A 72,089-nucleotide genomic window follows, 5' to 3' on the forward strand; every position below is an offset into this window, starting at 1 on the left:
AATACAAGAAAGGTATATGGAAAATCAAGATAATATTCCTGCTACAGTTTCAGTGTCTGTCATATTGTCGATCAAGGAAAGGAAAATGTAATACATTTTATTTGGCATGTGTGGGTTGCCCCCATAGACAATCTTTTATGAACTGGCAATGCTGCTAGGCGTTTATACAGCATTTTCTTTACTTGGTTTTACTCAATGTAAGTCAAGTGGAATAGTTCAGTGTAAAGAAAATATAGTACAACTGCCTGGGGCAAATTATGACAGAGACACTGACCGGAGTTGCTGATTTATTAAAACAACAAGGAGACATAACCACAGAATACCCTGTTTTATCCTACCTCTTATCTCTCCATATCTTCAAACTTCTGGTTAAACTCTCCATGTGGATTTGTAGCAATTCACACTAATTTGAACTATTTCTTTGTTTGTTCCTCAAGCTCCTTCAGGCTTTTGTCTAGTCAGGATCCACTTGTAAACTCTCTGTTCTCTGCTGCCTCCAATACTCACTTATCTCCCAGCCTCATAAAAGTTGGAGAGGGATTGTATTTCCTTGCCTGCCAACTGTCTGCAGCCATTATACACTTACATTTGGTATGGATTTGAGGGCTTAATTCATCACCCCTGCCACCTCTTAGTGGCTGGTATATATTAGGCCTACTATACTGTCATGTATTTGAAGGAGAATTGATCTATTTGATACACCTTACTGAGCACATTTAATCAAGATGTATCTATTGTCTTCCTCAAGTCTCTGGGCATGGAGTAGTAACAGTAGAGCTCCTAAATGGATGAGAGAGGGGAGAGCACTTTCAAAATCCCCCAAAATGCACCTCCCTGCTCCAGCCCTGCTTGGTTTAGCCCTGTGGATTTAAATGAGCAGAAGGAAGAAGAATGCTGAGCCACCGCTCAATACATAGTTTAAAAATGCATTGAGTGAGTCATCTAACCAACCAGCAAGGCAGCCCCAGTGCAGAGCTGCATTAGGAGGACTGAACATTGCTCCTTTGACTGGAAGGATATTTATGATGTTGCTGCTAATCTAGTGCCGTGAATAAGACACTCAGTATCAGGATCTCAGTATCTGGATGCAACAGAATGCTATATAGACTGCTTTTAGACAGGCAGCCTTTTTCTGATATTTTTTTCCACTAATTTGTCTTTTGACCAATCACATCAGATCTTTTCACATCAGATATTTTTCAGAGTTGGTCTGATTGGTCAAAAGACCAATTATTGAAAAAAACATCAGAATTGGGCTGCCTGTCTAAATTCAGCCATATTGTCCTAGCTGCGTTCCCATGGTTGCACACTGCACACTGCGATCAGCTATGTGGTTTGTTTAGCCTCACGCTGCTGATTTGCTGTAGTGTAATTTGTGATGCCGGGATGATAGTGCACCAGGTCCTATTCTTCAGATTTGCCTCAGTGAGTAAATCCAATTAGATTAAAATCATGAGCTTTATGTGGAGGTAGTAGGCCTACAGTATGGGATTCATTACAGTGGGGCATTTCCATGCATCATGCTGGCAACTATCCAACTTTGTAGAGGCATCTTTTCTTTTTACAGCAAGACTTCTCCACAAAACTTCTTTGTATTTCACTCAACCTTTTTACTGTATTTAATCACAAGGGATTTACAACTCTCCTTCATTCTACTAGTATAGTGATATTGTTATAATGACTTGGCAGCCTTTAAAGGTGATAAGGAGGGTAATTTTACTGTCTGCATCCCTGCATGTATTAATTGGTTGGGAGCTCATGTGAAAGAAGAGCTATGTAGGCCTGGCCTACTGTATTATGTAAGTGGACTAATGTCTTCAATTGCTGCACAGTGCAGATAGTACAGGGAAACTGATGATCACTGAGCCAAGTTATCTCATATGGCTCCTAAAAGCAGTTAAGTAATAGGCCAACTCAGAGATAGACAGAGAATAAACCACTGTACTGTAGTATTTTCTCTGTCTGGTGTTTTAATATGAAGCTTTTACTGTATACCTTAACCTATTTTATCTACTCAACTATTCTATCTACCCAATTATTCTACTTAACCTGCACACACAGCAGAGATTGACAAGTAAAATTGTCACATTCTTCCCTGCTCTTCCTTTCTTTTTTACTTCCGCTCAAATATTTCTTAAACAGTGTGTGTTGTGTATGGTGGCATTCCATCCATACAGAGGTTGTATCAAGGCAGACAAGTGACCTTGTTGCTGAAGAACAGTGGCAGAGTTGTTGAAGAGGATGCTTGGCAGCTGCATGTACTTCCACACTGGAGGGACAGAAAGTGGCTATAATGAGACAGGCTATTGAGGGGTCATTGTGTTGGTGGATTGTTCTCAGCGCGCAGTGGGGGTCTTGTCTATTGTGTTGGCCAGCTGCCCGGGCAGACTAACAGACATATCTTCATCTTTCACTTGGCCAGCATTGACTGAGTAGTGACTGAATAGAGACAATGTGTGTGTGTGTGTGTGTGTGTGTGTGTGTGTGTGTGTGTGTGTGTGTGTGTGTGTGTGTGTGTGTGTGTGTGTGTGTGTGTGTGTGTGTGTGTGTGTGTGTGTGTGTGTGTGTGTGTGTGAATGTGTGTGTGCACTAGTGGTTTGTTCAACCGCACCTGCCCGAAATACAGTGCCTTCAGAAAGTATTCAGACCCCTAGACTTTTTCAATAATTGATTAAAAAAATATATATATATCATCAATTAACCTGCACACACAGCAGAGATTGACAAGTAAAATTGCCCCACAATGACAAAGCAAAAACAGGTTTTTAGAAAATGTGAAATCTCACATTTACGTAGGTATTCAGACCCTTTTACTCAGTACTTTGTTGAAGCACCTTTTTGTAGCGATTACAGCCTCAAGTCTTCTTGGGTATGATGCTACAAGCTTGGCACACCTGTATTTGCGGAGTTTATCCCATTCTTCTCTGCAGATCCTCTGAAGCTCTGTTAGGTTGGATGGGGAGCTTTGCTGCACAGCTATTTTCAAGTCTCTCCAGAGATGTTCGATTGGGTTCAAGTCCGGGGCTCTGGCTAGGCCACTCAAGGACATTCAGAGACTTGTCCGGAAGACACTCCTGCGTTGTCTTGGCTGTGTGCTTAGGTTTGTTGTCCCCTTGGAAGGTGAACCGTCACCCCAGTTTGAGGTCCTGAGCGCTCTGGAGCAGGTTTTCATCAAGGATCTGTCTGTACTTTCCTCCGTTCATTTTTTCCTCAATCATGACTAGTCTCCCAGTCTGTGACACTAAAAAACATCCCCACAGCATGATGTTGCCACCACCATGCTTCACCGTAGGGATGGTGCCAGGTTTCTTCCAGACATGACGCTTGGCATTCAGGCCAAAGAGTTCAATCTTGGTTTCGTCAGACCAGAGTATATTTTTTTCTCATGGTCTGGTAGTCTTTAAGTGCCTTTTGGCAAACTCCAAGCATGCTGTCATGTGCCTTTTACTGAGGAGTGGCTTCCGTCTGGCCACTCTACCATAAAGCCCTGATTGGTGAAGTGCTGCAGAGATGGTTGTCCTTCTGGAAGGTTATCCCACCTCCACAGAGGAACTCTAGAGCTCTGTCAAAGTGACCATCGGGTTCTTCTCCCCCAATTGTTCAGCTCTAGGAAGTATTGGTGGTTCCATACTTCTTCCATTTCAGAATGATGGAGGTCACTGTGTTCTTGGGGACCTTCAATGCTGCAGAAATGCTTTGGTACCCTTCCCCAGGTCAGTGCCTCTACGGACAATTCCTTTGACCTCATAGCTTGGTTTTTGCTCTGACATGCACTGTGAACTGTAGGACCTTTATATAGACAGGTGTGTGCGTTTCCAAATCATGTCCATTCAATTGAATTTACCACAGGTGGACTCCAATCAAGTTGTAGAAACATCTCAAGGATGATCAATGGAAACAGGATGCACCGGAGCTCAATTTCGACTCTCATAGCAAAGGGTCTGTATACTTATGTAAATAAGGTATTTCTGTTTTTATTTTTAATATATTTCCAAAATTGTCTAAACCTGTTTTCGCTTTGTAATTAAGGCTGTAAGGTAACAAAATGTGGAAAAAGTTAAGGGGTCTGAATACTTTCCTGTATGTGATAAAGTGAAAATCTGAGGCCTGCACCCGACCCTAACGCGCTAATATAGAAAATGCGCCGTAGGCTACAGTCAGAGATGGCAGTCAACTTGTCTATAATTAGATACTGTATATGGAGCTTCTCTTCTGTCATTATATGTTGCCCTAGAACACTAAATAAACTCTTGCTCACCAGAATAATGTAATAAATTGATAGAATGAATGCTTCAATCTAGTTGACATTGGTAAAGTTTTCTTTGTCATCTCTGCTTCTTTCACATAGCAAAGACGTTTAGGAAACGGGGAGAAAATGCAAGGACAAAAATACTGGAGTTTTTCTGTGCAACATTTCCAAATGACATCAGTTTGACCATTTGTAAGAAATAGAAAGCTGTGAAAACAACCCAACATGTTTCTGATAATATTTCAGTTTGGCTTGAATGCATATTTGATGTGATTGAAATACTATCAGCTTTTATGATGCTGATAAAGATAACACCTCTACAGAACCTATCTAACTGTGCATTAGCATTCTCTCAAGATGCTGAAAGAAATCATATTTCGACACTCCTGATCCTGAGTCCAAATTTAGCCTACATCAAATAAAATTGTATTTGTCACACAAATACAACAGGTGTAGACTTTACTGTGAAATACTTACTTACGAGCCCTTTCCCAGCAATGCAGAATTAAAAAGTAAGAAAAGTTTTGCAAAAAAAAAAAAAAAGAACTAGTAACACAATAAAATAACAATAATGGCTTGTGTACATTAGTACTCGGTGCCGCTTGCCGCTCCGGCCGCCCAGAGTGGCTCACTTGTGGGTGTGCTGGCAGCATATAGCAGCACGTTCGACTGTGCGTCAAGAATTCAGCATAGCAAGTTTGTATGAAGGTCTGGTTAGTAAATAGTTTCATCCATTCTTTATTTCATGAATTTATTCACAGGTAAATAGTAATATGCTCTAAACCGCTCTGGTGACAAACAAACTTTGCTGCCCTGTTTCCAATCGTTCACATGGCTGGGGGAACCTATTCAAGTAAGTAAATACAGTAAAAAAAAAAATGTAAACAATGTATTATTAGCTAACTAGCTATAGTGCAAGCTAACTCAAATGAACTGCTAACATAGCAGTTAGCTATTAGCTATCTAGCCAACTTTACATACTGTGTAGCTAAGTTAATTAAATATCACCAGCTAACTAACTTAATTTAGCTAGGTGTCAAGATGTATTTATCATTGTAAAAACAAACTCCTAATGCATTTGTAGGTAGCTAGGTAACAGCCATTGAGAAGGGTGAAAGGGCCAACAGCAGCCCCAACTGTCAAACTGTCAAAGAGTAGGCTATTCTGGATAGGGCAGGTACTTTTGTGTAGTTACAGTCCCTAGAAGTGAGAACAGAGATATAGTAACATAATTTTCAGTGCTGTCTAATTTGAGTAAAATGAAGTCTGTTTATTGCAATGTTTTATGCCCTCAGATACAGAGAGCTTTGAAAGCTCTGTTTGCAGATGAAGAGGTCCCAATGAAGAGCAGTGGTTCTTAGTCCTGGTCCTGGGGACTCAAAGGGGTGCACATTTTTGTTTTTGCCTTAGCACTACACAGCTGATTCAAATGATCAACTCATCATCAAGCTTCAAGTGGTGTTTTTGTACAGTTGATGTCGGACGTTTGCATATACTTAGGTTGGAGTCATTAAAACTCGTTTTTCAACCACTCCACAAATTCCTTGGTAACAAACTATAGTTTTGGCAAGTCGGTTAGGACATCTACTTTGTGCATGACACAAGTCATTTTCCCAACAATTGTTTACAGACAGATAATTTCACTTATAATTTACTGTATCACAATTCCAGTGGTCAGAAGTTTACATACACAAAGTTGACTGTAACTTTAAACAGCTTGGAAAATTCCATAAAATTATGTCATGGCTTTAGAAGCTTCTGATAGGCTAATTGACATCATTTGAGTCAATTGGAGGTGCACCTGTGCATGTATTTCAAGGCCTACCTTCAAACTCAGTGCCTCTTTGCTTGACATCATGGAAAAATCAAAAGAAATCAGCCAAGACCTCAGGAAAAAAAATTGTAGACCTCCACAAGTCTGGTTCATCCTTGGGAGCAGTTTCCAAACACCTGAAGGTACCACATTCATCTGTACAAGCAATAGTACGCAAGTATCAACACCATGGGACCACGCAGCCGTCATACCACTCAGGAAGGAGACACGTTCTGTCTCCTAGAGATGAACGTACTTTGGTGCAAAAGTGCAAATCAATCCCAGAACAACAGCAAAGGACCTTGTGGAGATGCTGGAGGAAACGGGTAGAAAAGTATCTATATCCACAGTAAAACGAGTCCTATATCGACACAACCTGAAAGGCCGCTCAGCAAGGAAGAAGCCACTGCTCCAAAACCGCCATAAAAAAGCCAGACTACGGTTTGCAACTGCACATGCGGACAAAGATCGTACTTTTTGGAGAAATGTCCTCTGGTCTGATGAAACAAAAATAGAACTGTTTGTCCATAATGACCATTGTTATGTTTTCAGGAAAAAGGGGGACGCTTGCAACCCGGAGAACACCATCCCAACCGTGAAGCATGGGGGTGGCAGCATCATGTTGTGGGAGTACTTTGCTGCAGGAGGGACTGGTGCACTTCACAAAATAGATGGCATCATGAGGGAGGAAAAGTATGTGGATATATTGAAGCAACATCTCAAGACATCAGTCAAGAAGTTAAAGCTTGGTCGCAAATGGGTCTTCCAAATGGACAATGACGCCAAGCATACTTCCAAAGTTGTGGCAAAATGGCTTAAGGACAACAAAGTCAAGGTATTGGATTGGCCAACACAAAGCCCTGACCTCAATTCCATAGAAAATTTGTGGGCAGAACTGAAAAAGCGTGAACGAGGCCTACAAACCTGACTCCGTTACACCAGCTCTGTCAGGAGGAATGGGCCAAAATTCACCCAACTTATTGTGGGAAGCTTGTGGAGGCTACCCAAAATGTTTGACCCAAGTTAAACAATTTAAAAGCAATGCTACCAAATACTAATTGAGTGTATGTAAACTTCTGTCCCACTGGGAATGTGATGAAAGAAATAAAAGCTGAAATAAATCTTTCTCTCTACTTTTATTCTGACATTTCACAATCTTAAAATAAAGTGGTGATCCAAACTGACCTAAGACAGGGAATTTTTACTAGGATTAAATGTCAGGAATTGTGAAAAACGGAGTTTAAATGTATTTGGCTAAGGTGTATGTAAACTTCCGACTTCAACTGTATTATTATTATTTGTGATGCTATCTTTGATATGATCCTGCTATTGTCACGTGCTACACATGCCCACATGCATCTGTCCTTCCAATGTTATCATGATTTGTTATAAGAGATATTATTCTTTAGAAATCCACAATGACCTGGTGATGTAAAAGTCTAATAATGACTATCTTCCATATTCCTACAGATACCTTGCAACTGGAGATTCCTTCAAAACGATTGCCTACAGTTTCTGTGTAGGGCACTGCACGGTTGGGTGGCCAGGGCCATCTGGGACTGCCTACCTGTGTCCTGCATAACTTCATGAGGATGTACATGAGGACCAGGAGAGGATCTGCAGCTCGCTACCATGTGCCAGAGGAGAGGTCTGCTTCTCTGCAGGATTTTTCAAGGATGGGCGCTAACAACGCAGCACAGGAGGCAATCTGTGTGCGGGAGATCTTCACCTCCTACTTCTTCCAAGAGGGTGCTGTTCCCTGGCAACACCATAGACTAGACTATGCACAACCAAAGGCTCTTAAGAGCCATCCACATTGCAATAAGTGTATTCTTCCATTTACTTCGCTATGTCAACTGCATTTATTCAATTCACAGTTTAGGTAAGGGTAATGTCTGTACAAAAACAGAACAGGCTCCTTTAAGAGTCACCCATATTGAAAAATGAAGAACAATTAGACACCCTATAACCCACAGCTACACACTCGTGTATCAATCTGATTGATGGATTGTGTTGTGCAGTAAGCAGGCTCAGGTGTATAACTGTGGCTCCTTCCACCTTCAAAGAACAGGCAAGAGGGCCAACCATGGAGAATAGTACGACACGTTCATTATTTCTATTTATGTAGAAAATAATGTAGAAAACGCTATATTGTTTGTCATCGTGTGTCTGTATGTTTTTCAGTATAAAGTACTCTTCAGCCACTTAGTGTGGACAACGGGTGAGGCGACACACAGATTCCTGTTGAACACTGTCTCTTCAACTACCTTATTTTCTCAATAACAGTCTCTCTCCTTCACTTCCTCCCTCTTCCCCCCTTCTGCCTAAATCCTCTAGGTTATATCAGCTGTGTCGGTGAACCCCTCCCGCATCTGAAGTGGCTACATAGAGGGCACAGTATGATCAGAGGTGAGAGGTCACTTGGTCGGGTCAACAGGAAGTATTATTAAAAAGATGCTTTACATTGAAATACAGCTAGAGATGTAGTAGTCCCAGAGTTAATGATCCAAGGACAGTTTAGCATTTTACCACCTGATGATTATGATGACTGACAGTGTCAGCATGATTAAGCCTTGTGTTTTTTGTATTTTATCTCTCTCTCCATCTGTCTCTCGTCTGCAGGTATGTTTTGATGTGAGAGAGGATGTCAACCCCCAGTCCCGTCATTGCCACCTCACCCGCTCTTAAGATAACCTTCGGGCCAACTGGGGAGATACCACGAGAGACACTATTATGCAATTGTGATGAACTGAGAGAATATTACGTTTAGTCGCACTGTAATCCATGAATCATATGCGGTCATCCCTGCTCCTCTTTTCCTTTCTGTTTTTTACACTCTCTCACACCTCTCTCCTCACCTCCTCTTTATTCCTCTGTTTTTATCATGCACACCAGATGTGCATTGAACTACAGATTGACCTTCTATTTATAATATAAGATTACAATTAGAATGCATGTATTATGTATTTATAACACTTGGATAATGAACTTCTTTCAATAAAGCGTTTCACATTCTCTCCTAGTTGAAATGAAGTCTCTCATTTGATGAAATACTACACCTATCCTGTGTCCTCAGATCAGTGCAGATGAAGGAAAGTAAATATTGAGATGAACCGGTTTTAGAGTATTTACATAATGCATAGGAAGTGTAGTGTACTGTTTTTAAAATCTGTTTCTGTGTATCAGTTACAAATCAGCCTTTCACTAGTTAAATCATGTTTCTAGTCTATTCCGTAGTTATAATGTGTAAACATTGCTGTCCCATGGGCAGGATTGGTAAACACTGTTGAAGTGTATAATTTAGGGGTGCAACTTTCACTTTCTGAAATTGCATTTTTGTCCGCCCCCCTCCACAGTTTTATCATTGGAATATTATTAGAAAACGAGGCAACGGTGTGCTTTAGGACCATGCGGATGACATTCATACCTGAACCGCACCTTTATTTGCAAAGGTAGAGTACATGATCAGTGAATACATTCAATCTACAGGCTACAATGTGGGAATCTCATGCTTGGTAATAACTACATGTAACTACATGCATCCTTGGCGCAATAAAGTTATATTATATTCTACTCAATCCATAGGCTTCATTAAATCCATTCAGACTGTTTTGAACACTCTCCATTCCTTTGAAACTTTGTGAGTATAATGTTTACTGTTCATTATTTTATTGTTTATTTAACTTTTGTTTATTAGCTATTTCACTTGCTTTGGCAATGTAAACATATGAGAGAGAGAGGCAGCACACTCAGTCCCCTCTGAACAGTCTGTGCAGGACAGGGCCCTCGAGTGAACCGCACCTTTATTTGCACTCATCTCTCACTCATAGCACTGTGCTGCTCCCTCTTCATTAACTAGGCATTGTTGTCTCTCCTCCCACTCATAAGTTATTGCTACATAGTGGAGAAACTTCCAAAAGATTTTAGGATTATATTTCCTGCTGGTAATATTCCCACTGTAGCTCCACTTTCTCTGCAGGATGGTACAAATCACTACCTCTTAGTCTGCCAGAATAAACCAACAGAAAAACACACCTGCAATGTTCTTAAACATGGCGATGAAAGTTTTGATTGGACTTCATCTACAGTATGTATCTCAAAAACGCAGAAATAACAATGCTAACATTTGGCCTCCCTAAACTCTCTCCAGTACTAGCTCTCCATCCTCCACATTCACAGTTTCTCTCCTTCTTTCCTCTCCTCTTCTCCAGAACTTGTACCAGAACAGGTTTCTCGGACTCGGACTAGCAGCAATGGCATCCCCGTCACGTTCGTCCCAGAACCGCCGGCGCTGTAAGCACCCGATCCGCCACAGCTACAATCCCGAGCAGTTCCCTAACGTCAACTTCCAGAACGGCTTTCCCGAGGTCGTGGCGACTATGCACCGCTCGACCAGCGACACAGACCTGGTGACATCACACAGCCGTTCAACGCTCACCGTCAGCACCTCGCTCTATGCCATCGGTCAGACCCAGGACATCCTCATCTGCTGGAACATCAAGGAGGAGGTGGACGCTGGGGACTGGATCGGCATGTACCTCATCGGTGAGCACTGCCATAACAGTGATTTTCATAGAAGGGACCAAAGCAATACGTAATAGTAGATGATAGTGAGGCAGCTAGAGACAGTGAGATGAAGAGCAGCTTATTTCCAATCTTGTAAACTGTTACACATGCATGTGATCTTCTTTGAAGTTAGCTTTTGGGGAAGAGGGAGAGGTGTGTAGGACAAGAACTAGAATGTGTTCATTCAAGTCTACAGTATTTGAAAGGGACTGTATGTACACTACATAGAGAGCAATGTGATGACTCAGGTCATGTTAGGTCAGGTCATGTCCAGTCTGCCTTCCCTTTGAGGTAATCTAAAGGTCATTTGAGGTAATCTAAAGGTGGTGTTGTGGTGCTCAGGCACAGTTAATGTTACATATCCACAGGTAACTGACAATGCTTGGGTGATAATGTAATGGGACTTTGTATCTCACCTTACCTCCCTCTCTTTCGTCTCTCTCAGAAGAAGTTTCGTCTGAGAACTTTCTAGACTACAAGAGCCGCGGAGTGAATGGTTCGCATAAGGGCCAGATAGTGTGGAAAATTGAGGCCAACTCCTATTTTGTGGAGCGTAAGTGTATTTCTGGAAATACATCCAAAACCAGCTACATTACAGTACACTACATCCTCCACACACTGAGAGAGCTGTTTTATAACGGATGTAGCATCTAGCACTCAGAACAGGACACTGCTTCGTCAGTGCATATTGTAAATCTTTACATAACACTGAAACTATCTCATAACTATTTTGTTTCTCATTACCATTGTGACCATTTTGTATCTTCAGACTTCCATAAGTTTCAGGATTTCCCTTTAGAATCACAAATCCTTCTTACTCTGCACAGATTAAAGCAAGTCTATTTGGAAGAGATTCCCATAAATAAAATAATTGACATAATTTATACAGCCAAATGATCCCATTAGTTCCTCTAGACTAGAGAACCGACACTGACTGTACAGTACAGTAGGCCCCGGTGTGGACAGCTCTGCTTAGACACAAAGTGCAGCTTTGAGTAACTACCATAGTGCTATCCTCCTCTCATCTGGTTCTGCTAACGTAATACGTTGTCATCTGTGGGTGATTTTGTTATTTAGCTAACACTGCTTATTGTTTATTTACCTAAAGTAAGACTCATCCCTCAAAGAGCTCCTCCCACCTCATCAGTAGGGACAGCTCATTAGCAAGAATCAGATATCTATCAATCAATCAATCAATCAATCACATTTATTTATAAAGCCCTTTTAACATCAGCCGATATAAAAGAAACCCAGCCTAAAACCCTAAACAGCAAGCAATGCAGATGTAGAAGTACGGTGGCTAAGAAAAACTCCCTAGAAAGGCCAGAACCTAGGAAGAAACCTAGAGAGGAACCAGGCTCTGAGGGGTGGCCAGTCCTCTTCTGGCTGTGCTGGGTGTAGATTATAACAGAACATGGCCAAGATGTTAAAACGTTCATAGATGACCAGCAGGGTCAGATAATAATAATCACAGTGGTTGTAGAGGTTGCAACAGGTCAGCACCTCAGCAGTAAATGTCAGTTGGCTTTTCATAGCCGATCATTCAGAGTTAGAGACAGCAGGTGCAGTAGAGAGCGTCCAAAACAGCGGGTCCGGGACAAGGTAGCACGTCCAGTGAACAGGTCAGGGTTCCATAGCCGCAGGCAGAACAGTTGAAACTGGAGCAGCAGCATGACCAGGTGGACTGGGGACAGCAAGGAGTCATCAGGCCAGGTATTCCTGAGGCATGGTCCTAGGGCTCAGGTCCTCCGAGAGAAAGAGAAAGAGAGAGAGAGAGAGAGAGAGAGAGAGAGAGAGAGAGAGAGAGAGAGAATTAGAGAGAGCATACTTAAATTCACACAGGACACCGGATAAGACATGAAACATGCTCCAGATATAACAGACTCACCCTTGCCCCCGACACATAAACTACTGCAGCATAAATACCCGGACAGGGTCAAACAGACAGGATATAACATCACCCACTTTGCCAAGGCACAGCCCCCACACCACTAGAGGGATATCTTCAACCACCAACCTACTACCCGGAGACAAGGCCGAGTATAGCCCACAAAGACTTCCCCCACGACACGAACCTGAGGGGGTGTGCCAACCCGGACAGGAAGATCACGTCAGTGACTCAACCCACTCAAGTGACGCACCCCTCCTAGGGACGGCATGGAAGAGCACCAGTATGCCAGTGACTCAGCCCCCGTAATAGGGTTAGAGGCAGAGAATCCCAGTGGAGAGAAGGGAACCGGCCAGGCAGAGACAGCAATCAATCTTTTGGCCAATACCATTCGCTGATGCCTGTGTGCCACCCTGTAGGCTCAGTGGTGTTGATTCTCAAGCATCTCCATTTAGCTACCACAGTAGATTAGCAGCTTGGAAAGCAGCCACTGAGATTCTTATCTCTCGGTGTAATTAAAGGGATAGTATTATCTCTCTGTGTAATTAAAGAGATAGTATTATCTCTCGGTGTAATTACATGGATAGTATTATCTCTCTGTGTAATTAAAGGGATAGTATTATCTCTCTGTGTCAGACTCCGCTGCTAATAACCATGTAGCTGAGGACCGTCTGCTCTCTCTCCCCCAGTTTATTGGCATGCTGCTCACAACAGCTTCCTTAGGTCACGCTGGTGTGTCTCTGGCCTGTTTTTGAGAGCTTTCCAACTGTGAAACCTGATAAAGGTGCCAATAAACAGAGAAATAGTGTATAATGCAAACAGTAGGTAATTTTAAAAAGATAGAACAATCTCTCTCCTGTTCTTAAACTAACTTCTGTCCTCTCTTCTGTCATTTGTCTCTTTTTTCCTCAGTGGAGACCAAGATCTGTTTTAAATACTATCATGGTGTGAGCGGGGCACTGCGTGCCACCACCCCCAGTTTGACTGTGAAGAACCCCTCAGTTCCGGTGAGCGTGTAGGACTACTTAGTCCCAACCTGGTATTAGTGCTACTGTACATGGGCTCTATGTGTTCATATGGGCTTCTCAAGGGGCACTGAAGGGAAGAGGTGGTGATTTACAACGGATCTACTGTATGTCTTTCCATCTAAAGGATATATTTTTCCATTGTCTGGGTTGAAGCTTTTCTTACCACTTTAGAGCCTAGAGTGGTAAGAAAAGTAAGAAAAAAAATCCTGACTGTTCCAGAAAGGGGTTAGCATGTCATCTGTTGTCCAGTGTTACCTGGATTACTAGGGGTTATCAGACGTGATTTAAAGGGCAGATATAATGGGTTTAGCAATCCATTAGATTGGTTTACCCTTCTTTTCTCATTGACTGGAAAAGAAAATCCTGAAATTGAAAGTGGTGCTAAGTGTAAATTATTATATGCTTATTGGCTGGATGACATTGCCTGTCTTGAGAGAGATCACGCACAGACAGACAGCAGTCTGAGAGATAGACAGACAGATACGCCACAGCCAGAGGTGAACAGAGAGGGGAATCAGATAATGTCCTTGTGTTGTCCCTGTGGAGTATACTGTAGTAGAGGTCCCCTGTGGGCACTCCAGCTGTCTGCTGTAGGCCCACTGCAGCCAGGGAGTGAAATGCATTAGCCCAGGCCTATGCAGGCCCTGCCCCCACAGCCTACATACCCCCACACTGCTATAATGACTAGTCACTAGTCCTCCTAGAGATCACACCCAGAGGAACAATCTCAGAGAAACACATCAATGTCACAGCCTGTCAAAATGCCATTGTATTGTTACTGCTGTGATGGTGTGTGTGCGTGCGTTTGCATATGACCTTTATCCTCCACCCCCATCTCTCAGTGGCCCTCCATCTCTCAGTGGCCCTCCATCATCTCTCAGTGGCTATTTTCCACAAATCCAGCCTGCTATAAAGACCCTTAGGCAGGCTTACACCTGTGGAGGAGGAACAGGGAGGAGAGGTGCTTTAAAGGCGGGCGCTGATGTGACTCTTTCTTTCTTTCTTTCTTTCTCTCTCTCTCTCTCTCTCTCTTTCTTGTGCTCTCTCTCTCTCTCTCTAACCCTCTCTCGCTCTCTAACCCTCTCTTTCTTTCGCTCTCTCTTTCTCACCCTCTCTCTCTGTAGGTGTTTAAGCCCATCACCAATGAAGAAGTCCCCCAGAGCACAGGCAGCAGAAGACTCATTAGCTTCTCCCTCTCAGGTGAGCATGCCCCCCGCCCCTACCACCACGTTACCTTGGCAACGCGTCTCTACAGGGTTGGGCCAGCACACGTGCCAGCATCACTGTGGCAAAGGGCAACACACAGCTTGTGTCTCCATAGCAACTCATCCCAGGATTCAGATACAGTACTATCATCCATCTGGAGTACATCATGTGCATTACAGGAAGGAATGTTCTGTGCCAACTGGCATGATACAGAATGCTAGCAGTTAGAGAAATATTGACAAACCCACACTTACATGACGGTGATGAAAAGGATTCCTTTCTCCTAACACTTCCATACTTAAATGCGGCTGTTTCATTCCCAAACGCTGCATGAAGAAATACATCACATCTGTAGAAATGTCACAAAAACATCCTAACAAGTGAGGCTCTGACTCATCATAGGAAAAGCACAGTGAGTCTATTGTGCTAAGTGTTTCTGACAGTCCTGAGTTGAGTTGGATTCCCAACTGTGAGGGATGCAGCAGCAGCAGTAGAGGCGGTATGATCCAGTTCCACCTGATTCACAGTGAGGTAGTGCAGATGAAAGGTGGGTGTGACAGCTTGCTAAATCGTGTATCCAAACGATTCTCTCCACCCACGGCTGCATGGGAGATGTCAGGGGGAGGCAGATGGGATTTCAGACAGCAGCTCTTCCCCCTTCGTCTTCAGCTTTGATCAACACAGGCTTACAAATACTGAACAAACATACTGACTGTAGTAGTCCCTGTCTGGTCCCAGATCACTGGAAGGCTATGCTACTGTATGACATGGCTGTCACAAATATTACAGAGCAGAGTTGGAGAGAAGTTCAAGTTAAATGCAACGCTATGCAAAATAATAATTCTGTCTAGATGTATTTTTCAGGGTGAGTTATTCTGTCTCTGCTCTGCTATAGTAGAACATATTATTACTATTGTAGAAGTACAGCATACTGTGGCAACACAGGATATTCAACTGAATTGATTTGCAGAACTAAAAGGAACATTCTCTTTCTCAAGGACATTCCTGCTGCCTGCACTCTGCTCCTCTTTGTCAGGAGTTTGGGATTTTCTTAAGCCGTTAAAGGTGTAATTTTAAAGCCTTTTATCCTCATCGTCTCCTCCTCTATACTCTTATCGTCTCTGGTAGATTTCCACGCCACGGGGCTGAAGAAAGGGATGTTCTTCAACCCTGACCCCTACCTGAAGATCGCCATCCATCCCGGCAGGAACAGCATCTTTCCAGCGCTGCCACACCACGGCCAGGAGAAACGCTCAGGCATCGTCTGTAACACCATCAACCCCCGCTGGCAGAGAGAGGTGAGAGGAGGGCCCTGACAAGGCTTTATATTCTATGTGTTCCAGGACAATTGTTGCTATCTGGCTCGAAGGACTATGAAAAAGCGAGCAACCTTGAGTATGCTCTCTGTAACAGGGCAATAAAGTCAGGCAGAGTGACAGTCTTAGGGAGCTTTATACAATATGTTATACAGGTACTGTTGACCTGGAACCATATTGAAACACTAACTGGGATGTACAGAATTTACACGGTTGTAACCAAAGTTGGTTTTCTTGTTTTTGCTCAAGAGAACAAGTGCTGAAAATGGGTTACAACAGTTGTGGTTTGGATGTGATGAGTTGATAGCACTATCCCTGCAATATACAGTGCATTCAGGAAGTATTATATTAGATTTTTTCCCTCATCAATCTACACACAGTACCCCATAATGACAAAGCAAAAACAGGTTTTTAGACTTGTTTTTCTGTAAATATCACATTTACATAAGTATTCAGACCCTTTACTCAGTACTTTGTTGAAGCACCGTAGGCAGCGATTACAGCCTCCAGTCTTCTTGGGTATGACACTACAAGCTTGGCACATCTGTATTTGGGGAGTTTCTCCCATTCTTCTCTGCAGATCCTCTCAAACTCTGTCAGGTTGGATGTGGAGCGTTGCTGCACAGATATTTTCAGGTCTCTCCAGAGATGTTCAAGTCCGGGCTCTGGCTGGGCCACTCAAGGACATTCAGAGACATGTCCCGAGGCCACTCCTGCGTTGTCTTGGCTGTGTGTGCTTAGGGCCCCAGTCTGAGGTCCTGAGCACTCTGGAGCAGGTTTTCATCAAGGATCTCTCTGTACTTTGCTCCGTTCATCTTTGCTGACTAGACTCCCAGTCCCTGCCGCTGAAAAATGGTGGTGCCTGGTTTCCTCCAGACCTGACGCTTGGCATTCAGGCCAAAGAGTTCAATCTTGGTTTCATCAGACCAGAGAATCTTGTTTCTCATGGTCTGAGAGTATTTAGGTGCCTTTTGACAAACTTCAAGTGGGCTGTCATGTGCCTTTTACTGAGGAGTGGCTTCCATCTGGCCACTCTACCATAAAGGCCTGATTGGTGGAGTGCTGCAGAGATGGTTGTCATTCTGGAAGGTTCTCCCATCTCCACAGAGGAACTCTAGAGCTCTGTCAGAGTGACCATCGGGTTCTTGGTCACCTACCTGACCAAGGTCCTTTTCCCTTGATTGTTTGGCAGGGCGGCCAGCTCTAGGAAGAGTCTTGGTGGTTCCAAACTTCTTCCATTTAAGAATGATGGAGGCCACTGTGTTCTTGGGGACCTTCAATGCTGCAGACATTTTCTCGTACCCTTCCCAGATCAGTGCCTCGACACAATCCTTTCTCGGTGCTCTACGGACAATTCCTTCGACCTCATGGCTCTGTTTTTGCTCTGAAATTCACTGTCAAATGTGAGATCTTATATAGACATGTGTGTGCCTTTCCAAATGAATGTCCAATCAATTGAATTTACCACAGGTAGATCCCAATCAAGTTGTAGAAATATCTCAAAGATGATCAATGGAAACAGGATGTAAGTGAGCTCAATTTCGATTCTCATAGCAAAGGGTCTGAATACATTAGCAAAAATGTCTAAAAAGCTGTTTTCGCTTTGTCATTATGGGGTATTGTGTGTAGATTGCTGAGGAAATTTTTTACTCAATCCATTTTAGAAAATGTCAAGGGGTGTGAATACTTTCCGAAGGCACTGTATACTTTTTTAATATACACTGAGTGCACAAAACATTAGGAACACCCACTCTTTCCATGACGTAGACTGACCAGGTGAATCCAGGGCTGTATTCGAATACCCATACTGTATACTACATACTTAATGAGTATATACTACATACTATTAGTTCATTTTAGTATACTGTAAGCAAACTGTATTGTTTCAGTTGAGCGTACTAGAGCTTCGCCTGTCTACCGGAAGTTGATGCTGTTGCTATGCAACCTCTTGCTAGCTTGTTAGCATAACAAATGACTAGCTAAATATTTTATGATTTTCGGTGTGTTTGTAAATTCAATCTGGAGTGGCAGAGTGCACTCTGGGTGTTTGTAAATCCAGAGCATTGTCAGATTGTCTGTTCGTAAATGTAGAGCGTTTCGCTCTCGGACCGTTCAATTGCAGTCAAGCAGCCAAATTAACTGGCTAACGTTGACTATATACTTCCAGAAACAAATGAGAAAACACCTCACTCTAACCATTTTACCCGCCCTAGCAGAGCTGGTTAGGCTGTTTTCATGTTATCCATAGCGTTGGTGACTGTGCTGCTGGCAAAAATGTAATTGCTTTTTTTTTTGCCGAAGTTTACTGACCCCAGCCATATTCAACGGGTGTTAAGCATTTGTAAATGTATCAGTTATTCTGCGGGAGAGTCCTCTGAAATCTGAGTAGATAGCCAGAATTAACAATGTCCATTTAAACGCAAAATGACTATACCACTTAGCTAAGAATTGTGTGAATAATCAAGTCAATAAACGTTGGGTAGTTAGTTAAATAGCAGATTAGTTAATATCTGCCTGGCAAGTTCGATCTATTAGTAGCCAACTAACATTAGGTAACCAGCTAACATACCGGTAGATGCTGCTGTAATGCAATGGGGTTCATAAGGATAGCATAGCTAACAAATTGTCAACCAACATAGCATGCAATGTAACTTATTTGAAAGTCATTACTTTATTACATTGCTCAACATTTTCTTAACATTTGACATAATTAGTTAAAGCAATGAGTTTGTATCCGCTCTCGTTGGACTTTTTTGCTTCGGCTGCACATTTTCCGCCATTTTCTACAAATCTGAAAACGTTGTGAAGCCATGCTCATTTTCTGAAGAATTGCATTATTGTTCCTAAAAGCACTGAAATAGTGTCCATTGCTTGTATACTTCGTATTTTGGCAAATTTAGTAAGACATCTGGGAACTTTTGGCATACTAACTATATCCATGCTATGACCAATAACTATATACTCAATTCACGTCACAAATAGTACGGTTAGTGCGTTTAGTATGAGTATTCGAACACAGCTCAGGTGAAAGCTATTATCTCTTATTGACTTGTCTAGTTAAATAAAGGTTAAATATAATACATAAAAATGTAAATTAATGATGTCACCTGTTAAATACACTTCAAACAGTGTAGATGAAGGGGAGGAGACAGCTTAAAGAAGGATGTTTAAGCCTTGAGACAATTGAGACATGACTTGTGTATGATTGCCATTCAGAGGGTGAATGGGCAAGACAAAAGATTTAAGTGCTTTTGAACAGGGTATGGTAGTAGGTGCCAGGCGCACTGGTTTGAGTATGTCAAGAACTGCAATGCTGCTGGGTTTTTCACGCTCAGCAGTTTCCCGTGTGTATCAAGAATAGGCCACCACCCAAAGGACATCCAGCCAACTTGACACAACTGTGGAAGCATTGGAGTCAACATGTGCAGGAAGCGTTGGAGTCAACATGGGCGGGAATCGTTGGAGTTAACATGGGCCAGCATCCCTGTGGAACGCGTTCACACCTTGTAGAGTCCATGCCTGACGAATTGAGAATGTTCTGATGGCAAAAAAAGGAACCTAATATTAGGAAGGTGTTCCTAATATTTTGTACACTCAGTGAGTGTGTATGAATGTGACAGTGTTGTTTGGTGAGCGATATTAACTTGAGGAACAATGTGTATTGCACGGGATGCTGAGATCTCATTAAATCCATCCGCTGTGTTCCTCCTCATCATCATGGGGGGATTTGCATTTACACTGCTAATGAGGAGAGTGCTTTGGAGGACAGACAGTCGGAAAATGGGTCAAACAGGCAGGCATGCAGGCAGGCAGAGATAGACAGAGAGGGCGCGAGAGAGAGAGTAGAGGAAGGTAGAGGGGGTAGGAGGATTTTATTTTACATGTCTTTTGGAGAGAGGGAAGGGAAAAGACGTTTGAGGGACTGGCAGGCAGTAGGCTTATTAACATTTGACTTGTTTAGGGAGGGATATTCCCCTCTCTGGCTGTATCTCCTCCTCCTGAACACAGCAGTACTCCCTCCCTCCCTGGCTGTATCTCCTCCTCCTGAACACAGCAGTACTCCCTCCCTCCCTGGCTGTATCTCCTCCTCCTGAACACAGCAGTCTGGCTGTATCTCCTCCTCCTGAACACAGCAGTACACCCTCCCTCCTTCCCTGCCTCTTTATATTCTTCATCATTACCCTCCTTCCACTTCCTCTACTCAGCAGACAGTGTCTCCTTCTGATTCAGGGGCTTTGGTTTCGAAAGCTATTTCAAGGACAAGAACAGTCAAAATGCATTATAATTTATAATGTATGAATTATACATTTACACCATGACTCAGAGTTTCCTCATGTGATAATCCTCTTTTATTACCATGCTGGTAAAAATCCCCTTTCTCTCCCTATAATAGGCTATTACTGGGTTACCGGTACTCATTTAGCTAATGGTTCAATTATGTGGTGTCGCCCTGAAAGGGCAGGAAATGTGTCACAGACCCAGCTCTGCTTTGGTACAGTATCAACACCCCTTCAGTATATTGAGGGGAAGGATATAGCGGCGCCACTCTGTGTTCTTGGAAATTATCAGTATGGATAAGGGGAGGTATGACACCTGCGGTGATGGTTTCTGCAGGCTTCATGCTGGATCTGACTGTATAATGAAGAGTTTAGCTAATAGAGTAGGTTCCTCCCTCTTCGTGTCTCCCTCTTGTACCTTGAAATTATCCAGGGCTTCTGTGAGGAAGGCTGAAGGCAGCGGAAAAGTGCACCTCACCCTCCCCTGTTTGATATTCAGATCAGGCGCAGCCTTCCTTCGCTCCCTCAAGACTCCCTGACAGAGAGAGTCATGGGAGTACAGGTAAGGGCACACACCAGTACAGGCCAGGGTTATATATAAACCACAGCACCCCACCACCACCACCAGCTTTCTGCCTCTCAGACACTGTGCATCACAAATGGCACCTTATTCCCTAGTGCACTACTTTTGACCAGCGCCATTCTACTATATAAGGAATAGGGTGCCATTTGGGATGCAGACAGCCTCACACCATCGTCATGTTCTATTCTCAGCAGCTGAAACACTTTTCAATAATAGATCTCCCTCTTTGTCTCCCAAATAGCACCCTATTCCCTTTATAGTGCACTTATTTTTACCACGGCCCACTCTGGTCAAAAGTAGTGCACTATATAGGGACTAGGGTACTATTTTGGATGTAGACACTATCTTCCTATAGGGCTCCAGAATCACATCACATGACTCTATGCTGCAATCACAAATTCATATTTATTTCTCATACCATTCTTCGTTCTTGCATAAACATAATTCTGAAGCTGAGTTTTATTTCTGGGTGTTGTTCATGGGGCAGCAGCACGAGGCAACCTTTGTTTCCAAAGGTTAACGATGGGTACCGGCTGTGGCGCTTCGATTAATTGATCCATTATTAAGTATTTAAACGTCCGACTTCAATTGTACATACTGTAAATATTCCGACCCTTTGCTATGAGACTCGAAATTGACTCGAAATTCATCATCCTTGAGATGTTTCTACAACTTGATCCACCTGTGGGAAATTCAATTGATTGGACATGATTTGGAAAGGCACACACCTGTCTATATAAGGTCCCACAGTTGACAGTGCATGTCAGAGCAAAAACCAAGCCATGAAGTCGAAGAAATTGTCCGTAGAACTCAGAGACAGGATTGTGTCGAGGCACTGATTTGGGGAAGGGTAGAAAAAAATGTCAGCAGCATTGAAGGTCCTCAAGAACACAGTGGCCTCCATCATTCTTAAATGGAAGAAGTTGGGAACCACCAAGACTCTTCCTAGAGCTGGCCACCCAGCCAAACTGAGCAATCGGGGGAAAAGGACCTTGGTCAGGTAGGTGCCCAAGAACCCGATGGTCACTCTGACAGAGCTCTAGAGTTCCTCTGTGGAGATGGGAGAACCTTCCAGAATGACAACCATCTCTGCAGCACTCCATCAATCAGGGCTTTATGGTAGAGTGGCCAGACGGAAGCCACTCCTTAGTAAAAAGGCACATGACAGCCCACTTGGAGTTTGTCAAAAGGCACCTAAAGAACTCTCAGACCATGAGAAACAAGATTCTCTGGTCTGATGAAACCAAGATTGAACTCTTTGGCCTGAATGCCAAGCATCACGTTTGGAGGAATTCTGGCACCATCCCTATGGTGAAGCATGGTGGTGGCAACATCATGCTGTGGGGATGTTGTTCAGCAGCAGGGACTGCGAAACTAGTCAGGATCGAGGCAAAGATGAACGGAGAAAAGTACAGAGAGATCCTTGATAAAAACCTGCTCCAGAGCACTCAGGACCTCAGACTAGGGCAAAGGTTAACCTTCCAACAGGACAACGACCCTAAGCACACAGCCAAGACAACGCAGGAGTGGCTTCAGAAAATAAGTCTCTGAATGTCCTTATGTGGCCCAGCCAGAGCCCGAACTTGAACCTGATCGAACATCTCTGGAGAGACCTGAAAATAGCTGTGCAGCAATGCTCCCCATCCAACCTGACAGAGCTTGTGAGGATCTTTGGAGAAGAATGGGAGAAACTCCTCAAATACAGGTGTGCCAAGCGTGTAGCGTCATACCCAAGAAGACTCAAGGCTGTAATCGCTGCCAAAGGTGCTTCAATAAAGTACTGAGTAAAGGGTCGGAATACTTGTGAAAATACGTTTTTTATTTTTTATAAATCAGCAAAAAAAATGTGTGGGGTATTGTGTGTAGATTGATGAGGAAAAAAACAATTTCATACATTTTGGATTAAGGTTGTAACAAAATGTGGGAAAAGTCAAGGGGTCTAATACTTTCCGAAGGCACTGTATTATGCACGTACATACTATCTGCAGAACATGGACATCAATTTATGTTAGCTAGCACATAAAGTCACTGAGACAAACCTCTCTTGTCCCAATATGCCTTATGACTAAGATTTGCCTGATTGGTCTACTATCTGTTGACAGATCTGTTGATTTACTTTAACATTTTACTATTAGCCTTTCATGTTTTTGACACTTTGCCCAGGTTATTTGTGTGTTTATGAGAGCCAGATATCTCTAGTTTAAAACAGACGTTTATTGGGAGTTTTTTATTATGCTGATTTGATATCCGCGGGGGTGCGGACACCGACTCTAGGGGTTAAATTAAGGAATCTCTCTTCACTTGTGACTCATTGTTTGGGTTGAACAATTAGTCTAGACTCACCCAGCCATTACATTACAGCCTGTGGCCTACAGTAAAAGTGAAAGTTAATCATCCTGATAATAACTAACACAGGCCCATTCCCCTACAGTCATTGGCACATACAGCTAGGCCTCTCTGCTTGTGATGATGCTGCGAGCTGCAGGTTCAGAACACACTGACCTTGAATCATCACACTAACACACTAGTAACTAGGAGAGTGGTGGTATAATCCATGATTAGTATGACTATCGCCCAGTGGCGGTCGTGCCGTTTAAGATGAGGCGGATGATACATTTTTTATGAGCATGGTCTTATTTCTATTACAGCATATTGGATGACTCATTCATATTCCATTTACCCAGCTTAATGTAACATGGATAGGTTTAGGCTACTTACTACATGATACTTACATTTTCCCTATACCCATCATGAGGTTTCTACAACCTAGCCTATGAATCAAAGTTTACAATGTAGGTGCAGAGAAATTTGAGTAATCAAGGTGACAGACATGGACATATTCAATACCGCCTTGCACAATCTTGCCTGCATCTAGCTGATTTAGGGTGTAATCATTTGTCCAACAGTTGCAAACAAGTTTCTATTGGACAAATTCAGGAATGTTTACCTCCGTTTCTTTCCGTTTGCTTCCTTTTAAGAAACGTTTTTCAACAGAATCGGTGGAATGAATACACCCCTGATCACATGCAAACACAGTTCACTTTCATAGCAGCCAGATTGTTGTAAAATTACTTCTCGCATCTACGCTCTCTCCTCCTCTCACCTTTTCGCTTCGCTTGTGGACTTCAGTGCACAACACGTCAGTTGTTTGTGTCCAGGCATTAAAACCTTTCCAAGCCAAACCTTCATATCATAACCGCCACACACAGCCTACATCATTGTCACCATATTAGCTGGCATCAAGTCAACAACATAGCTACTAGAACTAATGCGTTAGTAAACCCGCTACAATCATGCAGTACAGTGTACAGTTTGCAAGCAGTTTAGCAGCTTTACCGGCGGGCCCTGGTGGCAATAAATTAATAAAACGTAAAGGTTACCTTGACTTGGAAGAGCTCCAGTGTTGTATAGCTAGGTAACATACTGTAGCATCCCTCTCTGTTTGAGTATGCTAAACTAGCTAGCTAGCTGCATTTGCTAGCTAGGTAAAAGTAAAAAAATCTCTCTTTCTCTTGCTTCTGCTTAATTTTTGAAGAATTGTATTTGTTAAAAATTGTTCCACTTTTGTCTTTCTCTCTCTCTGAGTCAACTACACATCACATTTTATGCCCTACAGTGCTACCTAGCTGTAGCTTATGCTTTCAGTACTAGATTCATTCTCTGATCCTTTGATTGGGTGGACAACATGTCAGTTCATGCTGCAATAGCTCTAATAGGTTGGAGGACGTCCTCCGGAAGTTGTAATAATTACATTGAAGTCTATGGAAGGAGGTGAGAACCACGAGCCTCCTAGGATTTGTATTGAAGTCAATGTACCCAGAGGAGGATGGGAACTAGTTGTCCTCCGGCTACACCATGGTGCTACCCTACAGAGTGCTTTTGAGGCTACTGTAGACCTTAATTCAAAACAGTGTGTTTTAATCAATTATTTGGTGACGTGAATATATTTAGTGTAGTTTTATCTAAAACTTTTTTAATGTTTCACTATTTTTATTTTTATGAAATTCACTGAGGATGGGCTTCCCTTTCCTCCTCTGAGGAGCCTCCACTGCTACTGCCTCTTCTACTATTGCTACTACCACTACCATAGATCCTATATCTATTGTATGTATACATTATGGATTACTTTTACATCCCTTTACTATATGACCTGCAATTTAGGACAATGATTAAAAAAAGTATGCAAACATGCTCGCTGTATGCTTTAGGCAGGCAGGGGGTTAACTGCATACATATATTGTATATACTGTAATACTGAGCTAGTGATATCTGATCCACTCATGTTCTGTTACAAGTACAGAACAGCACAGAACAGAACAGTGCAGAACAGAACAGTACACTACAGAACAGTACAGTAAGCTACAACCAGGTCAGTTCATGTAGAGATAGAGAGATACCTGGAGGGATGCCAGTTCATAGCTCATCTGTCATAGAGATCACAGGGTGAATAAAAAAAATGATTTCAATTAAAATGTCTAATTTACAGAGGTTTCATTTTTTCTTTACCTTTACATTTTGGCATCACTGTCATTTGAGGTTACACAGGGTTGGGTAATGCATTGTTTCATATGTATTATTCCCTCCATTCCAAAGTTATACTTAGTCTTACTTTGAGTTCAGCACCATGGATAGCTCCCTCTTTGTCTCCTGTAGCTGCAAGTGTTTTCAGTACTACTAACAACTACGCAAGCGTCTCACAGTGACACACATCTCTAACACTACACGCATACTTACACACAGCCCCTATACAGGCATTTAAAAAAGATTCTATGTCTTTCTCTCTCTCCTCAGCGCTTCAACTTTGTGTCTCTGCCCACGGACGTTCTGGAGATCGAGGTGAAAGATAAGTTTGCCAAGAGTCGTCCCATCATCAAACGTTTCCTGGGCAAGCTGTCCATGCCTGTGCAGCGGCTACTGGAGAAGCATGCTATTGGGTACGGCTCAGGAATAAACAGGACGCTCATAGGATTATCAGGATAATCAAATGCTTATGAATTGATATTTTGGAAACCCTTTACAAGAGCCCTCTAAAGCAGGGCAAACACCAAAACGTGGGGGGGGGGGGGTTGAATCATAAAGTAACATGTCTCTCTCTTGAATTCCCCCCCTTCTCCCTCATCGCTCACCCTCTGTTCAACTCCCTCGCTTTCTCTTCCTTTCTCCCTCTCTCACCCCACTTTTCTCACTCTCACCCCCCTCTCTATCTCTATCTCTCACCTCTCCTCTCTCCCTCCCCGTCCCTCCCCTCTTTCTTTCCTCCTCCATAGTGACCGTGTGATCAGCTACACACTAGGCCGAAGGCTGCCGACGGAACATGTCAGTGGACAGCTGCAGTTCAGATTTGAGATCACTTCCTCCATTCATCCAGGTTCCTCTTTCACACACATCATCTCACACACGTCCAGACCTGGGTTCATATAGTACTAGTTTTCCTTCAAACACTTTAGCTGCACTTGATCAAACTTGCCTGGCGTAATGGAGCTAAGGGAATAGTCCCACAAACCCCACCCATCTGGTTCTCTCAGCAGGCTCAATCAAACACTCAAAGTTTTTGAACAGAAACACATAGTATTTGAACCCAGGTTTGTTCACATCCTGTTTGTCTTCTTCCTCTCATTTAGGTTCAATTAGTCTGTTTCTTAATACAGAGGTAGGACAATTAGAATATATAATATCTACTGTATGTCTGTAAATATCAACTGTCATATCTAGGTTTGGACAGGCAGATATTAAGCATTGATTATTCTGGTATTGTCATGTGCCATATTGTCATGCTGCTTTGATTTATACAAGATTTTATATTTATTGACATACCATAGCAGAAACAGAATAGTCTATTAAGAGTTAAAAGAGTGTGAGTTAATGTGGATATGCCCCACTGTGTGGTAGCCAGGCCCCTGACTGTGAGGTAATGAGCTCTGTTCTCCCCCTGCAGATGATGAGGACATGTCTCTCAGCACGGAGCCTGAGTGTGCCGCTGTGCAGGAGAACCAAGGGGAAGGCCAGTCCTCCCAGGCCCAAGGCCAGGCAGAGGACACCATGAGCCTGGGTCCGGGGGCTCCTGAACTCCCCATGGATGAGGAGGAATATACTGGAGCTCCAGAACTCCCTATTGGAGGGGATACAGATACTGACACTCCCATGGAGGGGGATCCAGCAAGGCCTTCGAGTTCAAAGCAGCCCACAGATGGAGATGGAGACTCAGGGCCTGGCTGTTCCAGAGCTGAGGCCCAAAAAACAGAAGCAAGCAAACCAGAAGTCCATGGTGCTCACGGGGAGGCAGTTGTGGCTGTAGCTGTTTCTGCAGAGAAGCTACCCACAGTAGAGGAGAACAGTGAGGAAGGGGACCAGCAGACCCCCACTAGTCCTCAGGCTGCTGTCCCAGAGGAGCAGAGGGCTATTGGACAGGAGGCTGAGTGGGCAGAGGGGGTGGACAGTGCCCCAGTAGATGGTCAGTTCAGCTCTGCAGTACACTCTGCTGTAGTGCAGGACATGGAGAGTGCAGCGTTTGGAGTCTCTCGAGGGCCAGCAGAACAGCAGGCAGTGGGGCAGGAAGAGGGGGGCGAGGACTGCTGCTCCCTGCGCGTCAGGACCACCCCTAGGCGTAAGAACCGGCCCTGCTCCCTGCCTGTGTCCGAGCTGGAGACAGTCATCGCCTCGGCTTGCGGGGAGCCTGAAACCCCTCGCTCACACTACATCCGCATCCACCACCTCCTCCATAGCTTGCCCTCTGCCCAGCCAGAGACCCAGGAGGACGGGGAGGGAGAGCAGGCTGAGATGGAGCCCGACTCGGACCCAGATCCAGACCCAGACCCAGGCCCTGACCAGCTAAGCCCCAGGGACCAGGATGGCTCAGAAGAGGATGAGAAGGCCGAGCCCCTGACCCCTGGCCCAAGGAGGACCCTGCCCCGCAGCTTGTCCATCGAGCGTCTGTCCGACCTGGCCTTGCTGCTGGACAGCGAGGGCCGCCACCCCCAGGGCCAGGTCAGGGGTCACGAGAGAGTGTCCGACGAGGATGACATGGAGCCCTGCTGTAGTAACTCATGCTACGAGGGCCGAGTATGCCACACCCGGGCACCTCTACTGGCTGCAAGCAGGACATCTGAGGGGAGCAGTGCTTTCTCCTCCCAAGAGGATGAGGACATGGAGGTGAACGGAGCAGAGAGCAGGGAGCCAGGAGATGGGATGCCCCAATGGCAAGAGGCCCCATCCACGCAGGTCCAGAGCCCCCAGAGCTTCATGGGAAATGGAGAGTCACCCGTGGCTGGGCCCAGTGGGAGGATAGGACGTCAGTTGAGTTCCTCACTGAATACTAACTTGAGATATGGAGATGTAGTTTGGATAACTTAGGGTAGACTGACCTGTTTTTGTCGTCCCATAGGAGATTGTCCCTTACCTTCCAGTCATCCTCCAGTTAGCCAGCTTCCTGCTCTGCGTCCTGATTCCCATCACTACCCCACCATCGATGAACCACTGCCACCAAGTAAGCATTTGGTTTAAATGTTGTCTGAGTCAAATCATGCATATTCCTTGTTGATAAACAAGGAATATGCATGAGGAATGGGAGAAGGTCTCCAGAGATCTGAGATCCAGAGGTCTGGAGAAGGGAGGAAGGGATGGGGTCAAGCGGGCAGGTTTTCGGGCGGCCAGACCTCACTAGTTGCATGATGTCATCCGGAGAGAGAGGGGAGAAAGAGTTCAAGGCGTAGGGTTAGTTCTGTGTGACCAGTGGACTCAATAGGGTAGCAGATGTTGTCAATCTTTTTTCAAAGTGGTGACAAAGTCGTCCGCAGAGAGGGTGGAGGGGGAGGGATGGAGGATTAAGAAGGGAGGAGAAGGTGGAAAAGAGTTCCCTAGGGTTAGAGGTAGAAGCTTGACATTTTGAGTGGTAGAAAGTGGCTTTAGCAGCGGATACAGAGGAAGAGAAGGTAGAGAAGAGGGAGTGAAAGGATGATAGGTCCTCTGGCAGCCCTGTTCTATAAGCTCGCAATGAGTCACTCAGCCATGGAGCAGGAGGGGAGGCCCAGCCAAATGGGAGGAAAGGGAACAGTGCGTGTCATAGGATACGGAAACGGAGGAGAGTTGGGTTGAAGAGGCAGACTCAGGAGACAGGAGTGAGAAGGATTTTTTATCAGAAGGGAGAGATGGTAGAATAGAAGAGGAGAGAGTAGTGGGAAAGATAGAGCGAAGACTGCGACAGCGCATGATCATCTAGGTAGGGGCTTAGTGTTTAGGGTTGGAGGAAAGGGAGACAGAAAAGGAAACAAAGTAGTGATCAGAGAACGGGGGGGGGGGGGGGGGGGGGGGCGGTTGCGGTGAGATTAGTAGGCGAGCAGCCTCTAGTAAAGATGAGGTCAAGCGTATTGCCTGCCTTGTGAGTTGGAGAGGATTGGGAAAGGGTGAGGTCAAAAGAGGCAAGGGGGAAAGAGAGAGTTGGAAAGAAATTAATTGAAGGCAGACGCCATCGTCAGGAAATTAGCTTATCAAGGTGTCATGCTCATTGAGGAACTTTCCAACGGCACCTGTTGGGCAATAGATGACAATAATGTTAAGCTTGAGTGGACAAGTGACAGTGACAGCATGGGATTCAAATGAGGAGATGGACAGGTGAGAAAGGGAGAAAAAAGAAAATCCCCACTTAGGAGAAATGGGAAAACCTGTGCCACCACCACGGCGACCAGATGCTCTCGGACTATGAGAGAAAACATAGTCAGATGAAGAAAGAGCATCTGTTGTGTTCTCTGGGGTGATCCATGTCTCCGTCAGGGCCAAAACGTCAAGGGACTGAATGGCAGCGTAGGCTGAGATGAACTTGTCATTCTTGACCACAGATCGGCAGTTTCAAATGCTGCCAGGGACCCGGAATTCCACATGGGTTGTGCGTGCAGGGTACACTAAATTAGAAGGGTTGCAGCCAAGGTGTGGAGAACATCTGTAAAGCCTACAGGGAGAGGTGTGAACAGGTATAGAAAACACACACATAGTTGACAAAGATACAAAAGAGAAATGGGATAATCTGTAAATAACTGGGTAAGATACTCAAGTGAGAGAGTGGTGTGGAGCCTTCCTTGAATAACTCTGCAGAACAGTCTTTGTTTTGGCGACGGTCTTAGTTTCACGACAAAACTGCCACTGACATGACCGTCGCTTACAGTTGCCACTGAGAAATCAGGGGAAACTGAAGAACTAACACTAATTGTTAATTGCCTAGCAGAGGTGGAGAGCACACATCCCTGTAGTAATTGCTGATTGCCTAGAAGAGGTGAAACAACTCCCCGTCCAATACAGCCACTGATTACCAAAACAAGTCACGAATTGCCTTGCCCTTTGATCCTGGTTGATGTGTCATAACTATCTGTAAATTATGAGCAGTCAGCAGTTCACACACCAAGTATGCCACTGGGAAGACAGGCAGCACTTAAAGTAGATGGCCCTAGCTAGCAAAAAGACAGTACTGGACCACAACAGATAAAGACAAAATACATTATACTTACCACTCCTAGAGATATCAGGAGTCCTCTAGCTACAGAATGAAGCACTCGGAGATGGAGCCTGAGAAGCTGGTGAAATACACTCAGAAAATAAATGAAACCACTCCTCCTCCGATACAGCCACTGATTACCAAAACAAGTCACAAATTGCCCTGCTACGGAGAGCAAGAGAACACAGTCATCCAGAACAGCTGGTGCTCTCATGCATGGTTCAGTGTCGCTTGCCTCGATGCAAGCATATCAATCAAATGTATTTATGAAGCCATTTTTACATCATCAGATGTCACAAAGTGCTTATACAGAAACCCAGCCTAAAACCCCCAAAAGCAAGCAATGCAGATGTAGAAGGAACCTAGGAAGACACCTAGAGAGGAACCAGGCTCTGAGGATTGTCCAGTCCTCTTCTGGCTGTCCCGATGGAGATTATAAGAGTACACGGCTAGATTGTTTTTCAAGATGTTCAAACATTCATAAATGACCAGCAGGGTCAAATAATAACCATAGTGGTTATAGAAGGGATTTAGCTCATCTGATAGGCTTGTGTTACCGGGCAGCTCGTGGCAGGGTTTCCCTTTGTAATCAGTGATATTTGCAAGCCTTGACACATCTAACAAGCATCAGAGCCATTGTAGTAGGATTCGATCTTAGTCCTGTACTGATATTTGAGGGTTTAATGGCTTGTCAAAGATCGTAGCGGGATTTCTTATAAGTGTCTGGATTAGTTTCCCGCTCCTTGAAAGCGGCAGCTCTAGACTTTAGCTCAGTGGGGATGTTGCGTGTAATCCGTGGCTTCTGGCTGGGATATGTACAGTATCAGTCAAAAGTTTGGACACACCTACTCATTTCAGGGTTTTTCTTTATTTTTACTATTTTCTACATTTTAGAATAATAGTGAAGACATCAAAACTATTACATAACACATATGGAATCATGTATCAACCAAAACAATATCAAAATATATTTTATATTTGAGGTTCTTCAAAGTAGCCACCCTTTGCCTTGATGACAGCTTTGCATACTGTTGGCATTCTCTTAACCAGCTTTGAGGTAGTCACCTGGAATGCATGTCAGTTAACAAGTGTTAAAAAGAAAGGAGGACCAAAGAAAGGAAGGAGGACCAAGGCACTCTTCATATAATTAATTAAAATGCCTTTATTTGTATGGCATGTTCAATAGAAACAAAGTTTTAAAAATCTGACGCGTTTCAGCTGCATGGCCTTCGTCAGGGGGTACAAAGAAATAATACAATGTCCTCTTTTGAACAGCTTTTCCAATTAGCCCTAATTTGAAGAGGGACTGGTTACAAAATTGATTGGACACACCTAGTAAGCAATACTATACACATTAAAAAGTGAAATACTGTAGCTATGTTATCAAAAAATTCAACTCCAAGCTAGAAGTATCAGAACCCCTAGAAAGGTAGTTCTAACCTTAAATATGACTGGGAGAAGTGTCAAGAATAAGAGAGCAATATATTCCATAGTACACTAGAACACAGCAAACATGAACATCAACAGTCTAAACATAGCTGAGGGCAATTTAGCAAAATGTCCACTAGATGACAGCAAATGGACCTATCACGACCCTACAGGAAGGGTGAGAAATCCATATCTTCATTTAAACGAGGGTACTTAGTGGCCTGTAGTTTGTAAATCCATATCTTCATTTAAACCAGGGTACTTAGTGGCCTGCAGTTTGTAAATCCATATCTTCATTTAAACCAGGGTACTTAGTGGCCTGTAGTTTGTAAATCCATATCTTCATTTAAACCAGGGTACTTAGTGGCCTGTAGTTTGTAAATCCAAAACCTTTCCCTTTGGTTTAACTGTTTAAGACGGGCCCCTTTTCTAATTGAGGCCCGAACATGATCAATACCCATAACTTGTAGGGAGGCGGGGTTGCCATGGTGTAAGGACTTGTAGTGCCTTGCTATGGGGTAGTCTTCATTGCCTACCCGTATGGCGTACTTGTGTTCCGCTAAGCGGTCTTGAAGGCGTCTTTTTGTCCGTCCAATGCACTGTGGACATTCCAATCTATAGATGACATGAGTGGTTTTGCAGTTAATGAAATGCTTGATGTAATACTCCATTTTAGAAGCTGTGTCAACAAAATACTTTTTCTGTGCAATATTTCTGTAATGGTTGCAATGGTTACATTTAAAAGAGCCCTTGGGTTTGTGGTTAAGCCACGTTTTTTGAGAGTCACCAGGAAGAGAGCTGTGGACTAATTTGTCATTTAGGGTAGGACATCTCTTAAAGCTTATGACTGGTGGCTTAGGGAAGACTTGGCGTAGTAGCATATCACTTTGGATGAGTCCCCAATTATTTTTTATGATTCTTTTAATGTTCTCTGCTTCAGTGTTGTATTTTGTAACAAAATACACTCTCTGATGTATCACGAGGCACTCACCTTCGCAACAAGTTCTCTCTGTCAAGTATTCCAGCCCTTATACCTGCATCTTCCAGGACCTGAACGCTGTAGCCCCGACTCAAGAAGCAATTCTCCAATTCAACAGATTTGACACTGTAGTCTGTTTCCTGATCTTCTGTATACAGTCGTGGCCAAAAGTTTTGAGAATGACAAATATATATTTTCACAAAGTCTGCTGCCTCAGTGTCTTTAGATATTTTTGTCAGATGTTACTATGGAATACTGAAGTATAATTACAAGCATTTCATAAGTGTCAAAGGCTTTTATTGACAATTACATGAAGTTGATGCAAAGAGTCAAAATTTGCAGTGTTGACGCTTCTTTTTCAAGACCTCTGCAATCCGCACTGGCATGCTGTCAATTAACTTCTGGGCCACATCCTGACTGATGGCAGCCCATTCTTGCATAATCAATGCTTGGAGTTTGTCAGAATTTGTGGGTTTTTGTTTGTCTACCCGCCTCTTGAGGATTGACCACAAATTCTCAATGGGATTAAGGTCTGGGGAGTTTCCTGGCCATGGACCCAAAATATATGTTTTGTTCCCCGAGCCACTTAGTTATCACTTTTACCTTAATGGCAAGGTGCTCCATCATGCTAGAAAAGGCATTGTTCGTCACCAAACTGTTCCTGGATGGTTGGGAAAAGTTGCTCTCGGAAGATGTGTTGGTACCATTCTTTATTCATGGCTGTGTTCTTAGGTAAAATTGTGAGTGAGCCGACTCCCTTGGCTGAGAAGCAAACCCACACATGAATGGTCTCAGGATGCTTTACTGTTGGCATGACACAGGACTGATGGTAGCGCTCACCTTGTCTTCTCCAGACAAGCTTTTTTCTGCATGCCCCAAACAATTGGAAAGGGGATTCATCAGAGAAAATGACTTTACCCCAGTCCTCAGCAGTCCAATCCCTGTACCTTTTGCAGAATATCAGTCTGTCCCTGATGTTTTTCCTGGAGAGAAGTGGCTTCTTTGCTGCCCTTCTTGACACCAGGCCATCCTCCAAAAGTCTTCGCCTCACTGTGCGTGCAGATGCACTCACACCTGCCTGCTGCCATTCCTGAGCAAGCTCTGTACTGGTGGTGCCCCGATCCCACAGCTGAATCAACTTTAGGAGACGGTCCTGGCGCTTGCTGGACTTTCTTGGGCGCTTTGAAGCCTTCTTCACAACAATTGAACCGCTCTCCTTGAAGTTCTTGATGATCCGATAAATGGTTGATTTAGGTGGAATCTTACTGGCAGCAATATCCTTGCCTGTGAAGCCCTTTTTGTGCAAAGCAATGATGACGGCACGTGTTTCCTTGCAGGTGACCATATTTTATAGAGGAAGAACAATGATTCCAAGCACCACCCTCCTTTTGAAGCTTCCAGTCTGTTATTCGAACTCAATCAGCATGACAGAGTGATCTCTAGCCTTGTCCTCGTCAACACTCACACCTGTGTTAATGAGAGAATCACTGACATGATGTCAGCTGGTCCTTTTGTGGCAAGGCTGAAATGCAGTGGATTTTTTTTTGTATTCAGTTAATTTGCATGGCAAAGAGGGACTTTGCAATTAATTGCAATTCATCTGATCACTCTTCATAACATTCTGGAGTATATGCAAATTGCCATCATACAAACTCAGGCAGCAGACTTTGTGAAACTGTATATTTGTGTCATTCTCAAAACTTTTGGCCACAACTGTACTACCCCTACCTTGTCACAGCACAACTGATTGGCTCAAACACATTAAGAAGGAAAGAAATATCACAAATGAACTTAACAAGACACACCTGTTAATTGAAATGCATTCCGGGTGACTATCTCATTAAGCTGTTTAAGAGAATGCCAAGAGTGTGCAAAGGCAAAGCTTGGCTATTCAAGGCAAAGCTTGGCTACTTTGAAGAATCTCAAATATAAAATATATTTTTTGGTTACTACATGATTCCATATGTGTTATTTCATAGTTTTGATGTATTCACTATTATTCTAAAATGTATAAAATAGTAAAAATAAAGAAAAACCCTGAAATGAGTAGGTGTGTACAAACTTTTAACTAATATTGTACACACAGTCACTGTGGGATGATTTTGTCGATGCACTTATTAACGAAGCCGGTGACTGATGTAGTAAACTCCTCATTGTTATTGGACGAATCCCGGAACATATTCCCATCTGTGCTAGCGAAACAGTCCTGTAGCTAAGCATCTGCTTCATTGGACCACTTCTGTATTGAGCGCATCACTGGTACTTCCTGTTTGAGTTTTTGCTTGTAAGCAGGAATCAGGAGGATAGAGTTATGGTCAGATTTGCCAAATGGAGGGCGAGGGTTAGTCTAGTCTAGTATCCGTTTCTATGTGTGAAGTAAAGGTGATCTAGAGTTGTTTCACCTCTAGGTGACATGCTGGTAAGAATTAGGCAAGTCCCATTTTAGTTTCCTTGCATTAAAATCACTGGCCACTAGGAGTGCCGCCTCTGGATGTGCATTTTCTTGTTTGCTTATGTGTGTGTGTGTGTGTGTGTGTGTGTGTGTGTGTGTGTGTGTGTGTGTGTGTGTGTGTGTGTGTGTGTGTGTGTGTGTGTGTGTGTGTGTGTGTGTGTGTGTGTGTGTGTGTGTGTGTGTGTGTGTGTGTGTGTGTGTGTGTGTAGACTGGGAGGCACGTGTGGACAGCCATGGTCGTGTGTTCTATGTGGACCACATCAACAGGACCACCACGTGGCAGAGACCCACTTCAGCAGCCACGCCCGACGGCATGAGGAGGTCCGGATCCGTTCAGCAGATGGAACAGCTCAATAGAAGGTGAGTGAAGGGGTAGAGGGTAAGAAAGAGAAGAGAGCTAGGGAGACAGTGTGCAAAACACAGTTCTGTAGTCATGTTGTAGTCACTACGATACTTTTGGGATTGTTTCTTCATTTTATGTTCAAAAAGCACAACTGAAAACATAGGGCCATTTGGTGGTTGTAGGAAGAATGTAAAGCATCTGTTTTTTGGATGATTTTCATAGAAATGGTTCAGTTCTTTATGAGTATTGGGGAGTTTTGTATTAAGATCAAATGATTGAATCTCTTTGATACCAAAATATTTTGTGTGCTGAACATTTGGTATGTGCTGTGGCTGCTTGCTATGTAAGGTGTGATTTTTTGGGGGGGCTTAAATTAGAGCCATTACTATAAGAACTCTCCATCAAATGCCTGAGATATTTTGGATGGAGAAAGAATTACTTGACAGTAAAAATCAAATGAGAAATGTGCAGAACAGGCTGTGAATAAGTGTTATTGCATAAGTGTTATTATACAACTGCAGTGCATGAAATCTCTTAACGGGATTGGGGAGACAGGAAGCGAGGGAGGAGAAATTCATTTAAATGGTTATTGCTGCGCTGGTGGAATTCGCTGTGTGTGTCTGGAATGAGAAGCGTGTCCAATTGGAAGCATGAGCAGTGGACAGTGTCGGGGCTGTGTCAGAGATATTTTTCATTGTCAGACTTCACATGTGTAGAAGACTATTATGGTGGTATAATCCATTGATCAATGGTCTCAAATTCAATTCCTCTCTCTGGGGCTTTGTGAGTATAAGCTTGAACAAAATGGCAGAGAGACAAGCTTGAGTTCTGCCCCTCTTCTCTGGATGAATTAACATTGAATTCAATAACAAAAGTCAATATTCAATGGAATACAACTGTATTTTATCCCTACGAGCAATTAAGAATCTGCACTAAATATTACTGGCAGACAAATTAGGACCTTTCAAGCTGGATTTGACGGTTACATGCACACAATAATGCAATTATTGTTGAAAGTCAGATTAATATAATAGTTTGATTAAAATGTTTATACATGCTTTGTAAGAAGAACAATTTCCTTAATAATCCTGTTTACATGGACAGATCTGAAATCAGGCAACTGAATGCACTCTGATGAATGCAGAAAATCACCAATCAAAATAAACCATCTACCACAGCGTCCATGTTATTTTTGAGTTCAGACATATAAAGTTTGTATGTGAAAACTACTTCTAAGACGCATACATTCAGTTGTTTCGAAATCAAAAGAGGAGGCTCGCTCGGGCTAAAGAGGCTCGCTCGGTCTAAAGAGGGAGGCTCGCTCGGCTGGTGCTAGCACATACACAGATCAAATACACCGCTGGAACACCGATTAAGGTGTTTACATGTTCTAATAATTTGAAAGATTGCTCAGAAAACAAGTTGTTTTAATCTGCCTATGTTTACTTCGATGTTGACCTTACGCCAATTAAGATAAGCAGAGTAAGGTGTTTACATGATTACTGCGTAATCTGCCTACTGCCATAGTCAGTTTAGAATCAAACTATTACTGTGCATGTAAACGTACTCAGATAAGAGATAGTATATGATAAGTCATGTTCACTAGTTTCTTGCACTCTTAAATAATTGGTCTATATGCAGGCAGCGCTGCTCTGATTTCTGGATGTTTGGTAAATGTGTGCTGGTGTGTTTGTCAGGTACCAGAGCATCCAGAGGACCATGGCCACAGACAGGAGTGAGAATGAAGGAAGCAGAAGCAGGAGTGAGAGAACAAGCCTGAACAACAACAGCAGTGAGCCTGACTCTCCTCCAATGGCTAATGGTGAGTAGAACCACACCACAATGTCACAATTACAGAACGCAATAAGCTGATATGCTATTTAAGTGTAGTCTTGCTTTGTAGAACTAATGGGTCTACACAGATCCTGTTTAGTGAGAGACTTATCAAAGTACTACATACATACAACATTGTACATAACAGTCACCATTCAGTGAATTTTTCCTTTGTTTCTCCTGGTGTGTGTGTGTAGAGCTGAGAAGAGACAGCTCCTCCTCATCATCATCATCTCCAGTCAACAGTCAGAAAATCACAGCTCTGCTACAGAGCCCAGCGGTGAAGTTCATCACACACCCAGAGTTCTTCACTGTCCTCCACGCCAACTATGTGAGTACCTGTCTCCCCAGTGGACATTTATAACTCTACACAGTCAGCATGACTCACCTGACAAATAAGCATAATTTCCCTTTGAACAGCAATATCAATGCTTAGTAACATATTGTAGTCTTTAGTAACAGATGTTGAATATTCTTCCATTTTGGTTCAGATTGGTTGCATATGGTGTTTCTAGTTCCCATGGTCATGCCGAGCTCTTCTTCTCTTCTCAGGGGGCCTATCGCATGTTCACCAGCAGTACGTGCCTGAAGCACATGATCCTGAAGATTCGTAGAGATGCTCGTAACCTTGAGAGGTACCAACACAACAGAGACCTGGTCACCTTCCTCAACCGCTTCGCTGACGCCCAGCTGGAACTGCCCCGGGGCTGGGAGATCAAGACTGACCCTCAGGGCAAGGTGCAGAGACAAAGATCCTCAGTTCATCCACAGATAACTCACCCACCTATTCACATAAGGGCTGATTGTGCCTTGGTTGAAAGATGGAAAATATGTGGGGAAAATGAGGGGGTGGGCTGAATAAGTATACTAATGATTCTATTGATTTGGTATTTGCCTTCAGATCCAGCAGTGTTTAGATTTGTGTTTCTAACTTTGGTAAGTTTTTACCTGTAACATCTTCTCTTTGGTCCAGAACTTCTTTGTGGACCACAACAGCCGGGCGACCACGTTCATCGACCCCAGAATCCCCCTGCAGAACGGTTGCCTGCCCAACCACCTGACCCACAGGCAGCACCTGCAGAGACTACGCAGCTACAGCGCAGGAGAGGTCAGGAGAGTCAAACAGCACACAGAAGACATTTCCTTGTTTTTAAGTGTAGTAACTGTTTAATTGGGGCCAATCATGTATTAGAATGATGGAAATATGGAATTGAATTTATGTATTTGCTTGTTTATAATTGATCCTTTTTTTCATATGTATTTTTTCAGGCCTCTGAGGTCTCCCGTAGTCGAGGTGTGGCCTTGTTGTCACGGCCAGGGAACAGTGTGGTGGCAGCAATACGGAGTCAGCATCCCCCAGACCCAGTGCCACAAGGTGTGTACTGTACATACACAAAGAACACAGTCATAATTCACATTTACCATATAGTTTCTGTTGTGTAAGTCTGTCTTCTGAACTCAATTCCACTCACAGCTTATAATGAGAGGATAGTGGTCTTCCTGCGTCAGCCTGGAATACTAGAAGTTCTAACGGAGCGCCAGCCAGCCCTGTCCAGGAACCATTCCCTGAGGTAGATTAACACTAGGGGATGAATTGGATTTGTTTTTCAAATAAGGACCTTGTAGATTCAGAGAATGTGAATATTTCTCACTCACCACTGTATTGGTTCCTTTGGGAAAAATAAAGGGTAACGCCTTACATTAGTGCCCTTATTACTGTGTAACTACTCATGTAATTACAGTGTAACAAGTCTTGTAATTACTCATTATTACTTATAGCAGTAACCCTAACCTTACCCCTAACCCCTAGCGTTACGTCCACATCCTGGTTCAACCCTAACCTAAGCCTCAACCCTAACCATAACCCTAGCTTCATGTGCACATCCCGGTACAACCCTAACCCCAGCCTCAACCACAACCCTAAACCTAGTTTCATGTCCACATCCTGGTTCAACCCTAACACAAGCCTCAACCCTAACCCTAACCCTAACCCTAGCTTCATGTGCACATCCCGGTACAACCCTAACCCCAGCCTCAACCACAACCCTAAACCTAGTTTCATGTCCACATCCTGGTTCAACCCTAACACGAGCCTCAAACCTAACCCTGACCTTAACCCTAGCTTCATGTCCACATCTCGGTTCAACCCTAACCCCAGCCTCAACCACAACCCTAACCCTGAAGTAACCCTAAGTACGGTGTAATAATGAGTACTTGTTACACTGTAATTATAGGAATAGTTACACAGTAATAAGGATTATAAAGTTATTCTATTCTATGTCAGGTTTGATAAAATACACCTACCCAGTCTAGTCCAGATTATAGTGTAATGTGTGCTTGCAGGGAAAAGATCCACTACATCAGAACAGAGGGCACCCAAAGACTGGAGAAACTGGCTTGTGATGCAGACCTGGTGATACTATTGAGGTAGGATGCTACTGTTCATATTACCCCAGATTTTTTTTTTGTGTTGTAGTATTGTAATTATTTTCATTTTTGTGACTTTTTGGTTCTCTATGCAGCTTGTTTGAAGAGGAAATCATGTCATATGTTCCACCCTCCTTCCATCCTGGCTTCAGCTTCTCTCCTCGTTGTTCACCTGGGTCTTCACCACAGAGTTCTCCAGGTGGGTTTGCACTAATGACAAATGGAGAGATAGTGGGTTGAAAATGTACACACAAGAACATTTGGTTAATTCACAAGAATTGGTCAAATAAAAACGTCACAGATAGTTATCCTGGTGTGGTCTGTGTCTCATGTCATGGAGTTGAATGCGCTTGTCAACAGGAATGTCGAGAGCGAGAGCACCTGCCCCGTACCGGAGAGACTTTGAGGCCAAACTACGCAACTTCTACAGGAAACTGGAGGCTAAAGGCTATGGCCAGGGCCCAGGAAAAATCAAGTAAGGAAAACTGTCCAGCAACATGATCACTCACACCTTTTTCAAATATAGTTACAGCTCTATACAACCCTACTGTTTCTAAGAAACTTTAGGGTTGTGTGTGCAAATTAGCACCATATTGTATATCCATGTCTGTGTTGCTCAGCATCCTATGATGTTGTTGTGTTCCAGGCTTATTGTCCGGAGAGACCACCTGTTGGAGGGTACCTTTAACCAGGTCATGGCCTACTCACGCAAGGAACTACAGAGGAATAAGCTCTACATCACCTTCATAGGAGAGGAGGGGTAAGCCAAAGCTGCTTCTATTGACCTGAACACAGACATTACAACAAAGAGGGACTTTGATCTGTGGAGTTCAACCATTGCATGAAAGTGCATGTCTTTACAATTATGGAATTCAATTAAGTTACTTGAAAAAGTAATGCATGTGTCAAGAAAGAACCCCCTCATCTTTTAAAGAATGAACTGCTAGTTTTTGGGCTATATAGAGGATAGCGCATGTCTGTTTCATTCTTCTGGCATCACTGACTGCTACTGACAGATAACTGGTCTCTTCTCTTCCCACACCGTCAGGCTGGACTACAGTGGGCCGTCCAGAGAGTTCTTCTTCCTGCTGTCTCAGGAGCTGTTCAACCCCTACTACGGCCTGTTTGAGTACTCAGCCAACGACACGTACACCGTCCAGATCAGCCCCATGTCCGCCTTCGTAGAGAACCATCTGGAATGGTGAGGAGGACATCTGTTCGTCCTGTGTTTGAACTTATTTCAAACTCATGAATCCTGGGTTGTGTTCATTAGGCACCAAAGGGAAGAAAACTGACGAACTGTGAGGGACGACCTTGACTTGTCAAATAAGAAACACTCTTTTTTGTGTTCTGTTGCAAAGCGTTTTCAAGTGTTTTCCATTGTCCTAATGAACATGACCATGGGCTTGTTCTTCTTTGTCTACTTATTGGAGACAGAAAATGAATGGGTTTTATGTCTCATGTGATGAGACCTAAACACTTTCATTGCATTGGATTTGTAATTGTGTGTGAGACCTGTCTCTGTGTGTTTTTGTGCAGGTTCCGGTTTAGTGGGCGTATTTTGGGACTGGCGTTGATCCACCAGTATCTCCTGGATGCCTTCTTCACGCGGCCCTTTTACAAGGCTCTCCTCAGACTGTGAGTTTATGTCTGTCTGCCTGCACGCCCGCCTGTCTGTGTTTCTGTCTCTGTCTGTCTGAAATGGCCTTTACAATTCTTCTATATGGAAAAATGTCTCTGCCACGTACACAAGAAAGAAAAATTATCCAGAATTGATTAGTGCGCAATCAGGCATAAATGTTGCCAGTAGTTTTAGACTTAACACAGTCAACCCAGATTGACTTTCTAGCGTGATAACTAAAGACAAGTCTCTCCAGATTGGATGATGATGATGATAGGCTACAACAACTGACAGAATCAGCATTCTTTACATTTACACACAAAGCAAATGTACCTCAGGCTAGTGAGTGAGTTAATCACTCCCCTTAATTGACTTTAAGACAATGGATTGCTTTGTGCAGTAATAGCTAGTGAACCCCACAGAAGGTCATGTGTGAGATAAATATGTTTACCTGTGCAGAGCCACTGACCTGAGTGATCTGGAGTATCTAGATGAGGAGTTCCATCAGAGTCTACAGTGGATGAAAGACAATGACATCACTGATGTGCTGGACCTTACCTTCACTGTGAATGAGGAAGTCTTCGGACAGGTATGTGTGAAGTACTAATACGTACAGTGTCTAAACACATAAACCCATAGAAAGCTGAAGTACTGTATAACATGTTATTTTTTTACAGTGTATATCTTTCAATATACTGTACACTTTCATGGGGACTTTTCCATTATAAGGTTTGTCTGTATTGTTACATGGATATTACTCTCTTTGTGGGCAGGTAACAGAGAGAGAGCTGAAGTCTGGAGGGGCCCACATTAATGTGACAGAAAAGAATAAGAAGGAGTACATTGACCGCATGGTGAAGTGGAGGGTGGAGAGAGGAGTGGTCCAGCAGACAGAGGCACTGGTCAGAGGCTTCTATGAGGTAGAGCAAACACTCTCAGGGCAACAACCATTGGCCATGGCATGATTTCCCCCCAATATTTCCAATTTGGTTTATTGTTTTTCCAGCCTTGCTATGATTTAAGCGGGTTTTCACTTTGCACTTCAAATATGATTTCTTAAAATTTCTTAGAATGCAATAGAACATGACTATCAAATGAAATCAACAAATCAATGATGGGAGCAATGTGTCTAAATACTGTATGTGACCCGACCGGCTCAGGTTACATATTTGAAACAATTATTTGAAATTGTGTTTTTTATATTGGATAAAAGTAGAAACTCAGAGCTAGAAAATGGTATATCATACTCTGCAGTTGAGGAACAATGGGAAAGTAATTCTGCTTTGAAAGTTAATAAACTTGTAACTTGAGCTCTTCTTCACACCCTCTTAAGCCTTAGCCCCACCCATATCTTTAAGGATTCACATTTGAGACCATGTGCTAAACAGAGTGAGTAAGGTAGTGTATTACTACCAAAGATTTCAAGAATAGAAGTGGTGAGAGAAGTAGCAAAAATACACTATCTATTCCTTGGCCTATATCCTAATCTGATTTGGGTGCAGGTCATGTTGTTCTTCACATTATCGTCTCTGGCAAACACAGACTATATCAAATAAAATCAAAGTTTATTTGTCACATGCACAGGATACAGAAGGTGTAAACGGTAGTAAAATGGTTACTTGCTTATTTGCATAGTAGCAATATCAAAAATAGAAAGTGCCCAGATAAATATTTTATAAATATTAAATTATTCTTACCCAGACACTCTTGTCTAAATTGATGGGTCATGTGAAAGAAATGCTATAACCATCCCCCAGCCACATCTATCTAAGTAGATGGGTCACTATTGTCTAGACCAGTGGTTCCCAAACTTTTTAATAGTTCCGTACCCCTCCAAACATTTAACCTCCAGCTGCGTACCCCCTCTAACACCAGGGTCAGCGCACTCTCAAATGCTGTTTTTTTCCATCATTGTAAACCTGCCACACACACTATACAATACATTTATTAAACATAAGAATGAGTGTGAGTTTTTGTCACAACCTGGCTCGTGGTAAGTGACAAAGAGCTCTTATAGGACGAGGGCACAAATAATAATAATCAATAATTTTGCTCTTTATTTAACCATCTTACATATAAAACCTTATTTGTTCATCGAACATTCTGAATAACTCACCACAGGTTAATGAGAAGGGTGTGCTTGAAAGGATGCACATAACTCTGCAATGTTGGGTTGTATTTGAGAGAGTCTCAGTCTTAAATTATTTTCCACACACAGTCTGCCTGTATTTAATTTTCATGCTAGTGAGGACCGAGAATCCACTCTCACATAGGTACGTGGTTGCAAAGGGCATCAGCGTCTTAACAGCGCGATTTGCCAAGGCAGGATACTCTGAGCACAGCCCAATCCAAAAATCTGGTAGTGGCTTCTGATTAAATTCAATTTTCACAGAACCGCTTGTTGCAATTTCGATGAGGCTCTCTTGTTCAGATATCGTCAAGTGGACTGGAGGCAGGGTATGAAAGGGATAACGAATCCAGTTGTTTGTGTCATCCGTTTCGAGAAAGTACCTGCGTAATTGCACACCCAACTCACTCAGGTGCTTCGCTATATCACATTTGACATTGTCCGTATTGAGTTCATTTGCAGACAAAAAATCATACAATGAAGGTGTATTGTCCTTGTTAATGCAGACAGAGAAGAGCTCCAACTTCTTAATCATAGCCTCAATTTTGTCCATCACATTGAATATAGTTGCGGAGAGTACCTGTAATCCTAGATTCAGATCATTCAGGCGAGAAAAAACATCACCCAGATAGGCCAGTCGTGTGAGAAACTTGTCATCATGCAAGTGGTCAGACAAGTGAAAATTATGGTCATTAAAGAAAACTTTAAGCTTGTCTCCAATTTTTTTTTTTTTAAACGTGTCAATACTTGGCCCCTTGATAACCAGTGCACTTCTTCTGTATGTTGTAAAAGCGTTACATGGTCGCTGCACATATCATTGCATAGTGCAGAAAATACATGAGCATTCAGGGGACTTCCTTTAACAAAGTTAACCATTTTCACTGTAGTGTCCAAAACATCTTTCAAGCAGTCAGGCATTCCCTTGGCAGCAAGAGCCTCTCGGTGGATGCTGCAGTGTAGCCAAGTGGGGTCGGGAGCAACTGCTTGCACGCGCGTTACCACTCCACTATGTCTCCCTGTCATGGCTTTTGCGCCATCAGTACAGATACCAACATGAGCAGCAGCTACGTTTGGCTACATACGGACCATTAGTGGAATTCCCATGAGAGAGTAACAGTTAATGTGATTGGATGTTAATTATTTGACTATGCTACCTGTATTTGACATTGTGTTGATATTTCGCTGAACACTAGATGGTCACATGTTTATTTTGGCAGTGAAACGAGGCTACTCAGGAGGGGAAAAAACTTGCCTAAATGTATAGCCCCGTTGGAAAATATAAATGGACTGTTTGAAAATGTGAAGAAAAACAAATGTCAAAATCACATTTTTATTTGATGTACCCCTGGGGGAATACCTAGTCTAGACATGTACACATGTTCATAAAATACAATAGATGACCGTAATCACCCCTAGACACAACTGGCTAACTTGATGGGTCATCTAATCATCTGGCAAAGGGGAGTCTTTTGTTTAGACATGTAGCTTCAATAATCAAATCAAATGTATTGGTCTCATGCGCTGAATACAACAGGTACCTTACAATGAAATGCTTACTTATGAGCCCCTAACCACTAATACAGTTTTTTGAAAACATGGATAAGAATAAGAGATAAAAGTAACAAGTAACTAAAGAGCAGCAGTAAAATAACAATAGCGAGACTATATACGGCGGGGGCACCGGTTAGTTGAGGTAATATGTACACGTAGGTAGAGTTATTATACTGACTATGCATAGATGACAACAGAGTAGCAGTGGTGTAAAGAGGGGGGGCGGGGCACTGCAAATAGTCTGGGTAGCCATTTGACTAGATTTTCAGGAGTCTTATGGCTTGGGGGTAGAAGCTGTTTAGAAGCCTTTTGAACCTAGACTTGGCACTTCGGAACAGTCTATGACTAGGGTGGCTGGAGTCATTAACAATTTTTAGGGCCTTCCTCTGACACCGCCTGGTATAGAGGTCCTGGAAGGCAGGAAGCTTGGCCCCAGTGATGCACTGGGCCGTTCACAATACCCTCTGTAGTGCCTTGCGGTCGGAGGCCGAGCAGTTGCCATACCAGGCAGGGGTGCAACCAGTCAGGATGCTCTCGATGGTGCAGCTGTAGAACCTTTTGAGGATCTGAGGATCCACGCCAAATCATTTTCAGTCTCCTGAGGGGGAATACGTTTTGTCGTGCCCTCTTCACAACTGTCTTTGTGTGCTTGGACCATGTTAGTTTGTTGGTGATGTGGACACCAAGGAACTTAAAGCTCTCAACCTGCTCTACTGCAGCCCTGGCAATGAGAATGGGGGCGTGCTCGGTCCTCTTTTTCCTATAGTCCACAATCATCTCCTTTGTCTTGATCACGGTGAGAGAGAGGTTGTTAACCTGGCACCACACGGCCAGGTCTCTGACCTCCTCCTTATAGGCTATCTTGTTGTTGTCGGTGATCAGGCCTACCACTGTTGTGTCATCTGTAAATTTAATGATGGTGTTGGAGTCGTGCCTAGCCATGCAGTCATGAGTGAACAGGGAATACAGGAGGGGGCTGAGCACGCACCCCTAAGGGGCTCCTGTGTTGAGGATCAGCGTGGCAGATGTGTTGTTACCTACCCTTACCACCTGGGGGCGGCCTGTCAGGTTGTCCAGGATCCAGTTGCAGAGGGAGGTATTTAGTCCCAGGGTCCTGAGCTTATTGATGAGCTTTGAGGGCATTATGGTGTTGAATGCTGAGCTGTAGTCAATGAATAGCATTCTCACATAGGTGTTCCTTCTATCCAGGTGGGAAAGGGCAGTGTGTGGTGCAATAGAGATTGTATCATCTGTGGATCTGTTGGGGCGGTATGCAAATTGGAGTGGGTCTAGGGTTTCTGGGATGATGGTGTTGATGTGAGCCATGACCAGCCTTTCAAAGCACTTCATGGCTACAGACGTGAGTGTTACGGGTCGGTAGTCATTTAGGCAGGTTACCTTAGAGTTCTTGGGCACAGAGACTATGGTGGTCTGCTTAAAACAAGTTGGTATTACAGACTCGGACAGGGAGAGGTTGAAATGTCAGTGAAGACACTTACCAGTTGGTCAGCGCATGCTCACAGTACATGTCCTGGTAATCCGTCTGGCCCTGCAGCCTTGTGAATGTTGACCTGTTTAAAGGTCTTACGGAACAGCTGGTGCTCTCATGCATGTTTCAGTGTTGTTTGCCTCGAAGCAAGCATAGAAGTAGTTTAGCTCGTCTGGTAGGCTGGTGTCACTGGCCAGCTCTCGGCTGTGCTTCCCTTTGTAGTCTGTAATGGTTTGCAAGCCCTGCCACACCGACGAGCGTCAGAGCCGGCATAGTAGGATTAGATCTTAGTCCTGTATTGATGCTTTGCATGTTTGATGGTTTGTCGGAGGGCATAGCGGGATTTCTTATAAACGTCCAGGTTAGAGTTCCGCTCCTTGAAAGCTGTAGCTCTAGCTTTTAGCTCAGTGCGGATGCTGCCTGTAATTCATGGCTTCTGGTCGGGATATGTACGTACGGTCTCTGTGGGGACGACGTCATGACTGACGTGGTGTACTCCTCAATGCCATCGGAGGAATCCTGGAACATATTCCAGTCTGTGCTAGCAAAACAGTCCTGTAGCTTAACATCTGCTTCCTCTGACCACGTTTTTATTGATCTAGTCACTGGTGCTTCCTGCTTTAAGTTTAGCTTGTAAGCAGGAATCAGGAGGATATAATTATGGTCAGATTTTCCAAATGGAGGGTGAGGGAGAGCTTTGTATGTGTTTCTGTGTGTGTAGTATAGGTGGTCCAGAGTTCTTTTTCCACTGGTTCCACATGCTGATAGAAATTTGGTAAAAACGGATTTAAGTTTCCCGTCATTAAAGCCCCTGGCTACTAGGAGTGCCATCGCCTCTGGGTGAGCGTTTTCTTGTTTGCTTATGGCAGAATACAGCTCATTCAATGCTGTCTTAGTGCCAACCTCTGACTGTGGTGGTATGTAAAACAGCTACGAAAAATACAGATGAAAACTTTCTCGGTAGGTAGTGGGGTCTACAGCTTATCATGAGATACTCTACCTCAGGCAAGCAATAGCTCAAGACTTCCTTAATTTCTATCAGCATCGTGCACCAGCTGTTGTTTACAAAAATACATAGTCCGCCGCCCCTTGTCTTACCAGACGCCGCTGTTTTATCCTGCCGGCAGTATATCCTTCGCTTCGGACTCGTCAGAGTCATGAACGGAAAAAAAGGATTCTGCTAGTCCGTGGTGAGTAATCGCAGTCCTGATGTCTAGAAGTTATTTTCGGTCATAGGGGACGGTAGCGGCAACATTATGTACAAAATAAGTAAAAAATAAGTTACAATCAACGCGAATAAACAAACAAGAAAACAATCGGCTGGGGGCACGTTAAATGTCAGCCTTCTTCTCCGGCGCCATCTTATCAGGTAGCTAACATTAGCTACCTGATAGCTTCTAGCTAAACAATGAACCTAATGGTGCTTTCAAGACAACTGGGAACTTGGAAAAATACAAGGTCAAATCATGACATTAGTGATCTTCAGGTCGGAAAGTCTGGGCTCTAGAAAGAGGCCCGGGTTCCCTACATGGAATTCCGTGTTGGATGACTGTTCAAAATGATTTTTCCCAGTTGGAGCTTGTTTTTTTCTGAGTTCCCAGTTGTCTTTAACGCACTGAAGTCATACATCTGAGATTTCCCGAGTTCCTAGTTTCGAGCCACTATGCATAGCTAGCTAACATTAGGCTATAACTAGCAATGCAAATAGATTTCTGAGATGCGAATAATATTACTACACAGATCATACATGTAACGTTACCTATCGAGCCAGCCAGCCAGCTAACGTTGGCTACCTAGCTAACAGTAAGCTTTAACTTGCAGTGAAAACAACTTGCTGACAAAATTAGAAACATATAATATCTGAAATTGTAGCTAGCTAGACTCTTACTTGTATACATGGATGAATGCTTCTCCCTCTCTGTCACAGATGCCATGGTTGCCCTTAGTTTGAAGATGAAATTCGGAGACCGTTGTTTCATACAACAGCCTTCTGTGTTCTCTTTTCGACTCCCTCCGCATATTTGCAATCGAACAGCAGAACTTTTAACATCTCCTTAGCCATCATACTCTGTTTCCATCGGGCATTCCACTGATTTTCTTCCCCCTCACTGTTATCAGAAGACTCTACAATATCTGATTCAATGAAAATGTTTTACCGACATCAGGGATTTCCTCATCATCTGATTCATTTTCAGTCAGAGAGAGTCAGCATGGCACAATCTTCTTCCAGAAAGTGGAGAGCAGTAGCAACGCTTTTGTACTTCTTCATGATATCTTTCAAAAAAGCCGCGGTAGAAAGTATTATCTACACGAGTGGCGGTCAGTGCCGAGGGAGTATGATTATTTATTTTATTAGCATGGCCTTATTTCTATTACAGCATATTGGATGACTGTCATTCATATTCCATTCGCCCAATTCAATGCAACATCAATAGGTTTAGGCTACTACATGATACTCACATTTTCCTTGTACCCATCATGAGGTTGCTATTGATCTACAGTAGCCTATGAATTAAAGTTTACAATGTAGGTGCACAGGTCGAGAGAATCTTTAGTAATCAAGGTGAAAGACATTGACACATTCAATACCGCCTTGCACACTCTTGCCTACTGATCGGCTATGAAAAGCCAACTGACATTTACTCCTGAGGTGCTGACTTGTTGCACCCTCGACAACTACTGTGATTATTATTATTTGACCATGCTGGTCATTTATGAACATTTGAACATCTTGACCATGTTCTGTTATAATCTCCACCCGGCAAAGCCAGAAGAGGACTGGCCACCCCTCATAGCCTGGTTCCTCTCAAGGTTTCTTCCTAGGTTTTGGCCGTTCTAGGGCGTTTTTCCTAGCCACCGTGCTTCTACACCTGCATTGCTTGCTGTTTGGGGTTTTAGGCTGGGTTTCTGTACAGCACTTTGAGATATCAGCTGATGTAAGAAGGGCTATATAAATACATTTGATTTGATTTGCCTGCATCTAGCTGATCTAGGGTGTAATCATTAGTCCAACAGTTGCAAATGTGAATTTCTATTGGACAAATGTTGGTATTTTCTTAATCCCCATTTCATTCTGTTTGCTTCCATTTAAGAAACATTTTTCAACAGAATCGGCAGAATAAATACACCCCTGATCAAATGCAAACACAGTTCACTTTCATAGCAGCCACATAAAAACAGCATGACCACTTTGCTCGTTGTATATACAGTAGATAATTCATTCTCGCAACTATCTACGCGCTCTCCTCCTCTCACCTTATCCCTTCGCTTGTGGACTGACTTCAGTGCACAACACATCAGCTGTCTGTGACCAGGCGAAAACCAAACGTTCATATCATGACGGGCTAACACACAGCCTACATCGTTGTCACGTCATAGTCAACATAGCTACTAGAACTAACGCGTTAGTAAACCCGCTACAATCATGCGTAACAGTGTACAGTCAGAAAGCAGTTTAGCAGTTACACAGGCAGGCTCGGGTGGCAATCTCTCTCTCTGTCTCTCTCTCTCTCATGTTCAAATGCCTCTCCTGTAAAGTAGTGATGTGCGACATACGCCTAGTTACCTGAAACGAGTCACATACAGTATGTTACACTCCTACATCGTTTTTAATTTTCTATGTTCCTGCAATATTTCTCCAGGTGGTGGACTCACGGTTGGTGTCAGTGTTCGATGCCAGAGAGTTGGAGCTGGTCATTGCTGGGACAGCTGAGATAGACCTCAACGACTGGAGGAACAACACAGAGTATAGAGGAGGTGAGCAGACTGCAGTGAAGCACATCACTGGACATTAGCTAATGGAGAATCTTCAATGAACATGCCTAGTTAAATAAAGGTTAAATAACAAAAAATAAAAAACAGTCTAGGACTATGGTGAATGTAGTGGGTACGGGAATCTAGCCCAACATGTTTTTATGGGTAATATGTGTTTGTGAAGTTTACATACACCTTAGCCAAATACATTTAAACTCCATTTTCACAATTCCTGACATTTAATCCTACTAAAAATTCTCTGTCTTAGGTCAGTTTGGATCACTACTTTATTTTAAGAATGTGAAATGTCAGAATAATAGTAGAGAGAATGATTTATTTCAGCTTTTATTTCTTTCATCACATTCCCAGTGGGTCAGAAGTTTACATACACTCAATTAGTATTTGGTAGCATTGCCTTTAAATTGTTTAACTTGGGTCAAACTTTTCAGGTAGCCTTCCACAAGCTTCCCACAATAAGTTGGGTGAATTTTGGCCCATTCCTCCTGATGCTTTTTCAGTTCTGCCCACAAATTTTCTATAGGATTGAGGTCAGGGCTTTGTGATGGCCACTCCAATACCTTGACTTTGTTGTCCTTAAGCCATTTTGCCACAACTTTGGAAGTATGCTTGGGGTCATTGTCCATTTGGAAGACCCATTTGCAACCAAGCGTCAACTTCCTGACTGATGTCTTGAGATGTTGCTTCAATATATCCACATAATTTTCCTCCCTCATGATGCCATCTATTTTGTGAAGTGCACCAGTCCCTCCTGCAGCAAAGCACCCCCACAACATGACGTTGCCACTCCCATGCTTCACGGTTGGGATGGTGTTCGATCTTTGTCCCCATGTGCAGTTGCAAACCATAGTGTGGCTTTTTAATGGTGGTTTTGGAGCAGTGGCTTCTTCCTTGCTGAGCGGCCTTTCAGGTAATGTCGATATTGGACTCGTTTTACTGTGGATATAGATTATTTTGTACCTGTTTCCTCCAGCATGTTCACAAGGTTCTTTGAATTGTTCTGGGATTGATTTGCACTTTTCGCACCAAAGTACGTTCATCACTAGGAGACAGAACGCATCTCCTTCCTGAGCGGTATGACGGCTGCGTGGTCCCATGGTGTTATTACTTGCATACTATTGTTGGTACAGATGAACGTGGTACCTTCAGGCGTTTGGAAATTACTCCCAAGGATGAACCAGACTTGTGGAGGTCTACAATTTTTTTTCTGAGGTCTTGGCTGATTTCTTTTGATTTTCCCATGATGTCAAGCAAAGAGGCACTGAGTTTGAAGGTAGGCCTTGAGAAATACATTCACAGGTACATCTCCAATTGACTCAAATGATGTCACTTAGCCTATCAGAAGCTTCTAAAGCCATGACATCATTTTCTGGAATTTTCCAAGCTGTTTAAAAACACAGTCAACTTAGTGTATGTAAACTTCTGACCCACTGGAATTGGGATACAGTGAATTATAAGTGAAATAATCTGTCTGTAAACAATTGTTGGAAAAATTACTTGTGTCATGCACAAAGTAGATATCCTAACCGACTTGCCAAAACTATAGTTTGTTAACAAGAAATTTGTGGAGTGGTTGAAAAACGAGTTTTAATGACTCCAACCTAAGTGTATGTAAATATCCGACTTCAACTGTATGTGATATAAGGTGCACATTTAATTGTCAATCTTGTTAGATGGACTGAACACACAGGCCACATTCCCTTGTTGAACCAGCCCCCCTGTAGCCCCTGGTCCTAAACTGTATATGCTGTAGCCAACTTTTCTATGGCAATGCAACAATAAAGGAGTTGGCTACTGCACATCCAGTATGGGACCAGCTACCACCTCTGTTGGCCTTCTCCATTGCAGGCTACCATGACAGCCACATAGTGATCCGGTGGTTCTGGGGGGCAGTGGAGCGCTTCAACAATGAGCAGAGGTTGCGTCTGCTGCAGTTTGTGACGGGCACCTCCAGTGTTCCCTACGAGGGCTTCACCGCGCTACGGGGCAGCAATGGCCTGCGACGCTTCTGTATCGAGAAGTGGGGCAAGATCACCGCTCTACCCAGGTAATATACAGTAAACTCTTTACCCAAGACTATAATTGTATGATTCAATTCTGCTATTATAGGTCTGTACATGCTTTGGATTCAAACTTTCCTAATTTTGTTACCATTCAAACCCCTGCATAACTTTCACATACAACGCATAGGGCGAAAAACTATTCAGTTGATGTGGTTGTCTAATGCTGATGATCTACAGTATATCTATCTTCCAGGGCACACACATGCTTCAACCGGCTGGATCTCCCTCCGTACCTTTCCTACACCATGCTCTATGATAAACTGCTTATCGCTGTGGAGGAGACCAGCACCTTTGGCCTTGAGTGAAGGAGAAAGACGTTGTGCATCCCAAATGGGACCCTATTACCTATATAGTGCCCTTAGTATTGCACTAGGGCAGGGATCATCAACTAGATTCAGCCGCGGGACAATTTTTTCTTGAGGGGATGGTCAGGGGGCCGGAACATACTGTAATTACAAATCATTTGTAGACTGCAAATTGACCACAAGAATCCCAAACAGATATAAATATTTCACTAAAACAATCACTTCAAACGTTGCTTATATTTGTATATGATCACAATATCTCGCTATTATGCGTGGGAATACTTTGGAACAGATTTCCAAAGTTAAAATTACTTGGAGCTGATTTGCTGGTGTTTTTACAGTCTTTTATGTCCATGTAAATAAAATCATGTGCGGAACCCTGCACTAGGGAATAGGGTTCCATTTGGAAAGCAGTCACGATCTTACTGTCGAATCCTGTGCCTCAGGACCGGGGATTCTACTGTATGCAACACTCCCTTTTTACTGTACATTTCAATACAACAGCCAGAGGACTGTATGTTTCTCTTTTTTAACAATCTATGTACAGTGTACAAGAAAAAGGAAAAGCCAACCACCACCGCATGCATTACTCACCTGTTACAATGTACCTTTGTTAAGGGGATATTGCATAAAGTAACCAAGCTGTATGCAATAGCTCTTATTTGGCCTCAGCCTATAACAGTACTCAGGGCCATGACTCTACAAATCACACCAACGAATCAGCTAGTCCATCTCTGCACCAACAGCCTCAGCTAGCATCGTCACATAATCTATCACCAATCACAACCACAATTATCACTAAAGAAATGCCTCAATTCACATTATAAGAGGGAGAAAAATGCCTCAAAAACTGTCACGGGAAGAACCACTACAACCAACATTATATCAAAACGTTGTGTTCCAACTTCAGCAATTCCACTTCAAATACTGCTGCGACTGGGATTATCCCAGGATAGGACATCAGCAAAGGACTGGCTCATCATCATCTCTCAAGGACAAAATGGCTGCTGAAGGGTATTACTACTAAAATAATAACCAAAGCATATTGTCCGTAAAGAACTTAAAAGAAATATCATTTTTACCAAGATTTTGTGAACATTGTGATGTATCAAGAGAGATTCAAAAATATAGCAAGACCCTCCCACAATTGCAAAATGACTGTTCGAGGATTCTAAGGATATTAGTTGTTATACTGCACTGTAACTGAAGTCAAAACGATGTGTTATCGCTAAATATGTGGAATTGATGTAAACCTTGATGTTGATTGGGAAATTAACACAAACCACAGTTTCACTGTAAGTGATTAGAGTGAAGGGAGGTGAAGAAACCCACTTTATCACCAATGTCTGATCAGAAGAATAACTGCTTTGATGTGCTCCATGTGAAAACGTATTTTTCCCCTCTTGATTTTGAGAACCATTTGATGTTTACATGAGGTGCGTTTTCTCTTGTTTCAACACAATTCAGTCAGGATATTATGAATGTTTCATTATCACAAAATGTATTTGTTTCATCTGTATACGGTAGACTGTGAATAACACCACACATTATTTTGGAAATTTAAAAATATATATTTTAATGTGTTTTTTACAAGAATTTTTCAAGCATGGAAAACACAACAGGACATATTGAAGTTTTTTGTTATCATTTTCAAACACCAAGAGAGAGATAATTTGAAGTAAATTTGCGGGTATTGTGTTTAGATTGTACTGGATCTTATTCTTCCTGAATATCTGTTACACTTGTAAGGAGTTAACACTTAGTAAGCTCACCTGAAATATGTATACCACTATTCAAACAAATCTATTCTATTTTTAAATGTTTATAAATGTAACACCACTTGCAAATATAGTTTTTGCTGAAAGAAATACAGTAGCATACAATGCTGTTGACCTGTCACCGCTTGTGTTTTAGCAGAGTTAACATGTTTGATTTTGTTTCAGTTTATGCCTGTATGTCTACCTTTGCCCACAGCCATATGTGCTATGACATGATGAAAATGTAATTGACTCAAAATGGACATCATGTTGGAGTGTCTTTTGTCAGTTCCAGGTTGCCATGCCACACCCTTTAGGACAGACCCCACAGGGTTGCTTTATTAATTTACCCTCATGTTGACATTTAATGCACATATGCTATAGCGACTATCATAATAGGATATGACAGCTGTTATAGTCTGCAAATGCCATGCCTTAACATGAAAACACTGTATATGACAACATGCCACTGTCACACAGACATAAGCCTATAACTGAGTTGATTGCAGACCAATTCAATAATTGTATATGTCCTATCTTTTCATGTGCATCGTTATAGTAGTTTGATATTAGAAGAGAGACACCAGAAACTTACATTAAACACTACTGTACTTACATGACCTATGTTTCTGATCCAATCTGTTCACTTTATCTCGTGTTCCTTTCCTTGGACAATTAAGATTCTGGAATGTATAGTGAGTGCATTTATAGTTGCTATTATAAAATTGGAAGGCTATACAGGAAATGTATAACAATTTCTAATATACTCAGTAAGATGTTCCTGAAATCATTTTGAAATGACAAAATGTCAGATATACAGTACAAGATTGAAGGGAGTTAATGTATTTTTATTTATTTATTTTCTACACTATGTTTTTATGCAGTATGTTTAAGTTACTGTTGAAAATGTGTCTCATGCTATGCACATTTTGTGTGGCGAAGAACAAGCAATGCAATTTTCAAACATCAATCTGTTGCCTACTTTGAAAATATCTCACATGATATTTCCTCTTTAAGAGATGGCAGCTAGTGAATGTTTTACAACCATTATTTTGTTCTCAGAAACCCTCTGAGGTCTATATGTTTCACTGTCTGTCCCCACTATGTCCTCCTAGATTTTTTTTAGCCCGACAGTATTCTTTGGTTGTCTGTTGGGCTCACATGCAGTAATTCTCAGGCTGCGCTTTCAATTCAAGCAAATATTCTGTTAACGAATGTCAATAAAAAAATCACTTCGTTAAGCACCTACTTTCTTCTACTAGTTTTATGAGTGTCAAAGAATAGTGATATGTCCCCAGTATATGTTAACTGCCGTTATCTTTTACCACTAGAGAACACTGTGACACATGTGGCAGAGCCACTGACACTACGGTCAAAGATTATTATAACTTTCATCTGTGGTAAGGTCATAGTAATCTCATATGGGAGTGGATTTGATTTTAGATTACAAATACTTTTGAATTGACCTATGCCTGCATCAGAGTTTCTGCATATAGAAACACCCTTTTAAAATGCCTCTTAAAAGGTCCAATGCAGCTGTTTTTATCTCAATATCAAATCATTTCTGGGTAACAGTTAAGTACCTTACTGAGATTGTTGTCCACCACTGTGAAATCAGGGAAGGGACAGTGGATCTGTCTCCTTCCGTACGTTCGTTTGTATGTTTATTAGTCACATGCAATATCTCAGACAGCACTGGGCCAATTTTGACAAAACTTGAGTGAATGATGTGTCTTGCCATAGAGATCTGGCATTTACACAATTACACTGATTGGCTCAAGGTGGGAATTATAGTAGTTAACTGAACTTTAATGCGATACCTCAATTGGCCAAAGGGTGGGGGGGCGCTGCATCCTTGACATGTTTACGGTTGCCTTGTTTTCAATGAAAATGGTCAAAAAGAAACATAAATAGCTTCTTAGAAATAATTTAGCGAGGACTGTCTGGGAGTGGTCTGAGTGAGGGACCTAATTGATGGAGCCTAATGGGAGGGATGTGTAACCTGAAAGCTAGGCAGCACACTTTTGATTTGGTTTAATAAAAAATGTGGACGCAAAAGCTTTGAAAATAGGAACAAAATAGGCCTACTGTTTTTTAGACTAACTTGCCTTCTAATTTGTTAACTTGTGCACTATTGCCGCGTTCACGTGCTAGTCGAAATTTCCGACTTGCTAACTGGTTGTAGTTATACACATGCCGCGTTCAAACAGTTAGCAAGTCAGAAATTTTGGAGTTTCCTAATTCCGACTAGCATGTGAACGTGGCATTAGTCCTTCTCATCAGAGTACTGCAGGTTGTGTGTGTGTGTGTGCGTGTGTGTGTGTGTGGGTTGACCAATCAGATTCACGGAAATCACAGGTAGTGTGGGTCGGGCATGGAGCACCTCAACAGAAAGCAGAGCATGCTTTCCACTTTCTTCCAGTATTATTTTAGCAAATGGGAAAATAACTCACTCCAGACACAAGCAAAAACTCTTTACAGAAAAGTTGTAGCAACCCTTCACCTAAATATTAGGATCTGACATGCTGTATCAGTCTGATCAACTGTAGGTCTAACCATAGCAGCGGGAAGTAGGGGTGCTTAGGATGGTGCAGCACCCCCTGAAAAATCATAATCTAAAGACCTGCCTTAACAAAATAATAATGAATTTATTTGTGATGGTGCATAACACTTGAATTGTGGTGTTTTATGTTTTTTAGTTTTTACATATAGCATGGGGTGTTTTATGTTTTTTAGTTTTTACATATAGCATGGGGTGTTTTATGTTTTTTAGTTTTTACATATAGCATGGGGTGTTTTATGTTTTTTAGTTTTTACATATAGCATGGGGTGTTTTATGTTTTTTAGTTTTTACATATAGCATGGGGTGTTTTTTTTCTTGGTATTCTAAAGGTAGGCCTACCTAAAACCCTCAAACACAACCAACTGATGAGTTTTTGCATTAGCATATATGAAATGTATTTATTACATTGTTATTATAGCTTTTCTAGTGTTAATAGTCGGATTAGAGAAACACACAATTTTGTACGACTCCGGACCAAAATTCGACAAAGCTCTTGCCAAAAAACATGTGTGCGATGGCGCGCACGAAAGCACGCATGTGGCCAGTGTAGTCAGCATGTAACTTTTGCCGAGTGCAAGCCGCTCCTATTCATGGGCGTGAGCGCACCGGCTCCACTATTAATGGCAACAAAACCTTGGCCAGAGTGCGCCGGGTCCATTAGAGGCTTGCTCTACTCAAGTGTAAAATTATGCTCTGGTTCTATTTTCAAGATCTCAATGCGCAGCTCACATCTGACTGGACTACACACTAGAGATGGTGGAATGGGAGGGGGACTCTTTAGGATGTGAGACTGAGTGAGGGAGCTGAACAGTTCGGGACTAAAGTTGGGAAAGTTGATATTGTGGCAGGAGTAACCAATCGAAGTTCACCATAGCTTCCAACTGTGTAGCAGGTTTAAAAAAAGCAATGTCTTTTGCAATGCCCCTACTAGAATGCTTTGCAGTTTGGTTGTTTTCATTTTTTTTATCCCCTGCCCAATAGGACAACCACAGAGTAGGCACAACTTCCCCGACTACCACAAATGCCATAAATTGCCATTCTTTCACTTAAACAATGGGGATGAGCCAGAAAGATCAGTTTTAGGCTACGCCTACTGGAATTCCTTACAGTTGTGTTGTTTGTAGTCAAAATAAATCACCTGGGACAACTTTAGAGAAGGCTCAACTTGTCCGACTGCTCAGTTCAATAGGGCCAGACAATAGGGCAAACCTTACTAGGTTCCTGAGTTTTACCTGGTTACCATCAGGTGACCTGTGGTGCCACCTCTGCTGCCTGGTGATATCACTCAACCCATGCAAAACGAGCTAAAATTTCAGGCAGTATTTTCAAACAGCTCTTACACTGAAGGGTATTATCATAATTTTCACAATTTTATAGTATAATTCCAGCCTCATTGTGTGGAAATATAAAACACAGGAAATCACATTTTTGACTGCATTGGCCCTTTAACTAAAGTGAATTGTAAGCTATTTCGATAGAGACGTTTTATTTTGTCATTGAATAGAATAATAGGCTTATTTATAGACAAATCAAATATCCTTTTCTCATATTTTAAAGAACATAAACAGCTATCGGCTATAGCTAGTAATCAGCCCAAGAGCATTACTTGACTCAAAGTCAAATTTGTGACTTTTTTAAAGTGAATAAAGAAATTGTTAATGCTTGTTGACCATCAATCCTATGTCATCTTTCAGTAGGGTGTAGTGTTTCAGTGGCATCCCTTGAAGCTACTCAACCTGGGCTACCTACATAATGAGCTCAAGGTGGGAGTTCTATTAGACTGAACCGGGGTAAACCGGGATATGGCTCCTCACCTCACTGTGCAAAAAATCGGTGAGGGAGGAGCACTGGGTCAAATCGACCATCACCGGGCCATAATGTCAACAAAACAGCATGATGCATCGTTCAGAAACATAAAACATGCATTTTCTATCAAATAGGCTATACATTAGGCTACCATTTTTGTAGTTTTCCTTGGGAAGGCAGGTAAAGCGATATACGTTTTAATAAAGAGCAAACCCTTATGCATGTGAAAACAGTGAATCTTAACTCATTACTCCACGTGCTTGACATACCTCACTTTTGTTTTCAGCCGACTTCGCCGTCTTGGCTCACTTGCGGGAGGCAGCCCTGTTTCAAAATGAATACAATCAATGCTAACCCCGTTCACAAGTGGCATGCCTGGGACATCGAATTCCTTCAATTTCAATACCCCGCCCTGCTCCTTTAACTCGGAAATGTTTCGTTTTCCAAGATTGCCCAAGGTGGGTGGAGATTTTATTTTACGACCAATGGAATGGTCTAAAATGAGCAAGCCCCGTCCAACCGGGGCACCGGGCGATGCAAAAATTATTCGCCCATTGTGCGTTCTGGTGAGCTATTATCAGCCACTGCCTCAGAGCTATAGTGACTTTTGTCAAGAGGGTTATCAGAGCAGCCTGTCAAACTGTTTCTCTGCCTGACTGGTTTAGAACTGCGGATAACATGTGGGTATGTTCTTATAGACAGGGTGATTGGCTAGAATTACATTTGTAAATTTGGTGCCCTAACTGGAAAACTTCTCCAAAACGCAGTAAAAGAAAGGACACGTTGTTACGCTCTGTCAACAGCGCGCATTTCTGTTGACAGAGTATTCATCAAGTTAACCAAGAATGATTCCACCAGCCAGTCCACGGATCATCAACGAGAGAAGCCGCCCTCAGGTCGAGACGAACCGGGGAGCCACTTGCGCTTCTTCTGGATAGCATCAAAACCCCAATCAGGACAGAGCCATTTCAGGACGTGTACAACGTTATACCTGGCAAAGAGGTTGGGGGCTATTAAAAAAGCTACAGGCTATTTTCTGCCTGGTGTATAATATTCTAATCATGTTCCTAACTTGGGATGCTTTCAATCATAGTGCATGGTTGTCCTTTTCAATCAATGTTCAATGTGGTAACAACTTCAGGCACCATCCATTGGATATATGTCCATCTAATAATTTAGTATAGATCAAGGACTATTTTGTTTTTAACATAGATTCAGGTATTTGACATTGCACCAGACAGCAAACCAAATTCTCAGCTGTAGTCCCTGGTTTCAATTTAAAGATTTCAGGATGACAAAGAAATACAATTATAGATCCCCATTGTCTAGTCACTTTCCCCAGCTGTGAGTGCAAGACTGGCAAGTGAATCTAGCCATTGACATACCGAAAATAAAGAGAACTGAAGTCACAGGAGATTTGTCATGCAAAAGCATGGACAAAAGCATGTAATCTATTCCAAAACCACGGACACTCTTTGATTAACACGGTTATCGATTTATCTTTTTTCATGGTTTATCTGGACAGCTGAGACAAGTTACAGTATTACAATATTTTCCAGTGCATAACTTTTTGAGTTGTAAACTAAAGTTGGCCAGGTTCAGTACTAGTGTGAGTTAATTCCCTTAAATAATGTAATTAGTCAGCATGGTATCACTAACAGAGAGCCATCACTAACACAGAGAGGCTGCTTCCTACATACAGACTCAAATCATTGGCCACTTTAATAAATGGATCACTAGTCACTTTAAATAATGCCACTTTAACAATGTTTACATATCTTACATTACTCAACTCATATGCAAATACTGTATTTTATACCATCTATTGCATCTTGCCTATGCCGCTCGGTCATCGCTCATCGTGTGTGTGTGTGTGTGTGGGAGTGACCATGTGTGTGTCTGTGTGTATGAGTGGCCATGTGTGTATGAGTGGCCATGTGTAAAATAGCTTGTGGGAGTTTCATTTTTATAAGTTACAAGTCACACAGGCTTTATAACATGAGTTTGAGTGCTGAAATCAGGCCTTTTGGGAATGAGCTGAATTTAGTCCCTCATGGAACTTTCTGCCTGGGCCAATTTTGTCCAGGTAGTCGTGTAAACACTTAGTCAGGTAAATATATATTAAGTTATAGTTTTTTTTCAAGATCATTAATTTGTGGTGAGAGTGATCCTGTTTGGGCTGAGTATCTTCTCACCTTAACCCACCTACCCTGTGCTTTATAATCACTTTCTCATATGCACACAGCAGAGAGCCCATGCACCTGGTCCTCAGTGTGACTGAGGACATGAATGGGTTTATCAGCGTCAGGGTTTACAACGTCAGCCAGGGCTAAAGGCTAGAGACATACCTCTGTGAATAACTGGATCGAGACATGGATGGCACTACTCGGAACCTACTACTACTAACACACTTATTTACAACAGTTGGAAAACATCTTGTAATTAAGTTAAAGTATGGGGCATGGCCTTATGCTAGATAGTTTAGATAAATGTTATAGTCCTTATGTATGTATGAAGACTTGATTTGCTGACTCCTGAATCTCACTGCACGTGATAAACTCTGAGGGTAGAGACAGTCTTTGGAGCCTTAAGCCGGGAGCCACAATGTGACAGCTAGCCAGCCAATAATACTGCATGAGGTCATTGATGAACCCAGGCTCTCTTTCTGGGCATTAAAATGTAATTAAAATGAATGGTTGGGTGAGCTTGAAGGTTGCATTGGTTTAATAATGATTTAATCAAGGAATGCAGGAAGACAAAGACCTATTCAGTGACCATGACAACAATTGATGGTCTGTGCCACCTTATTGCCCATTTCCCAATCATTCACTATACATTTTGAATCAAGGGAAGACAGACCAGTTGGATGTAAATTACAATCTTGATTATCCACCAAAATGCATAATCAACATCAACAATCACTATCATCACTATAGTTAGCCTTCTCTAAGACCTATTAATAAATTGTAACGGCAGCCTTCCCTCTCTTTACTAGAAGAGGGGGTGTAACAGGGATCAGACCAACACGCAGCGTAGCCAGTTCTCAACATGTTTAATTAAACGAATAAACAGTGAACACTACAAATACAAAATAACAAAATGAGGCAAACCGATACAGTCCTAGCTGGTGCATAGAAAACACAAAGACAGGAAACAACCACCCACAATCCCCAACACAAAACAAGCCACCTATATATGATTCCCAATCAGAGACAACACAAAACATCTGCCTCTGATTGAGAACCATATTAGGCCAAACATAGAAACGGACAAACAAGACACACAACATAGAATGCCCACCTAGCTCACGTCCTGACCAACGCTAAAACAAGCAAAACACATAAGAACTATGGTCAGAACGTGACATAAATGGTTTATCACGTTGTAGTCCTATGTGTTTTGATCCTGTTGGAAGGGGCAGTGTGCTCATTATTAAGGCCTGTCCTTCAACATTAAGTCCCCTATCTTTCTCCAGGGGGAAGTTTGCCATAGTGAAGAGGTGTGTGGAGAAGAGCACAGGGATGGAGTACACAGCCATGTTGCTGAGGAAGAGGAGGAAAGGTCAGGACTGCAGAGCAAGGTCCCTCCTCCAGCTTTGCTCTGCTGAGAACAGTACGCAGGAAAAAAAAGTTATGAAAATGTATGCACTCACTTCTGTAAGTCTCTCTGGATAAGAGCATATGCTAAATTACTAATATGTAAGAGCTGAGGAGAGTCAGCAACTTGCAGAAAGTTGCCACATTCCTAACGGTGAATACCCCAAGCCCCACTGCAGGGAATGGGGGATTTATTGTGCAGTGAGTTGGAAAGACCACCTGTCTCCCTCTGCCTGAGTAGGAGGGTAATCCAGCTAACCCTAAACCCTGCTCTAGCATCTGAAATGCCTCGCTGACTAGAGTAGAGCAGGCTAGAGGGATGGCAGAAACCTGCAGCTTCTTACTACCATTAGGACCAGCTGCTCATCTACTAACTATATGTACTAAAGTGACTAGTTTCATTATTAGTCCAATGACTTCAACGTTGTATAAAGCTCAAGGCATTCCAGACATTGAATAGTTTGATGGTCACCATCTTAACATTGGTGAACTTTGCCTTGAACTTTCCTATTCATTTGAAACTGCATGTGCAATGATGCAATATGTTTGTTCACTGGCCCATTTTGGCTCTCAAATGACTGTAGTCTAATTCCTGACAAGTCTAATCAATAACTGCACAAATACTGCACAAGTCTAAGAGAGGATATTTGAAATGCTTATTGAAAATGGAATACCATCAGAGATGTGGAATTGTGGGTGAATATTTGTGTTAATAATTGTGTTGGGGCTGCTGTGTGTATTTCTGTGCTTTAGAGATGATTGCTGTGTAGGTCAACGGCAGTACTCATTCTGAGATATTTATAGTTCTGACCATATTACATTTTGTTTGTATTACATTGTATTCATGTTTTCATCTCGATTTTGAAAGTGCCCAGTGAGTGATATCTTGGCTAGTAGCTCTAATCTAGGCAAATTGGAATGTGAGGGAACGTGACTTTTAAGCATCACTCTCTGCGCTATTGAGTGGTCCGTCAGTGCACAGGAGAGAAAAACCAAACAGAAATGCTCTGAAAAAAGGTCATCATTGTGAATTGAATTGATCTCATACTACTTGGTCAGAGACATCTACAATACAATAGATAATGAGTATTTTCTCACTTCGGTAGTAAATAGCGTGGAACTACCTTTTATCACATGCGCCAAATACAACAGTTGTATACTTTTACTGTGAAATGCTTACTTACGAGCCGTTTCCCAACAATGCAGTTATTGACACAATTGATATCAATAACAAGGCTATATACAAGCAGTACCGGTACCGAGTCAATGTGCAGTGTAAAAGTGTGTGTGTGTTTTTGTTTCATTATCCTTGTGGGTACCAGAAGTCCTCAAAGGAAAATTCTGAGAAGTAGGGTCATTTCGCCAGTCCCCATGAGGAAAAATTATATTTTAGGCTCAGGTTCGTAAAACAAATGTGACCAATAAATTTGATTTGATTTAGGGTTACAATTAGGGTTAAGGTTGGGGGTTAGGTTTAGAAGTTAGGGTTAGGTATAGTGTTAGGCTTAGGGAAAATAGGATTTTGAAAGGGAATACATTTTTTGGTCGCCACAAGGATAGAAAAACAAAACTGTGTGTGAGTGGCGTCAATATGCATGTGTGTGTGTTGGAGAGTCAGTGTAAGTATTGTGAGTGTGTGAGTTGCAATAATCATTTAGACAGGTTACCTTGGCGTCCTTGGGCACAGGGACTATGGTGGTCTGCTTGAAACATGTAGGTATTACAGACTGGGTCAGGGAGAGGTTGAAAATGTCAGTGAAGACACTTGCCAGTTGGTCAGCGCATGCTCCGAGTACGTGTCCTGGTAATCCGTCTGGCCCACAGCCTTGTGAAGGTTAACCTGTTTGAAGGTCTTACTGACATCGGCTACTGAGAGCGAGATCACAGTCATCCGGGACAGCTGGTGCTCTCATGCATGGTTCATAGGTGCATGCCTCGAAGCGGGAATAGAAGGTATTTATCTTGTCTGGGCAGCTTTGTAATCCGTGATAGTTTGCAGCGCTGCCAAATCCGACGAGTGTCAGAGCCGGCGTAGTAGGATTCAATCTTAGTCTTATATTGACGCTTTGCCCGTTCGATGGCTCGTCGGAGATCGTAGCGGAATTTCTAATAAGCATCCAAATTAGTGTCCCGCTCCTTGAAAGCGGCAGCTCTAGCCTTTAGATCAGTGCAGATATTGCCTGTAATCCATGGCTTCTGGATGGGATACAGCGCATTCGGAAAGTATTCAGACCCATTCCCCTTTTCCACATTTTGTTACATTACAGCCTTATTCTAAAATTGATTAAATAAATGTTTCCCTCAATCTACACACAATACCCCATAACGACAAAGCGAAAACAGGTGTTTGCAAATGTAGTACATTTAAAAAAATTGAAATGCCTTATTTACATAAGTATTCAGGCCCTTTGCTATGGGACTCGAAATTGAGCTCAGGTGCATCCTTTTTCCATTGATCATCTTTGAGTTGTTTCTACAACTTGATTGGAGTCCACCTGTGGTAAATTCAATTGATTAGACATTATTTGGAAAGGCACACACTTGTCAGTAAAAGGTACATGAAAGGCCGCTTAGAATTTGACAAAAGGTACCTAAAGGACTCTCAGACCATGAGAAAATATATTCTATGGTCTGATGAAACCAAGATTGAACTCTTTGGCCTGAATGCCAAGCATCACGTCTGGAGGAAACCTGGCACCATCCCTACGGTGAAGCATGGTGGTGGCAGCATCATGCTATGGAGATGTTTTTCAGCGGCAGGGACTGGGAGACTAGTCAGGATTGAGAGAAAAATGAACAGAGCAAAGTACAGAGAGATCCTTGATGAAAACCTGCTCCAGAGCACTCAGGACCTCAGACTGGGGTGAAGGTTCACCTTCCAATAGGACAACGACCCTAAGCACACAGCCAAGACAACGCAGGAGTGGCTTCAGGACAAGTCTCTGAATGTCCTTGAGTGGCCCAGCCAGAACCCGGACTTGAACCCGATTGAACATCTCTGGAGACCTGAAAATAGCTGTGCAGATACGCTCCCCATCCAACCTGACAGAGCTTGAGAGAATCTGCAGTGAAGAATGGGAGAAACTCCCCAAATACAGGTGTGCCACGCTTGTAGCATCATACCCAAGAAGACTCAAGGCTGTAAACGCTGCCAAAGGTGCTTCAACAAAGTATTGAGTATATGGTCTGAATACTTATGTAAATGTGATATTCCATTTTCTAAACTGTTTTTGCTTTGTCATTATGGGGTATTGTGTGTAGATTCAGGCTGTAACGTAAAAAATGTGGAAAAAGTCAACGGGTCTGAATACTTTCCGAATGCACTGTATATGTACGTTCACTGTGGGAATGACGTCATTGATGCAGTTATTAATGAAGCCGGTGACTGATGTGGTAAAGTGCTCAATGTTATCGGATGAATTTGGAACATATTCGAGTCTTTTCTAGAAAAACAGTCCGGTAGCTTAGCATCTGCTTTATCGGACCACTTCTGTACCACACTGGTACTTCCTGCTTGTTGGAGTTTTTGCTTGTAAGCAGGAATCAGGAGGATAGAGTTATGGTCAGAAGGAAGGGCAGGGGAGAGCTTTGTATGCATTTCTGTGGCTGGAGTAAAAGTGGTCCAGAGTTTTGTCGCCTCTGGTTGCACAGGTGACATGCTGGTAGAAATGGGGTAAAACTGATTTCAGTTTCACTTCATTAAAATTACTGGCCACTAGGAACACAGCCTCTGGATGTGCATTTTCTTGTTTGTTTATGAGTTGATAGTAGTGGCTGCCTACACCATAGGATAATGCAAAACGACGATGCCCGACCCCGAGACTGTCTCAGGATGCGAAGGCTGTCTCCAAGCGGTTCAGGTTCCCTTCTGATAGATGGGTATGAGCACTCCTATTGTAGATGGACTCTTTACTGATTGTATATTGTTTACCACACACCACACTGTCTCTACTCCACAAGCCAAACTATATCTCTGTTTGCCTGCATTGCCTTTTAATGAATTAAACTCCTGACGTTGTTTGTTTGGTGGCATTCTTTCACTTTCTGTTTAATATTGTGGTTCATGTTTAGCTTGTTTGCCATTCTTTTCCTAATGTTCATACAGTATGTTCAGAATTCACAAGTACAATTTATTTTGCTATCATAACTTGTATAAAGCCATATGACTGTTTATTTCCAGTTTATTTTCCATGTTTTACAGATCTCATTTTCACTGTAAAATGTCACATCCAAATAAATCAATCTGAAAACATAGAACAATACCTCCTTTTGAGAGTTGGGAGACAACATTTCTGGTTGTTCAGATACTGTACAGTACAACTGGAACCATTACCTAAATGTTTCTCAAGTGCTGGATATTATGATATGGCTTTGGACTAAGCAATTACCAGTGTTGGGGTGTACTGAACTAAATGTGGTTCAGTTAGTAATTAAACTACATTTTGCACATTGTGGTAGTTCAACTAAATTCAAATATTTGTAGTGTTTTCAGTAGTTAATTACTTTATTGCCACCTAGTGTCGTAGGTAACTAATAGAACGAAACACTACTTTTTTTGCAAAAATAAAATATGGGTGAAGTAGGCAAGAATTTCCTTAATTTTCAGACCTGGCTAATTCTCACCTGAAACAACATTTTTTTTGTGATTAATAGGACAAATTGCACGTTCTGTTAACATCTTATTACAGAGTTATCTGTTCTTGCTATTTGTATTCTATGACATTGCAGATTGAGTAATATAGTTTACTTAACATCTTCCAGTGTGAAGTAATTGGTGGCTGGTAAACTCTTTTCAGAGTAGCTTCCCCAACACTGCCAATTTACATTGTTAATCTGGAGAAATGTTTATAAGATGCATTGTATTATACTAGGAATTTGTTTTGTTTTTTTACCACTGCATATGACACAATTGCTGCGCTGTTATTGTCCTTTCATTCTCCCAAGTAGGATGAACATTTTGCTCAGGACAGCACTGAGCAAAATGAATATGCATGACATTTTATGGACATAGCACTTTTTTCATTTTCCCTGTATGTAAATGTTATGTACACAGTAGCATCAATAAACATTGGTCAAATCATCAACATTACTGTGGTTATTCCAAACCAAGAGGCAGCTTGTGTATGCCCTTTTGCCTAAATAAGTGTCCAGCACTGCACTCTGGTGCTTTTTTCAAATATGACTATCTACACTTCAATTCATAAAGCTATGGCGACCCCATGCCTGATGACATGGGGACAATTGCAGGAGTTCTACCTTCATCACACTGTAGTTTTGGTGACTGGTGAGCAGATCAGGAGGACCAGTTGCCTGTCTCAAGTCCTTCTGTCTTATTTGGTGGTGGTGTGAAGGTGAGAAGGTCAATACGCTGACCCTCTCTAAGCTGCAGCACTGCCTGCGTTAAATTCCACCTAGTGGCGCCAGGGAAAGAGAAAAGGGTACTGTATGAAGAACAACAGCATTCAATTGCATTATATGGATCAATCCATTTCCTCTAAGAGTGTATTTATATAGAATAATATTGATGAAGAGTACCTACCCAAGTGTTTGGGGGTCTCTTACTGAGGATGTGTAGAGGTAGCCACCATCTTTAGATCCTGTCACTGGGATTTTGATCTGAAACATAAAAAGTAATATTAATATCTTGCAAACAGTGATGGATAATGGTACTGCTGGTGATGCTCCTAGTTGGTTCCCATACAGGAGGAATGACCCCCAGAGAGCTACCTCAGCAGTGTAAGGTTCCACCCGGTTGTGTCGGTCAGACAGGTGGATGTTGTGGACCTTCAGGGGTGGTGCTCCCAGACTGTCCATGGCTGTCTGGTTGGCTTTCAGCTGCTCCAGGGCTAGACGGTGGTAGTCCGACCGCGAGAAGTTCTCTAGCAAAGAAAACAAAGAGTGGCAGGCAGAAATACTTACATGAGCACATTTTGCTTTCATTCACTTTCTTACATTCACTCTCTAACATTAAAGAACAATGAATGATCCATGGCAACACCTACACTGAGTGATACTTACTTTGCAGAAGGTAATACATTGTGCCGCAGCCAGCACCAGTCAACAAGGTGGTGTAGATGGCCATCTGCTGAAGTTTGCTTGTGGAGACCCTCATGATTGTTGCTTAGAGTAGCAAACTCACAGTACCAGTGACAAGAATACCCTGGGGAGTGGACTGTTTAATGACAGATATACAAGTTATAAAGACGTTCTCCAAAATTGACAAATTCCACAAAACACATATTTTTTTAACCAAAAACCATCCCACATTTCATCTGAATCTTTGAGTCAAAAGGAGCATACATTCAGATAATTTGCACAATTGATCATCCAACTCATAAAATAATCATATTTCTATTGGATCTGTTACTCTTTATTGTCGTCTTTATTAAATTTGTTTTGTTAAAGGGATAGTTCACCCAAATTACATTGGTTTCCTTACCTTGTAAGCCGTCTACGGACAGCAGTCCATGCTTTGGTTTTGTTTACTTGGCCACTGTTTACTTGGCCGCTTTTTAGCATTTTTTTTTGGCATCAATAGCACCTATATTAACATTTCCGTGCTTCATGTCCACATCATCTGTAAGTAACTTCATTGAGTTACACAATACATTTTTGTTGATACTTTAGGATGATTTTGACAAGAAGCACAGATTAAATCAAAGCATGGATTTGTGTCCTACCTTGTCCATAGACTGCGTACAGGGCAAGGAAACAAATATATATCTTTCTAATTAGGGTGAACTATCCCTTTAAAGCTAAGATCTTTAGTTGAAACAATAACAAAGGGTCGCCCTGCCTGTGTTTTAGTAAAAAGCCTGGAGAAATGTAACCACTCTCAAATGTATAGACATAGCTATGGATGCAAGGACTGACAATCCATGATAAACATAATTATAGATTTAACAATGTTTTGAAGCTATACAGTGTTGACATTTACATTGTTTACAATCATTAGGCCTAAAACAAGCTTATATTTTGAGTTCTGATGGGGTACGACCATTGAACTAAGCTCATGAGGTATTTATAAGTCATATTCCTCAATAATCAATAGCCTTATTAACTGATAAGTCCAAAAATGGATGTAGCAACTAAGGATTCTAATTTTAAGGGTAGGTCAGACATTAAAATGACAATTTCCTCTTTTACTGACCACATTCTGTGTGACTGGGTGCAGTAGGCCTATAATTGTACAATGAAAGAATGAGGTTTGGGTAGGGCATTATTTATATATATTTTAAAAAGTAGACAGGGAGAGAGTAACAGTCCAGTGTCTAGGAGCAGAGAAAGACAAGACTACTTAAAACACAAGACTACCCTGAGAACCCACTTAAGACCTCACACAGGTACAAATTTGCACATTACAGTGCCTATAGAAAGTCTACACCCCATTGAACTGTTTTCACATTTTTCTGCCTTTAATGAAATCTAAAAAGGGATTACATTATATATTTTTCCTACAGGTCTACACAACCTGCTCCACATTTTCAAAGTAAAAGAAAGTTATGAAAAATGTTCCCCAGTTCCTGCCTGTGACAAGCATACCCACAACAATACTTAAAAATACATAGGGATCAACAACTTTGCATTATCTCCATATTACTGGCCTGTATGACAAAATGAAAAGAAAGACGCCTGTGCATCTTACATTATTATTGGCTTTCCAATAGGTGTTGAGTGTTCATGGGTGGTCTAGTCTCAGTACTGACTTAAATTTGCTTGAAAATAAAGAACAAGGTTTGAATATCGCCGTCCATCAATGATTCCCAAACAAATTGAATGAGCTTCAGCAATTTTGACAAAAACAATGGATATATGTCGCCCTGTTGTGCAAAGTTGGTGGAATTTTTATAAAAATGATTCACAGCTGCGACAGCTACCAAAGGTGCTTCCACCAAGTACTAACTTAGGGGGGTAGAGACTTATCCAATTTGGAAAATGTTCTATGACTTTCTATCACTTTGAAAATGTGGAGTAGAGTAGGTTGTGTAGATCTGTATGAAAACAAATGTAATGTAATCCTTTTTAGATGTAATTTTCTGACAGCAAAACGTAAACAGTTCAAGGGAGTGTCGACTTTCTATAGGCACTATATTTCTTAAAATGATCCCCTACAGTATATTCATATTAGTGTCAATCTATACTGATCAAAAATAGAAATGCAACTTATAAAGTGTTGGTTCCATGTTTCATGAGTTTACATCCTGTTAGTGAGCATTTCTCCTTTGCCAAGATAATCCATCCACCTGACAGGTGTGGCATATCAAGAAGCTTATTGAAACATGATTATTACACAGGCTCACCTTGTGCTGGAGACCATAAAAGGCCACTCAACACAATGCCACAGATGTCTCAAGTTTTGAGGGAGTGTGCAATTGGCATGCTGACTGCATGAATGTCCACCAGAGCTGTTGCCAGACAATTTCATGTTAATTACTCTACCAAACGTCATTTTAGAGAATATGGCAGTACGCCCAACCGGGCCTCATAACCGCAGACCACGTGTAAGCAGGCCAGCCCAGGACCTCCACATCCAGCGATCACCTAACGCCTACGGGATTGTCTGAGAACAGCCACCTGGACAGCTGATGAAACTGATGAGTATTTCTGTAATAAAGCCCTTTTGTGTGGAAAAACTCATTCTGATTGGATGGGCCTGGCTCCCAAGTGGGTGGGCCTATGCCCTCCCATGGCTGCGCCCCTACCATGGATTAGGGCATAATGCATTTCAATTGATTGATTTCCTTATTTGAACTGTAACTCGGTAAAATCTTTGAAATTGTTGCGTTACAATTTTTTGTTCAGTAACGTTATAGGTTAGGCTTCTTGTGACATCGCCATCTAGGGTATTCAAAGTGCAATTAGTCTTTTGGGGGTAAGCGCAACCAAGGATAGCACTGTAGCGCAGCCTTGGAAATTCATTCAAGCAAAACGTTCTTGTAGTCTGGTGTAGGAATTTCGTTCGAAGACTTTTACAACCAAATTAAATTTATAGGAAAATGCACTACTCTAAAAATATAATTCAGACTGTCATCTACAACAACAGTTCAAGAAGAGACTGAACTGAGGACATTCAATACATGCTGTATTTATGGGAGTCGCCATATTGCTACCTAAATCTAACCTAAAGCTGGCTTGGGCTGAAACCAGTCATTGGCTGAAACACATCCATACATTTTAAAATACATATAAACGTTATGTAAATGAACGAAAATATAATAATTACCTAGTGTCGTAATTTGTTTTTATAACAAAAAATGCAACCACATAAGAGGCGAGACGTCCATATCACGTGATGAGACTTCACGTTCTATGTACACGTCACACGCAAGCTGTCTAGAAAAAAAAACTGTTATGAAAGTTGTTACAGTTATATCACCGAGACAGAGCTCGACAGAAGCATTTTATTCACATAACCGAGTCATCTGCGTCAACTGTCGTCGAGGACAATACATAAAAGAGTAGGTAAGGACATCAAGCTTGTATGTAAACCAGTTTTAATTAGTAGTGATTGCGGAACTAATTCAACAAGGACAGCATTGCTGCCAGGAAATCCGTGAAGTTGTTGTACGT

At 42.4% G+C, this 72,089-nt stretch overlaps 3 protein-coding genes across 4 annotated transcripts in view; 2 read left to right on the top strand and 1 right to left on the bottom strand.

The window, feature by feature from the left end:
- Positions 1–7,648: 7,648 nt before the first annotated feature.
- Positions 7,649–52,797, top strand: LOC120055277 (E3 ubiquitin-protein ligase HECW1-like). The gene is given in 28 exon segments (XM_039003162.1): positions 7,649–7,765; positions 10,274–10,607; positions 11,074–11,181; positions 13,429–13,523; positions 14,669–14,744; positions 15,879–16,048; positions 25,718–25,860; positions 26,194–26,294; positions 26,862–28,214; positions 28,308–28,409; positions 35,476–35,626; positions 37,307–37,435; positions 37,560–37,773; positions 37,995–38,180; positions 38,416–38,550; positions 38,712–38,817; positions 38,917–39,013; positions 39,786–39,869; positions 39,965–40,068; positions 40,230–40,344; positions 40,516–40,629; positions 40,918–41,070; positions 41,409–41,507; positions 41,950–42,079; positions 42,264–42,410; positions 50,300–50,414; positions 52,278–52,476; positions 52,686–52,797. Coding segments are annotated over 28 exon segments (4,989 nt in total).
- A 13,310-nt stretch (positions 52,798–66,107) lies between these two features.
- On the bottom strand, positions 66,108–71,837 carry LOC120055900 (cytochrome c oxidase assembly factor 1 homolog). The gene is made up of 5 exons (XM_039003942.1): positions 71,743–71,837; positions 68,538–68,691; positions 68,247–68,398; positions 68,059–68,135; positions 66,108–67,930 (listed from the first exon to the last, which is right to left on the bottom strand). Exons 2-5 carry the CDS (start codon positions 68,629–68,631, stop codon positions 67,813–67,815), a joined length of 441 nt encoding a protein of 146 aa, XP_038859870.1. The 5' UTR covers positions 68,632–68,691; positions 71,743–71,837; the 3' UTR covers positions 66,108–67,812.
- Positions 71,838–71,839: 2 nt separating this feature from the next.
- Positions 71,840–72,089, top strand: part of LOC120055899 (biliverdin reductase A-like) — an 8,684-nt gene continuing 8,434 nt past the window's right edge. The window contains exon 1 of one of the 2 annotated variants that reach the window (XM_039003940.1): positions 71,840–71,981. The gene's annotated coding sequence lies outside the window, so the exon portion shown is untranslated. The remainder of the gene's footprint in view (positions 71,982–72,089) is intronic. The other variant, XM_039003941.1, reaches the window with a different exon arrangement.

The sequence above is a fragment of the Salvelinus namaycush genome, chromosome 11, assembly GCF_016432855.1.
Source record: "Salvelinus namaycush isolate Seneca chromosome 11, SaNama_1.0, whole genome shotgun sequence".
Classification (NCBI taxonomy): Eukaryota; Metazoa; Chordata; class Actinopteri; order Salmoniformes; family Salmonidae; genus Salvelinus; species Salvelinus namaycush.

What these genes read in the sequence shown, in the direction of transcription:
- LOC120055900 (XM_039003942.1), bottom strand. Translation starts at nt 68,631, where the DNA reads ATGAGGGTCTCCACAAGCAAACTTCAGCAGATGGCCATCTACACCACC. An exon ending in TGGAACCTTACACTGCTGAG is followed by an intron (nt 68,136 to 68,246) that starts GTAGCTCTCTGG and finishes TTTATGTTTCAG; the next exon opens with ATCAAAATCCCAGTGACAGG. An exon ending in AGAGACCCCCAAACACTTGG is followed by an intron (nt 67,931 to 68,058) that starts GTAGGTACTCTT and finishes TGGCGCCACTAG; the next exon opens with GTGGAATTTAACGCAGGCAG.